Source organism: Alligator mississippiensis, chromosome 16, assembly GCF_030867095.1.
Source record: "Alligator mississippiensis isolate rAllMis1 chromosome 16, rAllMis1, whole genome shotgun sequence".
NCBI classification, from domain to species: domain Eukaryota; kingdom Metazoa; phylum Chordata; order Crocodylia; family Alligatoridae; genus Alligator; species Alligator mississippiensis.
In genome coordinates, this window is record NC_081839.1 from 21,586,814 (window position 1) to 21,658,477 (window position 71,664).

At 48.4% G+C, this 71,664-nt stretch overlaps 3 long non-coding RNA genes across 7 annotated transcripts in view; 1 reads left to right on the forward strand and 2 right to left on the reverse strand.

Annotated features, from left to right (window-relative positions):
- Positions 1–1,558: 1,558 nt before the first annotated feature.
- LOC109283755 (uncharacterized) lies at positions 1,559–57,726 on the reverse strand. Of its 5 annotated transcripts, XR_009458039.1 has the most exons (5): positions 57,211–57,726; positions 55,161–57,141; positions 42,517–42,560; positions 12,601–12,752; positions 1,559–8,756 (listed from the first exon to the last, which is right to left on the reverse strand). It is a non-coding gene; the product is annotated as an uncharacterized LOC109283755 (long non-coding RNA). The 5 variants fall into 5 exon arrangements; XR_002091021.2 differs by having other exon boundaries at positions 1,559–4,661; positions 55,161–57,726; XR_009458037.1 differs by having other exon boundaries at positions 1,559–6,687; positions 55,161–57,726.
- A 34-nt stretch (positions 57,727–57,760) lies between these two features.
- LOC109283754 (uncharacterized) lies at positions 57,761–58,826 on the forward strand. Its single transcript, XR_002091019.2, has 2 exons — positions 57,761–58,040; positions 58,376–58,826. It is a non-coding gene; the product is annotated as an uncharacterized LOC109283754 (long non-coding RNA).
- Positions 58,827–68,492: 9,666 nt separating this feature from the next.
- Positions 68,493–71,664, reverse strand: part of LOC132246430 (uncharacterized) — a 9,566-nt gene continuing 6,394 nt past the window's right edge. The window contains exon 2 of the long non-coding RNA XR_009457717.1: positions 68,493–71,664. This exon is cut by the window's right edge and continues 4,897 nt beyond it. This is a non-coding gene — a long non-coding RNA (uncharacterized LOC132246430).

Genomic DNA, 71,664 nt, shown 5'->3' on the forward strand with positions numbered 1-71,664 from the left:
GGGGTTTGGGAATTTGGCAGGGGAAAGGTTGCTGTATTAATGGCCACCACACCCACACTGCCAAAATTCCCAACCCATGGGGAGACCCGCAGGGCAGATCCGATGGGACTATGGACTGCACTTGGTCTGTGGGCCAGAAGCTGAGCTCCCCTAAAGCTGCTATCACCCACAGCTCCTTTCAAAATCCTTGGGTATCGTGGCCAGGCTTTCCTGCCCAGCTACGTTGTCTGCGCGCAGCTCCAACTCTGCAGTCATTCGCAGACCAGACCACCTGGCCCCAGCAAGTCAATGCTCAAGTAAGGTTCTCCCTGCTGATGGGGGAGGGAACACAGGGGGAAGAGGGCTATCCGGGCTCTTCCAGGCTGGAGCCAGGGCCAGATAGGGATGCGGGCACCACTATTGGTAGTAATGCAGGCACAGCCCTGGTAGGGATGCGGGCATGGCTTCAGGCTGCACCATGTGGGCATAACTGGAAAGGTTGATGCAGCTCCTACTGGATCTTGGTGTGGCTGCTGCCCAACCCCAAGTCCCCGGCATGTGCTGGGTCAGGCAGGAGCCATGCCAGCTGCACCCACATGGCCTGAAGTGGCGCACAGGAACACAGCATGGTACCACACATGCCAGGGATTCAGGGTGGTGAAAGAGGTAGAGGGGAAAGGGGAGAATGCAGTGTAGCACCAGTTCAGCTGGCCCCAGATAACCTGCAGCTCCAAGACTCCTTCTCCCTGCACACCCCTCCCTCACCACTAGTCCCTGCTATACAGCCAGGTCAGACAGGAGCCACCCCAGCTGCACCCACATGGTCCGAGGTGACACAATGCAGCACTGGCCTGGCCCAGCCCCATGCTGGAGACTTGGGGTGGGGGAGGGATGCAGGGAGAAGAGCAGAACAAAGGTTAGGTTCCCTTCACCCAGGGGTGGGCAGTTATATGGGCCAAAGGACCATTTAGGGAGTTTTGGTGAGCTGTTGTGGAGGGGAGGAAAAGGAGGGTGCTGACCTAGCCCTTGACAGCTCTTTTTGGCAGTCTTCCTCTGGTACAAAAGGAGAGGAGTCAGGTGGTCAGGGCAGAGTAGTCAAGTGAGCAGCTGGCTGTTGCTTCTTCAGTAGTGCAGCTAGAGGGAGAAAACCCACAACTCTTCTCCACCTCTCCAAGCACACTGGAGGGGGAGAGAAGCCTTAGCTTAGGAGTAAGAGAGGAAGAGAACATGGACTGGGACTCTGGGGAGAGATGAGAAATCGATGAGATGCCCCAGCAGTGTTGGAGGGGTTAGGATCAGAGCTCCCTTCTTTCTTCAGACACACCAGAAGGGAGGTCAGGTCCTGAACAACTCCTAATGGAAGAAGAAAAGGCCCATTATGAAGGGGAATTCTTCAAGGTGGGTTGAAGGAAAGATGTTGGGGCCTCCATAATTTCTTACATAACCTGGGATCACCCAAGGGCGTGCCCGTCCTCAATTGGAAGGGATAGATGAGGCAGGCGACAGTTCTGTGAGAGGGATACCGATGATTTGAGCACAGGTCTCTCATTCCTCTATAGAGTCAACTCCACACCAATGCTCTTAACTATTTACAGTTTATTCAATTATAATATACATATTATTTCTTATTCAATATATATATATATATATATATATATGTAAATATTCTAATAGGTAACAAAAGAAAACTTACCTAAAATATTCTTAGCAATATTTTTTAACAACACCACAGGTATACAGATAAATATTTACAATACGATAAGACAAAAACCCATTATACCAAACTAACCCAATTCCATAACATCGTGTACAACATATTCATAATTATGATAACAGTTATACAAAATGAGGCGCAGCTTTACATGATATAAGGTGCATTTACCCCTGGATCCCAGTTAGCAAGGGGTGCTTCCCCTTCAATGGGTCTAGCTGGGAGGGAAATTTCCACCCGGGGCTTCCCTCTGGAGGGAGGGGGTTGCCTAATTTCAGGAATGCCTCCCCTGTGGGACCTGACTCCGCCAGCAACTTAAAGTTTTCCTTGAGGAGCTGTTGACCGGGCCTCAGAGCTCAAGTCTGTGAGAATAAGAAGCAGCTGTATGATGTCTGCATGAGGTGCAGCTTCCGAGGAAACAAGAGTCCCCTTTGGTCTGCGTTAGAAAGAATCTCCTGTAATATTCTGGAGCTGCAAAGAGTGACCACTCGCAGCATAAAGATGACTTGACTGCAAAGGGCCTGCAGAACCTCAAGCTCATAGCCAAATCCCCGGTTTCTGGCAGGGAGACCAAAGCAAGACTGAGCATAATCTTTTCACCCTCCCTATCACAGTGAGAATGAATATCCTACCAGGGGTCTTACTTAAGGTGCATACAAGGTTTGTAGCAGACAATGTTCTTTGGATAAATCTAATATTTTTTATTAGACTAACTAAAATAGTTGGAAAAATTCTTCTTTGTAAGCTTTTGGATACAAATACCCTTCATTGGGCTGAGGAAGCATCTGCAGTTGGCCAGTGCTCTTCCTGGGTGGAATAGAATAACAAGATTTGTGAGCACCTTAGTAGGTTTCTCTGATTTCTTTGGCATCCCAACAAAGTTCCAGATGCATGGAGAAGTTAGAAGTAGTTCAATGGCCCTGGATTCAACATAGTTCAATGGATGCTTGGTTCCAGAGGGTGAACTGGAAACATCTTAAAAGCCTATGACTGGTATCATCATTTCAGTGATTTTGGCTCTTTCGTTTGCTGAAATGTACCCAATACTGGGAAAAGAACAAAAAATGGTTGACTCAGGAGAACGGCTTGAGTGTCTGCACCTGTCAAATGGAATTTCATGAAGTGAAGCTAGTTTTTATAGAAGGCTCCATGTCGGGCAGTGTCAGACACATCACTCTGGAGATGCATTAGATCATGGCAGCACTCATCATGTACCCCGAAGGTCTTGTCCAAAAATCACTCATATAAGAAGCTGCATGGGACTTGGTGTATCTGCTGCTGAAGGACAACTCTCAAGTCTGTCTTGCCAAGATCTGATGCTGTGGTCCCAGGGGCACAAGGTGTTTTAAATTTGATGCTCATGAGCTGTAAACTGTCTAATCTGATTCAGCACAAAGCAGCAAACTCTCTCCCCCACATAAGGGATCTGAGCGAGGACTCTGCTGAAAGAAGATTAGAGGTGCATTCTCCATCAGGTATTTGGAATCTGCCCTTTAAACCAGAATTACATATAATTGTCCCTGTTTTCTTTATTCCCCCAAATCGTTTCCAATTGCCCTGGGACCTCAAAGGCTTTCTGCCTCTCCTTATTACTGACATGCCAGAAGAGCATGTGTTTCATCTCAAACATGCAAGGCTCAGATCAGAGCCATTGCTGAACTTAGCAGAAAGTTCTTGCATTTTTAGACCGTAGACAAGGGACAGGACTAAGCCAAAAGGGCTGTAGTCATCTGAGTTAAGACAGAGGCAGAATTCCAGGCTGCATTAGTGAAATCCCAGTTCAGCTCTGGACTCTATTAGAAAGTTCTTCCCAGGCTTCTTGAAACTGTAAACTAAGCCCATCCTATTCATTCATGCCCCATAAGTCAACCTCTTTGTGCTGCTAACGCATAGGTGGTGATGGGTGAACCTCAGAAATTAGGGATTAAGCTTTGGCACTTCAGAGAGTTACAGTTTCTCAGATCAAATTCATAGGATCTAAAATGTCCCAGCCTTCATGTTTCCTTCCTCCCCTTCTCTTCTCAGGACCAAACCAGAGTGTTTTCCCTTCTCATTTCCCCTTGATACCTCTCTCCAATTCTCTACAGCCACTTTCAATAATACTCCCTCATGGGGCAGGAGGAAAAGGCGTCTCAGGCCTCACACACTCTCTGTGGGTTTCAGCAGGCTGCATTAATCCTATCGGACCCCCTGTGTCGAAGGCTCCTCTCTCCAAAGTGCCACGTGCCCCCGCTTTTCCCTGGGAAGCCTCACGAGATCGGAAGACACCAGCCAGCCCCGCTGGAGAGAGCGTCAGGAGCGTCCACCTGTGTTCCACGTTCCAATTCAGCCAAGCACCAGTGGTTCAGCCCCGTGTAAACCCTCACTCCACTAGCCCCGAGACTCTGCATCAACCTGACAATTCTCAAACAGATCTTAACATTAACCAGGACACATCATCTTGTTAAGAGTGCCAACAGATCTTAACACTCACGGTGTCACAGCCAGACCCATGGGCTGCGTTGGGGAAAGAACCAGGGCTGACAAAGTGGACAGTAGGAAGTGGGGCATTTGTTATATCACTTTCCCCACCTGCGCTCAGCCAACATGGTGACCCCTCTGAACCCTCTGCTCCGAAAGCAGAAAAACCTTTGCTGGTGAGCGCCTCCCATTTTACAGGCGCTCTGTTCTGTAGTAAGCTAAGGGGCTTCTGACAGCAAAGTAAACTGTGGTGGCTGGAGTTTACACAGCACAAATAAGCAGCACTTTAGTGTGTTTAACATTTCCTTCCCCCTGAATTAGCAGAGAGGCACTGAACCACAGCGTTGCTTCTTGCACTCCATATACAACCCCAGCTCCCTGCTGTCAGCGGGGCCTGGCTGACTAACAAGCCCAGGGACAGAGATGAGCAGGAACCAGGTGGGGTTAAGTCGTCTCGGTATCAGGTGCATGAGCTGAAGAGTAAGAACCTCAGGCATCTGAAGGCAGTCTCCTGGTTGTCAAGGAAAGAGAGAAGTAGTAGGAAGCTTCCACATACTGCATGGGGCTTCAGAACGATTGGACTGGTACTTAATGACTAACCATGGCTATGTATTGTTGTACTCCCAACAACTCTGATGTCACAGGGAGAAAACATGTTAGCAAGCACCTCCTGATGGAAGTGCTGAGTACAGGGGGTGAATCCCTCCAAGAGTGGCAACCTTGAGAAGAGATGCTGCATAGCTGACTGCTCTGCAGAGCCCTGCAGAGCAGTAGACAGGCACAGTGTCAGATCTGAGAGCTGAGAAGCCTTAGGGTCCCAGAGCTGTCATCTTGGGTCCTTCCCTCAACAAAAAATACAGATGAAAGCCAAAAATGAAACCAAGGCTCTTTTGGTAGATGTGTTATCTTTTATTAGACCAACTAAATAGTTGAAATAATTGTTCTTTGCAAGCTTTTGGGCACAAATGCCCTTCTTCAGGTATAGGGGGCCTGTTGGTGTCTGTGCGCTTTCCTGGGTATTCTGCCGGGATCCTAGATTCTACCTAGGAAAGCGCACAAACACCAACAGAATCAGCTGCATTAGCCAGGTGCCATTTTATGGACTTCTTCCTAACTACAGCTCACAGACAGCCTTTCTTTCTATGGCCTCTATTGGGATGAAGCTGCACTCACCTAAGTTGTACTGAAACTGGAAAAAATAGGGCATGTCATTCACCACCCAAAACACATCAGCTCCTGCAGCGGCCTTGGGGCTTTGCAGGGATCATGGAAGAGCCCCCCCCATGTGGTGTGGGGCAGCGGGGATCATCCCCCCCCCCCCCCACCAGGCAGGAACCGGTGAGCCTTGGGTTTTTTTTCCTTAAAGGGCCGGAGCTGGGGTGGGCAGGGCAGTCATTGAGAGCGGGCGGGAGATGGGGCCTGCGTGATTCAGAGGTTTGGAGATTCGGCTGCTGCCGAATCTCCAAATTGCTGAATCGAATCACTGCCTCCCGAACTGGTAAAATCCAAAGCGAATACCAGCCGCTGCGCACTGTGCGAATGCAGCTGTAGTGCTTTCACTACCACAGCTACCTCACTGAGAACTAGCACAAGGATTGTTTAAAGGCACTGCATTGTTCAAAGCTAGCACGGGTATCTCCGCACTTCACTGCATAGATATGCCCTTAAGGTCACATTTTAAGCCTTTCAGGGATGAGTGATAGCTCTCATTTTAGCAAAGGCCTCGGAGTTCCTGCGTGTGTGTCCTAGCACTGTTTGTAGCCCACTCATAAAGCAGAGACCCTTGCTAATGCAGCCTTTGATCACTACAGTAACTAACACTGCCCCACTGCGCCCTTGGCGTCCCTTTACTTAGCACAGAGAATACTGAGATGATGTTATTTAGCTAGCCTGGCAAATTAAACATTCATAAGGGTGACTGCTGTTTTTGTTCTCTCTCCCTCTGCCTTCCTGTGTTGTTCCATGGATTGTTTCTCTCTTTTGCTCTCTCAACTACAAGACAGTCCTTATATTAAAAGACAAATCTATCCAACACATACATTTCCAGTTGGAAAGAAAACCTCCTATTGAACAGAAACATAATGGATGAAAACAGAGCTTTAAAGTTAATGCCCCACAAGAGAGGGGGCGCCTCCAGTTCACCCAAATTCCAGCAGCCTTTCTGTGGCTCAGCCTGGGCATGGGTCTAGTTTTTATTCTGCGGGGGTGCAGGGGCAGGTGAGAAGGCAGGAATTGAGGTGGGAGGACAGGCTGGGGAGAGTTCCTGATTTCACCCTTTGAAAGTCTGTTTTGTCAAGTGTCCTGGAAGAAAAATAAATGCCTAAATAATTAAATAAAGGCAAAAAGCAAATCTTTGCAAGAGGAGGGGGATTGTCAGGGCATGGGGGAGGGGGAGGGACTGCTCCTGCTCTGAGCTGGTTGTGAGCCAGGTTTGCCTAGCCGTGCACTCTGGTTTAATAAACTCCGAAAGGGAATTTTCAAAGGCCCACTTGATCTCCCCCATCAGGCGTCCCCTTCTTCCTTTCAGAGCCGGGGGACTGGAAAGAGAGAGAGAGAAAAAAAAAGCCCTCAGTGAACAACAAGGCCAGAGAAAGAAGCGCCTGAGGGTTTGACTATGAATTTTTGATGAACAGAAGGAGAAGCTGCTCGGTTCAAGTAGAGCTGGGTGCAATGTCAATAATGTTAGTTTAAGTAATTTAGCATGGTTCAGTGGTTCTCTGAGAGCGTCTTGTATTCAGTCTGGGCCTCTCTAACAAGCCTCTTTTGCTCTGGGCTCCCTCTGTGCTGAGGCTCCTAACAATAGCTGCTTTCAAGGAGCTGCAGTCTATGGAGTACTTGTCTTTCCACATCCTCACCCTGCCGCATCCACCAAAGAGGGAGTTCAGCTCCTAGTAGCCCCTTTCGTGCTCATCCTCTCTACAGTGGCAAAAAACAAATGGCCCTGCAGGAAAGGACAAGTCAAGCTGATTCCCTCCGACAGCTCCCCTCACATGCTGCTGCGTACACGCACCCACATGCACACGCGCTGCTCCACAACTAGACGTGAGCTGGCAGTCAAGGAGAGAACCCATGATTGGCCTGCAGTAGGTCACCAGCACCAAGCGCAGTGCAGCTCCGGGAAGCCCAGGGCAAAGGCATGTTGTTATTCCTCAGCAGGATGTCAGCTGAGCTTCAGCTGGGCCGACCTGCAGGTTACCAGACAACGCGGCAACACCCAGCTCATGCTGAGAGTGCTGAGACAGTCACCCCTCCCATGTATGCAGACTGAGATCCAGCTGTGTGGGGTCAGAGCATAAAGAGCAAGCTCAGATCCCAAAGTGCACCACAGACTCTGGGCTCAGAACAGCTTGGGGAACTGCAGTATCCCACAGGCTATCCCGGCCAAGCTCCAAACCTCACCCTGAGCACTCCCCAGGCTGCCTGTCGCTGCTTCACCTTCCCACCCTGCCCATCTCCTACTTCCAGCTCCAGTCCTCCACCCCGCACCGTACCAGGCCTCCAGCCTGCCCTGCAACACAGTCCATTTGCAGCTTCTTCCTTGGCCTCTCCAAGTCACTTACCCTTCCCACCATCACCCCTGCTCATCCTCCCTTGCCCTAGACAACCTTGCTGCAGGCTTCAGACTCTGTCTGTACCTCCTTTTCTCCCTACACAGCCCCAAACTCCCTATCCCTTCCACCAACACCCAGGCCTGCTTGTACCTCTCTGAACAGCCCCAGACTCCTATCTCCTTCCCTTCAACCATTCACCCTAACAGACTTATCCTAACCCCCTTCTTCTACCCCATCAGCATACCCTCTGGCCTCCTGCTGACACATTCCTCTGCCACCTTCCCCTTCAGGTCTCCCACCCTTGCCCGTCTCCACATTCTCCCTTGTCCCTTCCCCATCAGCCTCCTCCTGCCATTCACAGGCTTCCATCTTCTCAAGATCCTGACCTGCCTGCCTGCCCGTCCTGTGGAGCTGATGGCTTCTTCCCAAACCTTTATGTCCCAAGGCTTGCCTAGGAATGTGGCTGGGACAGGGAAGTCTTCTGGGATATCTCTGTTCTTTGGATAGAGAAGCCAACCTGCAGCTCATCAGGGAGGTACCAGACTCTGTGCCTATGAAATAACTTGGATAGGTGTAAGGTAGGCAAGTCTGTGGAGCACCCATGTGACGGAGGTTTGGGGGCTTTGTGGCCCTGTCAAATAAGGGGATTGAGGAGGGGTCAGTACCCTTTCAGAGGTCCATCACAAGTCAGGAGGCATGTGGATGTCTCGCATCACAGGGGCTATTTCCCCTGGATTTTCTTGCTTTCCACCCCTGGCAGAGCATCTGGGAGGAGCAACAAAGTAAGACGTGGGTCATTTGTGAGCCCAATAGGATGAAGCAGCTGGAGACAGAGCAGAAGCCAGGCATTTCAGAGGCTGGATGGTGTGTGAAGTTAGGTCAGGTGCCAGGGGCTGGATGAGAGGAGGCAAGGAAGTGAAGCCAGCTGGGCAGTGGTGCAGTTCTTCAGCCGACACCTGTCCATGGGGCAGTACCCAGAGCTGCGTGCTGCATCCCACAGACACACTGCAGGGATCCAGGGAAGGGGTGCACTGGCTCTGCCGGCCAGCACCGCTCTGCAGAGGGGCACAATAACAAATTCCTACTCAGTCACGTCTCCCTTCTCCCGTGTGCTTCTCAATACACTGGGAGCTGTCCTCCTTGATTTTCTTGTTTTCCAGGCCTGGAGGTGGGAGGATACTCTTGTCTCATAAGAAGACAAGACACTTGCACTAACTTCTAACTGCCCATCTAAAAATAGCATCCTCCTCCCTCTCAAAGGTGACATAAGCCAGAAGTTCCTTCCCCTCTGTTTCCCCTGTTGCCAACAACAGCAGAGCAAAGGAGGCCCCCGAGGTGTCTTCAGTTCAGGCCCGAATGTTGCCATTTCTTCCCTGGTGGCCTGCTCCTCTGGGGCTGGAATTCCTCCCCCCGCCAGCCAAGGCAGCGTGCGGGAGCTGCCCTGTGCCCACTCAGCAACGCAGCCTGCAACGTCACGTCACAGACCCCCTCTTTCTTCAGGGGGAGGAAGACAAACAGGGCTGGAATTTGGCTGTGTCTAGGAATTAAATGAAGGCAACTCTGCCGCTCAACTCAGGGAGAGCCCTGGGGAGGTAAAGTATTACAAAGACCTTTCTGCACTCCCATTAACAGCTCCAAAGCCTTTCCTTCTGAGGACATATTAGCATTCCAGTGCAAGGCAGGGGGTGAGTGAAATTTCTCTCAGCTGATGCTCTTATGCTCATCAGGTTATGTTTGTGCATATGTAAAAAGCAAACCATGTGTCCTGCAGACACTGGACCACTGCATTGCAGATGGAGGAAAACAACAAAGAAAGGAAGAATAAACATGAAGTCTCTTTGAGAGCATGGGCAGGAATGCGTGACTCCCTCAAACCTTGTGCATCTAAACTTGAGCACAGAACAGCAGCCTCATCATCACCGTTAATCTGCAGCTGGCAGGCAGACTCTTCCCTGTTCATAGGTGCACTGCACAGAAACCAGAATGCCAGGACTGCTTTTCTATTCCCTGGCTAAGTACCTCTCACACCGCCACATCAACAAGTTGTTGCTATGACCCGACAAATGGAATAAGCCCTCTCTCTATTGTCTACTTTACTCTCCGTTCATATCTGGGACACCAACTGCAGGTCCCAGTGATATCAGTTCTGCTGGAGATGAAAGGCAGCGAAAGAAGAGGAGAGCAAGTGCTTGAATGCTATTCTCTCCCTCCCCCATAGATAGATGGAGTACTCAATTGGACACTGCCCTGCCCCTTGTGTGGTCCCTCACAGAAACACAGAATGAATGTAAAACACTCTGCTATGGTAGTGTTTTACCTTCCCTTTTTCCTGGGATAACAACTAGACATGGGGCAGTGCACTTGTGAAGCAGGCCCAGAGGTTACCAAAAGACAGAGAATGGGGATAATCCCATGTTAACAGCTCTCTTGGTTTTTCAGTATACAGGCAGTCCTCGACTTACAACGTTTCGAGTTACAACGTTTTGCACTTATAACGTATAAATCGACACCCTGTTCCAACTTTCTGATGTCAGTTTTGACTTTACAACTCTTGATCCGATGCAATGCCACGCCAGTGAAGAAGTTTGCCGCATCACTCATCTCCCTGGAGAACATCTGTCCAAAACTTCCTTGGACGCTTTCTTTAAGAAAGCAGACAAGACTCCAGGAAAACCTGCAGCCAAGACTCCTGGGAAGACTGCAGCCAAGAACCCTTCAAAAAGTCTAACCAAGAGCCTTTCAAGAAGTCCAGCAAAGTCACCTCAAAGAAGCCCTTCCAAATCAATATGGTTGCTATTTACAATATAAATACATTAATGTAGCTATATTACTCATTCATAATTGATCGAGTACAAAATTCTGGGGTATTTTTGGTGAAAATAGGATATCGGGCTTTGATTTAGGAACCAATCCCCCATTTACAAAATGGTTTCTTATGAGAAAAATGGTTCCGAGTTACAATGTTTCGACTTAAGACGTGGTTTTCAGGAACCAATTGTGTCTTAAGTCCAAGGACTGCCCATATAGAGCCCCAGCTCCTGAAGTCAGGTGCTAACATAAGGACTTGGGCTTTTTTGCTTGTTTGTTAGAAGTTTCCAGCCTTTAGGGCTGCAGAGAAATGTTTACAAATACAGCCCAGCTCAAGCACAAGAAGGTAAATTAAAGGAATCCAGAAATGATTATTATATTTTTTAAGTCAATCTTATGGTTGTTTTGAACCTGACCCATGATTTTTAACATGTGAGCTCTTTCCACAGGAGACTGCATCTGATGTTCCACTTTAGTATCAGTTCCTGTTGTTTCATCCATCATTTGGGTGCGTATATTCCATCACTATGGCTATGAACTTGCTATCCAAAGGACCCAGCAGGAATTTGACTGGCGAGCATTATAAATGGAATGCTTTGCACTGAAGCACAGCCCCTTGCCCATCTAACTCCTGCTTTCACCTCTGTGCCCCTTCTTAGGTGCAAATCAGTTCCTTTGCTGGTAGGGATCACATGAATTCTCCTCTCTGCGTATATATTATCCATTTCAGTCTTTCACAGACACCAGAAGTGATGGGTCTGATCCCACACTTATTTCCTCGCAGGCCAGATCCTGGGCCAGTGGGGACTAGCCCAGTTCATAGTCCCATGTCTCTAGGCTGCCACATCTGGGAATCTCCATAGCAACATGTCCCAAAGAGAGACCTATGACATGCATCTTGCTGCATGTCACGCACTCACCCCCCAGTTCATCCTTCTATACTGCAGGCAACAATGGGGGAAGTTGGACTGATTATGCCACGGTGCTCCTGTCTTGAAGGAAATCTCCAGCCTCTATGCTGCTGTGGCTCCTCTAGGGCCCAGAGTTGAGAGAAGAATCTCTCCCTGGGTAATTCAAGCCATCTCTCATCCCACATATAACAAATAGTAACTGACTATAGTTTGCAAACAACCCCAGAGTGAGATATATTGGCATAAAGTGTCCAAAAAACTTGGCATGATGAATATGCTAATCAAAATTCAAAGCTTGCCAGTAGCCAGTTCCTGAATAGAAACTAGCTAAATGAATCAAATAAATCATCTGTGAAAGTGTTTCCTTGTCTCTGGCACTAACACCATTATATGTGCTCTTTAAGTAAAATAAGAATGAAATAGAGGAAGAACGGCTCTGGGATACTGGGACTCACTTAGCAAAGCCCCTGGCTTAGCTGTGTACTGATATTTGGCTGTAGCTGATGGCACTGTGGCTGCTCTGGTCTTTTTTATCTTCCCCACGGGCTGCTGCTGATAAATTTGGGCAAGAACAGCAATTAGTTAGTGGAGGAAACCCATATGCATTTTTTGTTTAAATTATTTGCTGTGAAAATAAGGTTAATTTAGGAAACATATCAGGATTCCATCCTAATGAGTGGTTTTCCCGGCTATTTGGCAGCCAGCATGGATGCTTTGAAGGTGACTTTTGACCCCTAAAAGTCCAGAAGGCTCCAAGGTGCCCTTCCACTGAAATTCCAGCTAGCCTGCCTGAAATCATTAGAGGAATTTTCCAGCCTTTTCCAAGAGCACCTGCCAACAATTAGAGCCATCTCCCAGCACTAACATACCTTCTGCCCCTTCCTCTCCCTTCTCCAGTGGAGACATGGTGGGGGAGCAGGGATCCAACTCTTTATTGATGTTGTTTACTATCTGCATTTCATCAGGACCTGCAGACCCCAATGAAGATTGGAGCCTCTTTGCCAGGAGCTTGTAAGAGAGTCCTTGTCATGGGGGATTCCAGCTACACCAATCAAGATGTGATAAATGAGAGCATAGGGCCAGCAGGGTATGTTTGCTCTTGGTGTCCCTTTAACCCAAGAGTAAAGGCCACCTCCAAATCCAAATCCTGACACTTTAATTCAGTGGAAATAGCACCTACTTTGGGGTCTTCAGCAAAGCTTCCAGCTTGGTTTGAGTTTTCTTTTGCAGTCTTCCATCCACCTCCACACTTGACAAACATTGCATAGTTCGTGGAACTGATCGCACAGCAGTATGATGTAATAGGACAGCAAAATATTAGCACCTGTAACACTTGCAAACACAAGGCAAGAGAAAGTGGCTACATCAGTGAAAAGGAAACAAATGGGGCAATTAAAAAAGAACAAGAAAAACAACTAAAGAGGGGAAAAATGAATCAGCCAAAAGACAAACAGAAAATGGAAGGCCCTGCTTAGCACTAATCTGTAAATCCAGTTTACAGATGTTTGGTGATGGGGGGTTGCAGGAACAGGCATACTAATGTTCAGAGAAGACACTTAAGCCTCTGGCAGGACAAAGCCAAGCTCAGTCTTGTATTCACAGCAGATCAGCTCCCCACAATATGGGCACAGAGCTGACAAGCCTGCCCCTGCCAGGGCTGCAACCTCTGGAGCCATTTCCAGTGAGAGGTAGGCATTCTCTGAGGCATCAGAGAACCATTATGGTGGAAGAGCCATTACAGAGACCTTGTTGGCACTAGGTCTGCCTCGCCATGTACTGCCAAAGAAGATAAAAGGGCCTTGTAGTTCTTTGATGGGCAGCAGGGCTCTCCCACCATTTCATCCAAGAGACAGAGCCCAGACAAGCATTCAGGGATGTCCTCTCCGCACTGCCCACTCCCATCCCTGTGTCTTGAGGGTGTGCCAGAAACTGCCAGTGTGGGTCTGCTCATACTGAGAACCTGAGAGCTGGGGCCTGTGCCTTGCACTCTCCCTGGCTTGTACCTGTTTGACTCAACCCAAAGATCTTGTCTGTGCTTTATGCCCGACTCATTTTCTCATGCCTCTAGCTCTGGGCTGCAGGGCAGCAGTGCAATTAGTGTGTGCGTCCTGGACTGCCTTCCCTATCTGTGGCTCACTGTACATCTCACCTCATGTGCTGTGTTTTGTAGTTTATTACATTCTGCTCCCAGAGCCTTGGCAGGTGGTACCAGTAGATAATAGCATGCTCTTACTGTGGGTCTCCATGCATCACTAGCAAGGAGCAAGGGCTCGGTCAGTGTTAATCCCCCACACCTCCACGGGCACATCTACTCATACACATGTACTGCGCAGTAACTGAAATTACTGTGTAGTATGGGCATGTATCTACATGTGCACGCCCATACTGTGCAGTAAATATGGTGACTTCACTGTCTTAAGTGTAAATTTGATCCCTGCATCATGCATCGATCACATTTACACCTGATTAGTTACTGCTCAGTAACACATGTATAGATGCCTTACTGCACAGTAACAGCATGTGTATGGACTGACTTGGGACTAACACTAATTTCATGCCATCCCTGCTGTACCCTTTTATATACATCCATACCTTGAGTATCAAAATCCTCTCACACACCATGTGATAGCATGAACCATTCTTTTAAAACCAACCATCTTCCTAGAGCCTCCTCTTGAGCTCAGGAAAAAAAAAAAGTGTTGCAGACCCCCTAACTCACATTCTCATCTCTTTCTCTTTTGGGTCGAGATGGACCTTAAAGTGGAACCCAAAAGCCAAATCCCTTGAATCCTGCAGGGACTTGTACACTCACACACCTCCTCTTCGCTCATTTAAGAATTCACGGCCCCCAGATGTTGAGGTTAAGACAGGATTTCTGGCTTTTGCCTAACCCCTCAATCTTTAGCTGTGTTTATAACACAAGTCTGCTCTTTGAGATCAGCCTTGGATCTTGGCAGAGCACTGTGCTGAAGAGATATGTGCTCTTCTATCTATGATCAAAAACATTACTGAGAGGTGATCTGGGTCCATTCTGGCATCTAGCTGTTCTGAGGGGATACTTCTCCAAATCTCCATGTCCCCATGGGGCAACTGAACCTTGGAGCCAGGTTTCCCAGCCAGCGTAGAACCTACCTGCAGAAGGATCTTCTGGCAGAGGCAGTAGGATGCATTGCTTCCTCATGCTCTGATGACCTCTCTGGATCCTAACTGGGGAAGCCACATGGGATGCCAGGGCTCCATTCGTTTTACACAGAGTAGACTGGAACTAGGGGGACCAAGGAAACTGAAATAGGACTTGTCAGCTGGCCAACCTGGTTCAGACAAAACCTGTACCAGCTGTTACACTTCACTACCAATTCTCCAGAGGCTCCAACAGTAACTGTAGAACTTAACAGGTCTCACATTAAAAAAAAAAAAAAAAAAAAAAAAGATAAGGTTTCTAGTTCTTTTGGGTACAAAAAAATAGCAAGTTTGAGAACTGACACACTGCAGCCTCCTGAGTCTGCAGTGGGGTCTCAGAGACTTTTGCAGATCAACTCCTGGGACCACAGCACACATTAGGGAATTCGACAACCATGACTTAGAGCCTCTGGCTTGCAAGGCAACTGCTCTGCCCTCTACATACCAAGTCTAAAGGGACTGTGCTCAGCCCCCATTTTATTTCATCCAAGGCATAATAAACACGCTTTAAAGACCATCATTTGAATTTTTACCATTTCAGGACAGTGTTTCTGAACCCAAAGTATGTGTACCCTTCGAGTCATGTGGCAGATTTCTAGAAGGCCCATGAGAAGGCAAGGCGGGAAAAAGGAGAAGGGAACAGTGAGTGGAGGAAAAAGAAAAGCAGACAACTCTCCAATCTCTCAGGTTGCTGGAGAGAGTGCAGCGTGTTTGTAATGATAAAAGGGTATGTCTGCACCATGCCAGACTGTTCTTGGGTGCAACACTGGAAGCCAGGCACCAGCTGCGTGTTTTCTGATGTGAGCAGACTCAGGTGGGCTCCTAAGAGCAGCACTTAGCTCAGACCTTTGATGGCAGCTATGTGGCATTTCCTCAGCACATTGCGTGTGCTGAGCAGGCACCATATGTTTTCGCAGTGGCACTCCACAACACTGCTGAAACACACAAAGTGTTACTTTTCATTATCCCTAACGCAGAAGCATGGGGATACCCAGCAGTGTAATAGGCTTAGAAAGGGATGTGCCACTCAGAAAAAATATGAGAACCGACAAAGTATGAGTTTTATCATAAAGAAGCTGTTAGCAATTCTGCATGTGAACAGGGGGTCTGCAGTTTATGTATAGCTCTCCCCCACCCCTCTCTTCCTCCACAGTGCACATATCCCCTCAAGGTTTGGCATCTCAAAACCAAGGTAATCCAAACTTCTCATCTGAATCTGTGTGGTGAAAAATGACTTTTTGGAAAAACAAAATTTCCTCGTAGAGAATGTTTGCTGCGTTGGATCTTTCTGATTTTTGAATGAAAAGGAGCAGAGAATGAAAAAAAGTTTCTTCCCTTTTTCGCTCCTTGTTTTCCTTTCCTGCTTTCTGTTCACAACTCTAAAGCCAACAAGGAAAAAGCACCATAACAATTGTCATTACCCCAAGGCATCCAGTTTCAATTCATTTGCATTCATCAATCTCCTGGAATACATCATTTCCATTTTAACCATGCTTCACCTACGACTGTTATAATAAGTAATGAACAGGCCAGGAAAAAGCCATACCTATACAACTATGAAGCATAGGCTCTAAACTGCTAACAACTAAGAGTGAATCAAGTTTCAGTCAAATGTTGAAAGGCATTTCAAATGTTGAAATGTTAAACTCCTGTTTAAACATGACAGCACGCTGCTGTCATCATCAAGTTCAGCATGATCATTGAAGGCAGTATCTTTACCATAATACCAGTAATATATTTTGCCTGCAGTATATTATTCATCCACCAGAGGACTGTGTGTGATGAAAGGAGTTCAGAAAAAGGTAAACCACAGAGACAAAGTAGGAGTGCAAGCTGTGTAGAAGCCTATTTCTTTGTCTCACTAATACCCTGTTTCCTTAAGAAGGAATGTGTGTGCACACAGCATGACAATAATAACCATAAAATACTAGACAATGCCAGATTTTCTGTCTTCATTGACGTGTCACCTGACCGCTCTGACAATAGAAAACTTTCTAGCTAGAGACAGAAATCAATTGTCACCTGTGTTTTCTTCAACTGCTAACACGCACATGGACATCACCGAGTTTTGCATCTTCCACCAGGATGAGACAAAGCACAACTCACATATGCCTCTGCTCATCCACCAGGGGATGGTGTGGTTTATTCCAGAAAAACATGAAAGTGCTGGAGTTGGGGAGAGTGATTTTCAGGTGCCTTGAAGTCCTACCACAGGCTAATAAATCATCCCAGCTCTGCAGGAGAAAACATCTACTTTATGCTTAAAATATGCAGAAACAAGGAGCACATGGCCTTCACACCTGTCTGGGCATCACCTGTGGGTGCCATGCAGCTCCCTGCCTATTGCAGCCTGACTAACAGCTACCCTCTCCTCCCACCAACACAGGATCACAATGAACTCCCCATATTTGGCAGTTCCCTTAATTGAAACCAAACTTGTGTTTCTCTTGTGAACAAACATGGCACAGACGAAAAAGAAAAATGTTTTACATTGATTGCCAAGGCGCTAAGTGCCTACAGGTGTTGGAGGAATGTTAATGGCTGGAGGAGAGGAGAAGGGGGTGCCACTCTGCCTCCTGCATTTGGTTCCCATTAAGCCGCCTTCCCCACCCTCTCCACACCCACCCCTTCCTCAGCCCTCCAGCAAAAGGCAGCTTTGGTGCACCAGTTATTGTACCCACTCTCCCACACCACCATGGGAAGCTGCTCCAACATTAATGAAGAGCAGATGTGCAGGAGAACTGTCCCATTGGCCCCATGATAATGGCCTGGAGACAGCGGCTGCTCTCCACTCTCTCTCTCTGTCTGGTTTACTTCGGGAGAGGCTGATGATGTGCACAGAAAGTGAAAGTGGTCCCAGTTTGTCCTGCAAGTGGTTTAGATTATATGTGCTGTGCTGCTAATGAAAATGGCCCATCCCAGCTGGCTGAGCTTGCCTAGCAACAGCATGCTTTGGACACTGGCTAGGGATGGCTTGGGGCATGGCTGGACCCTCAGTACACTCTCCTCTCCTAGGTTAGCCTGTTTACAGCAGAGATCTCTGAGAAGGTGACATCCTCCCACAGGGATCCAACACAGAAGGAGCTAAAAACTTCTCAGGAGATACAAGATTCCTCCACAGAGGCTACAGCACTTCTCCAGGAACTCTTAGGGAGGCTAAAAACTTCCCGCCTTAGCACCAGGAAGCATTACAATCTCTCCGTGCACACAGTGCAATGCAGTCTCATGGCAGTGAGCAGAGAAGTAAAAGATGAGAACCCTGCCACAAAACTTTGCCTAAAAAAGCCTCATTCTGTGGGCAACCTGCCTGAGCAGACCATGATGGTCTTGGTGCCATTCATCCCTTGGAAGCCATGTTGCAGAAATAATCATGCAGAGCACTGGCTAGATGCTAGAATATGTTTATCTCATTGCAAAAGCACTTGGTAAAGTGATTCATAGAGGGCACATGCTTTCAAGCGGGGGTATCAGTAATAGAAGCAGGGAGGACAGGAAGAGAAGTTGCTTTGAAATAAGCATAACTCCAAGACCACACATTTCCAAAGCAGAATCTGCCAGGCTCAAAATGAAACACAAAATAACTTCACAGCAATTTAAGAAAGGAATTTTTGATGGATGGCCAGACAGAATAAGCCCGGGCACCTCCAAGCACACAGATTTATCTGTGTACCAGGCTGTGGCTGCTGCGGCTCATGGAATTCAATGAACTGGACACTGTCTTGTATCACCACACAGCACAGGGCCACAAACACTAAGCAAAATCCCAACAGCCAGGTGCATAAAGGGGCATGTGCAGATGAAGCTCAAGATGTCCTGTTCTGGCCACACCTGAATGCTACTATCAAAGAGAAGTTATTCAAGGCTGAAATCTGCAGCTAATGCAAAGAACAGGGTGTGCCCAGATTGTGTAAACAGGCTGCAACAGGAGAAATGTAACAGGCCGATACCTGACATGATTTTAGAGGGGTTTTTTGCTTTTAAATTAAAGGCACACAAAGGACTAACTAATTAAATGCACATAAACTCTAACAGAGACCATGGGAGTGAGGGGCTCCTGACCCCAGCCTTGGCCAGGAAGCATAACCCAATGTAATGTTGATCCAGCAACAGGGCTCAGACCATGATATAAAGACCAAGCTCTCCAAAGCCTCCTGTATATTGCCTCTGCTTTGGACTCCTGAGTAGAGATTGCACACACTGCTGCAAGGAGGACCTGGTAAGGTAAAGGTAACTCACAGCTCCAGGGTCCTGGGTGGGTGGTCTGCATCTCCTGGCTGGCAAGCTAGCACACCTCCTGCTGAGACCCATTTGCCTCTGCTCCTTCTGGCCCGCTGGCCAGCACAGGGCCCTGTGCACCCACACGTACACCCAAAGCGCTGCCTTCTGCTAAAGGGTTGTAGGCCCGGGCCACCTTCCATGCAGCTCCGTCTCAAGTGGCTCCCAGGGTCTCTCACCCTCCATGCAGCACCTCCTGAACCAAGTTCCCGGCCTCGTGCCAGAGGGTGGGCACCTGAACCACCGCAAGCAGCTCCCAGGGTCCTGCTCTATGCACTGTGTCCCTGGCCGCACACCAGGGGCTGCAGACCCGAGCCACCTCATGCAGCTCCCAGGGTCTGGACCAAAAGCCTGGCTGCTGGAGCCATCCGCTGCTTCCCGCCACCACCGGAAGTCTTCAGGGGCTCTTCTAGGCTACTACTTCACCCTGCTGAGCAGCTCTTCTAAGCCCCGCTCTTCCCTTCATCCGTCAACGCATCTGCCGTGTGCTGGGCACACCGCTCCTTTTATTCTCTTCAGAGGCTCCACCCTGAAGTTCAGCCGGACAGGCAGAGTGCAGTCTCGAACCAGGTCGCGCTGAGAAGGGGCAGGGCAAAGCCCCCCCAATGGTTACCCAATTGGTGGATGGACTCCACCAATTACAAAAAAGATTTTCCGAACCCGAGTCGCGCCAGGCTGTATCTGTCAGTCCACCGGAGAAGAAGGGTGCTCCAAGAGGAATGGGGTGGAGAGGAGCTTGATGGACAGAGTCAAGAAGAGGTTCTTTCTCTACCAGGAAGGGTACATAAAAGGATCTATGGGGACAAAGGGAGGAAGAGGGAAATGAAGGCCCCATGGAGGAGCAAAAAGAGACACAGGTAGAGACATCTGATGAGAGTAGTTTGCGTAGGGCGATGAAGTCAGAGGCATAGATTGGACCTGATGTTGAAGGCAAAGGTAAGACAATAGAGCAATCCGATGATGAGGCAGTGCCTGGGCTCCAAGCAATGGGCATGGAAAATGAAGCCCTGAAGCTCCATTCTGGATAAGTTGCAATGACACAGGGGCACTGTGGCTGGCGGATAGAGAGGAATAGGGTTGACCTGGAGGTGGGGTACAGGAATTGCTGACAAGATAAACAGCTTCAACATGGGTCACAGAATCTGATTCCCACATGAAACCTCACGGAGAGAGGTACAAGCTCATGATGGCGTCTTGCTGAAAACCAGAGAAAGCCCTTTGCTCCTGAAACTCCCAGGTTGAGTCAGAGGGTCCAGGTGCATTAGGCATTTGGGGGCATCTGGGCTGACAACTCACTGGCAAGTAAGTGCTCAGTCTCAGGAGGGGAAGGGCAAACCACTTTAAAAGGCACTTAAAATTATTGAATCATAGACAATTAAGGTGGGAAGGGACCTGAGGAGTCACATCTAGTCCAACCCCCTGCTCAAAGGGGACTGTTCCCAACTACATCATCCCAGCCAAGGCTTCATCAGCTGGGTCTTAAAAACCTCCGAGGACGGAGCTTCCCCAACCTCTCAGGGTAACCTGTTCCAGTGCTTTACTACCCTCCTTGTCAGAAAATTCTTCCTAATATCTAACCTTCCCTTGCTGCAACTTGAGCCCATTGCTCCTTGTTCTGTCACCTGCCACCACTGAGAACAGTCCAGCTCCATCCTCTTTTGAACCCCACTTCAGGTAGTTGAAGGCTGCTATTAAATCTCCCCTCAGTCTTCTTTTCTCTAGACTAAATAAGCCCAGTTCCCTCAGCCTCTCCTCAGAAATCTTGTGCCCCAGTCCCCTAAACCATTTTTGCCCTCTGCTGGATTGTTTCCAATTTGCCCACATCCTTTCTGTAGCGCAGTAGGGAGCGGGTGCAAAACTGAACACAGTACTCCAGATGTGATGGTCCTTCCTACACTACTGATCCTTCCTATACTATTCACACCAAACTAATGCTGAGCAGAAAATGGTTTCCCTTCCTGGGAAAGCCTGTGGAACTTCAAAAATGTCCCCATCTCACCTTTCACAGTTTTTCATGAAAAGTGACAAAGAGACAGACCCTACAATTGGCCAGAGCCTGCTGGTCAGGCACTCACTTCAGATGTGGCAGAATGGCAGACAAGGCCTGCCACTGCCCTAACCACCTTGCCATGGAGGACAGAGTTAAGGCTCTGGCCGGACTCAGGCAAACCAGGGGCTTTGTCCTGTGCAATCCACCACTGGGGCAAGGGGTGCAACAAGTGGTGTGGTGGCTACTGGAGCAAAAGAAACAGCATCTCTCCCTTATTTTAAGCAGAAAGTCTACACTCGGTCTAAGGAATGCTTACCAATGAGTTGCTCAAATCTAGTGGAAAAAACAGGTAAAACTACACTGGTGCAAATGACACCAGTTTAGGTGACAGCTCTCTGCCGCTTATTGCAAGGCAAACAGGCTATTATCTGCCCCTGCATAATTTCAAGTCACTGTAATAAGATCTACTGGATGTATGTAACCCTGGGAAAGCTACACGCCTGTCTGCTCCGGAGCTCAGAGTTATTTGCGTTAGTATATAGAACCAGTGTAAGCTCCAGCTGTTTGAGTCATAAAATAGGGATGGTGGCATGAGGTGGGTAGATGTTAAAATAGGCACTTTCCAGTCCATGGCTGAAGAATTAAGGCACCCCCAAAATTAAGGTGTAAGAACATTGCCCAGGAAAAACGGAGTGGCCATAAGGTATGAGGCGCTGGCTTACTGTTCGAGAGCATGTCTTTTTCTAGTGGCTGGGCTACTCAGTGACTGTAGCCGATTAGGAAACTTCCACTTAAAATTGCTGATTCAACAAAACTGAAACTTTTCACAGGGTCATTCCAGTTTCATTGAAACTGCATTTTGGGAGTTGAACCACATAATGACTCTTGAGGTCCCTTTCAACCCTATGATATGCTCCTTTAATTCTACACATCAGTAAGCAAGGTTTACACCTTACCAATAAGCAAGGTTTTATCCTCAGCCCCATGTCTACAGTTGAGCCTACTAGAAAGCTTGGGTCTTCTGTGGGTTTACTCAGGTGTCACTGACTGGATTTCATGGCTTCTATGGTCTGATAGGACTGCTGTGGTCATTGTGTTTGATTTCCTGGGTAGCACAGGCCATGGGACTTCCTGTTGAATTGGAGCATCTCTCTGAGCAGGACATCCCGTCTTGATCTAAAAATTACCAGCAATGGAGAAATTCATCACAGATTTTGGCAAAACGTTCTAAGGGTTAATATGAAAAACGTGTACCTTATTTCTATTTTGTATTTCTATTTGGCCAGCATTAACTTCTAGCCATTGGATTGTGTTACACCATTGCTTACTAGGAGGAAGAGCCCAGTGCTAAATATAATGAACTCCATTTAGACTGAGCTATAGTGACGGACATCTGATATTGTAAGGCATGTTTTCTGATCTTTTAATCGTTCTTATTGCTCTTGTCTGAACCCTCCCTTATTTAATGGCTTCCTCCTTGCACACCAGAACAGAATACCCTGTTTCAGTAGTGATTGCAGAGGGGATAAACAGAAAAAGAGTAGAACCTCCCTGTTTCTACTCAGTGGGCACTCAGTGGGCATGGAGTAAAGCATCACCACGAGGGCACGGTAGATTAACTATGCCCTTAGATAGTACTGTCAGGGACAGTACTATCTTACAGTGCAGTTTCTTACTGTACCAAAGTGCATGTGCAGGTGGTGATTGGGGCTGGCTGGGGCACAAGGGTGCAGAAGTGCAGAGGCTGCCTACCACCCAGCCCCACACTTGAGCATCCTCATGCGCCAGCCATCCCCTCTGCTGCCTGCCCCTCCTGGAGCCTGGGGCTGACCTGCAGAGCCCCCAGCCAGCCCTGGGCTACTCCACCCAGGCTAAAACTGCTGCAGTCCTGAGCACAGCATCTGCATGTGCGCCCTGGAACACAGCAGTTTGAGCATCTACACGTGCCCTTAAGGCACCGTGATAAACTCCAGTGCAAACTGCACCAGAATTTATCACATCACCTTAATGGCACATAGCTGCACCCATTATTCCCCACTTATACATCCAAGGATGTCTTTTGTCATTTGGCCTGAGTGTCTAAAATCTCAGTAAACTATAGTGCTGATGATGCACAAGAAGGAATAGGCTCTGGTTCCCTCTCCCTGGGCAAAGTCTGTTCTGCTGGGCAATCAGGAGAAAAGAGCAGCAGACAGTCTTTTGGTAGCTAAAGTCAGCATGTCTGACTGAGAGTCAGAGGAACAGAATGAGCCATGCTATTTCTACATAGTCACTTTTCAGAGCAGAATAGCATTTTACCCGGAAGCCATTTATTTATAGCCTAATGGTCCCCCAACTGTGGGCCATGGGCCACAACTGGCCACAAGGCTATGGTGAGTGGTCCACAGATTACAGGGTTCATAGTGGTACATTAGTCTGGAATCAATGAGAGAGACAGACTCTCAAAGCCTTATACCTGCCTGGTCTATAATAGATGGAAAGTGATATAAAGAATGGCTCTTTATGTGCATGTGCCTGTGTGCATGTTGCACTTTTAGCTGTTGGACCAAGAGAGCACTGACTAGACAATGCCTTCTGTTTTTGGCTTTGACAGCTAAAGAGACCTTCATGTGTGCCAGCTGCCTGGGATAGGCCTGTGATTTGTCTGGTAACTGCATCTGTTTATTACAAACTATGCAGCTTTCCCTTATCTCTCTGATAAGGCTGAACTGAAACCCAGCATCCCACCCAACCCAGGTAAACTCAGATGAGTCTGACCTGGACCCTACCTCTGCAGTGATGCTTGTGATGTGTATGAAATAAATGACAGTCAGCTGTGCTTTAAGGCCTGGCCTGACTTCACCTGGCAGGGTCCTTAAACTCCTTAAGCCCACTTGGAAACTAGCCCAGAGAGCACACAGGTGTTTTAATGAGCTGATGGAGTCAATCCACAAACAATGAATATAAAACAGCCAGAATTTGCCCTGTGACCTCCACTAATGACCTGTTTATTGCCAAAACAGCAGTATGCGATATAAGAAAATTTCCAAGTGTCACTAGCTAGGAAAGGCTTGGTAAATAGCACCATATAAACATTAAGTCCCTGTGCCAGGGTCTGACATCAACCAAACAGAAATGGCCCAGTGCAAGTTCTGGTAGCCTGGCCACCTTTGTGCAAGGAGTGAGATGAAAAGCCAGCATAGTAGGTCTAACTTATCCTCAGTGTGGGTCTGCTTTTACTTATCTCTCTTTTACTACCTGTACTATACAGCACCTAGGGATACAACTGATGAGTGGTATCTACCATGTAGTGGTGGCCAACCTGCAGCATGTGGGCCACAAGTGACATGGGCAGCCTCTGTGTGAGACACATGGCAGAGCAGGGAGGGGACAGGCAGCACAGGGACAGATAGGGCAGGAAGCAGAAAGCACAGTAGCAGATCAGGCTCAGAGCACAAGGCAGGGAGCAGAAAGCAGAGCAGTAGATTGGGCAGGGGGGTTAAAGCGGCACTCATGGAGGGTGAAAAGCTACTCTGTGGCACACCTGCCAAAAAGATCGCCCTTCTGCTGCCTTAGACCAAGGATTTATAAGTAACACAGAGGCAGCTGTAGTCCTTAGTAGGGAGTCGCAGCTGTGGAATGACTGCAGGGGTTGGCCCATAGGACAAGTGAGGGAATGGTTTTGGATACTATGGTGATGGGAAGGCATCTGAGTAAACCATACTGCTCTTTCACACCTAAGTGTCCCAAGGCAAATGATGACTTTCGTTCAAGTCCAACTCGACCTGGATTTACACTAGCCCCACAGAGACGGAAGCCTCTACCACCCACTCCCAGCCGCCTGAACTAGCCCATCCTCTTTTTGTGGGGCTTATCACTGTGCTTCCTGATTTGCTGTTGAGGGAAGAACACTGTGCTTTTACTTACTTTCATTACTTAAGGACTGAACATGTCTAATTTGTAGCCTTCCACAGGTTTTAAATCCTTCCCATCTGGCTCCCCAGAACAGCAGCCAGGGGAATCTCCCATCTCAGTGCCATTGTTGCAAAATATTTATATTAAATTGTAAAAGCAGCCAAAGCATAATGACAGCAGGGCTCCTGCTGATTACAGTATCACAGCTTCCCAGCCTGGAACACACTGTACATTTATGGTGTTGACTAGCACCAAAGTGCAGGTCTGATTCAAAAGAGAGATAACAGTAGGGAGGCGAGACTGAACTGAGGCCATGGTATTTAACACCAGCCCAGAGAAAGGCTGAATGACCAGGCTGGGGGATAAGCAGACCTCAGATTTTGCAGTTCATACGTGCCTGATCTAACCCTCCATGCACCCCAGTTATCACAGTACGTGGATCAAATCCAGATCCTACTGTAATGAATAATTTTATCTTCAAGGAGACTAGCAGAAAGGCCTATAGAGAGAGGACAGAATATGACACCTTGGGAGAGAGGGCAGAATCAGCACTGGAAAAGCCTGCAGCCTTGAGACTGGTATGGGTTGAACTCTCAATAGTTTCCAACAGAAGGGCCCATTTTCAGGATACTGGAGCAGAGGAGGAGAGTAGAGACTTTTACAGTGAACTCCAGCTAAAGGATATTATTACCATGATAGCAAGAGAGAACCATTCAATGGGAAACTGCTGACCAGGGAGCAGACCTGGTAAATGGAGCAGCTTTCAGTGTACCACATCCAAATGCAGAGCCAGCCCAAGGACAGCAGTGCCCCCGATATGTTGACCCGAGGCAAGCCTGAGCTTGAAATACAGCCATAGTGTGCTTGGAGGGAGGGGTCAGCAAACCAAGTCTGATTATACATGGACCAACTGGGTCTTTGCCCAAATGTTGCTGAAAAGCCAGAAGAAATCGGGCAAACCAGCTGACAACAAAGCTAGTCTCCTGGGCCTGGGATGGAGAACTGAAAGTTTCTTTGTTCACTTTGCAGTCCACTTCCTGGCCAGGATCACCTTGAAACAGCAAAGCAAACCAAGGCTGAGCTAGAACAGGATGGACAGTCCAGACTTAATCTGGAAGGAGGAGGTTACGCAGTGTGGGGAAGCCCTAAAATCACCCTTCACTTCAGACAGACACGTTCCATGTCAAAGGCACCTATGCAGACTGAAGTGTGTTCCCAAATGCACCTCGGTCCCCTCATTCTTCAGGAAGAGGGATGGCTTCATGCTTAATATTCTCTGTTCCGCTAAAGTAATGCTGTGTGACCTTTGGTGTGCCACTAAATACTTCCTGTGCCTCAGTTTCCCACCTCTTATTATTATTATTACTATTTGCAGTGACACCAAGAAGTCCTCTTCAGGGATTGGGGCTACAGTATTGGGTTCTATATAGTTCTTGCCCCAAAGCGCCTCATTATTTCCTTTTTTCATCTCTCCCTTTTGAGTGCTCTTGTTTCTAGCTCACAGAAGATTTGTGAAAATGTATCCTTTTTATACAGCAGAAAGAGCTATTTCAACTGCTTTCTAGATAGGACAGAAATTGTCGATAATCTGGTCTATTAAAAAAAAGTAAATGAGATAAAATCCCCAATATAGTTGCTTTTAGATTGGAAGCCATGGGGTTTGAAGGGAAAACTGTGAACTGCTAATTTGCTCAACAGCTGGTCTTGATCTCTCCAAAAAGAGCAAAAAAAAATACCTGAAAAACATATCTCTGTTTCCAGAAAATATAAGCAGCTCATTAGTTACTTTGCAGAACTTGTCTTTTATAGGAGTCGATACAGCCTAGGCTGAGGCTGGAGGGGGAAAATCTGTCAAAATGTTTTAAAATGTCACTCTAAGTGGGACCTTTCTTCCAAGCCTGTCAAAACAAGAGGCCTGAACCTTTCATACAATGGGCCTCTATGAAGACAGGTTCATAACCAAGAGCCACTTTTCAGTCATGTCAGGGTGAAGTGATTGCACTAACGAGTCAAGGGCTATAATGAGGGGAGAGACAGCTGTCAGGAGCCCAAACTGGCCCTAAGTCTACATTAATGAGACTTCACATGGAGAAGTCGTCTCTTTCAGGAAGGCCAGGATCTGAGGAACAGCTGGAGCCCTGCAGTCATCGGTGCTGTTTATTAGGAGACAAAGAAAGGAACTTTGCTCCGAGTGTTTAAGGTCAAACTCAAGGTATCCCCAGGAGACAGCAGGAGAATTTATGAAGTGGTGGACAACTGGTTCAACTAGAGTTCTTGCTCCCCAGCTGAGCACCATGATCTGCCCACTGCCCAGCTATCGGGTTAGCATTCTGCCTTGCCACACAGACAGTCTGGATTCATGATCATTTCTCTGTATTTGGCTTTATTAAAGCTGTTGGGATCTGATGCTTTGGAGTTGAAATACCAGCATAATTCTCAATGCCTGGAAGGCCCTGCTAATCAGCTAACCAGCATTAAAACTGCCACTTCCTGTGCTAACCCCATTAGCTTCTTGAAATCCCTTTGCTGTTCACAGGCAGGTAATATTTCCTCCAGAAATTAGTTGCTTCAAGACCAATTTGATTATTTGGCCCTTAAAAAAAAAAAAAAAAGGAAAGGCCCCATTCTATTTGTATAGTGGCTGCGGCAAAAAGCATCCTGTCGAGATAAACAACACTTATTTAGGGAAACTGAGTCATGGGTAGAGAGTGACTTGACTTGCCCTAGGTCACACAGCAGGCTAGTGGCAGTGCAAGGACCAGAGCTCCAGTCTCATCGCTCTGAGTGCCTATACACGTGCAATGAGGTTGCTCCGACATGCTATAATTACAGCACAGCGGACAACACTCAATTAATCGAGCCTGCTGGAGTGTGGTAATTACTGCACTCCAGCAGACTCCAGAGTCACATGTATCAGCATCCCTATGCTGAAAAATGAGTGGGGGCACTTTAACTAAAGCTTGTTCAACAAGCTTTAGTTAAAGTGCCCTCAATGCCATTTTTCAGCATGGGGATGCTGATACATGTAATGCTTCAGGCATTTTAATTAGAGTAGCTCTCAGCAGCACTCTAATTAAAGCATACTGTAACAGTTCGCCCTCCCCGGTGCCATCTTTCTGGTAATCTATGCCTTCCGTGGGGCGCCCTTGGAGCCTTCTTTGGGGCTCTACTGTCCCGCCCTATACTTGCCTGCCACGTCTTGATGAAAAATTATTATGCGAGTGCTAAACTGCCTATTGAATTGGGTATGTTGGAGCCATTCTCCTGACCCCCAATTTTCTCTGGCTAGGCCTCTTCATCTGAACCCACTAAACAGGGTTCAACTCCAAGGCTCTAGCCTTTTCCGGTGTCTTGGGGCTCATGGCCCCCTTTCCCACTCCAAACGTGAGCCTGGCTCTCCCTGGCCTAGAGGCCCGGGCGCCGGCCCCACAGCCAAGGGGCCACAAGCTCGAAACTAGGAGGTAACTCAAACTCACCCCCTTTCAGTCCAAAACACAATTGACCTCCCTGGTCTTTTTCAAGATCGTGCCTTCAGGCACCAGGGTCTATGCCCCCAAGAGCTGCACCCTCACTAGCGCCAAAGTCTGTGCCCCAAAAGCTGCACCCTCACTGGCACCGGGGTCTGTGCCCCTATGAGGCCTCCTCCATCCCCTAATAGCCTCACCCAAACCACCAGATAATATTCAATAACCAAAAGAAATAGGGACAGTCCCATCTGTGAGCAATAACTGCCCCCACAAAAAGTGTGTGGTCAAAGAAATTCGCATACCAGCTTACATTTACAGCGGGTTACTGGCTTCTGGGGTAGCTGCTCTATCTCAGGGCCTCCGCCGTCCCTTTTTCCAACCTTTGGACCGCTCACCAGGCCTCTCCTAGGAGCTCTGGGTTGCACTGCTTCCCCTTCGACTGCTAGCCTCCTTACTGCCATTCTGCCCCGGGTTCTTATAGTCCTGCCTCTTCCGGTCAGCTGACTAGCTGGCCAGGCTCAGCCTTTAACCCCTTCCGTCCCAGTACTCCGAGCCCAGAAGGTTCTGGCCTTAAAGGGGCAGGCCTGCTTTCTAGTGACAGGGCTAGGGTTCCCTGTTACACATACCCTCCCCCCACACCCCACTCCCATAGCACATGTATAAATGCTTCTTAGTCCAAATTGCCACCTCCAGCTCATTTCACCAGCAGTGCCCCATCCCAGCCTCAGCTCTGTTCCTCCTATAATTCTAACAGCTCTATACCCCTCTCTCCCTTCCCAGGCCACATGTTATAGAAAGCACTGCTCACAGGAGACATCTGGAGCAGCTACTTCCCATTCCCCTCTTTGAGAAGATGTCAGGTACTAGACAAGGAAGAGAAGTCTTCCTGCGTCCTACAGCAGCCCTCATTGGCTGCTCTTCCTTAACAGGTGGGAAATGGGAAGGCAACCAAGCACAGGAGACTCCTTCAGGCTAAGCTGAAATATGCTCGGTGGATGGTGCTTTTCCTATCCTCTCACACACCTGAGAAAGGAAAACAGATTCTAAGCAGAAGGCAGGCACAGGGCATTAATAACTTGCTAAGTGTTCAGCAGCAAATAAATATCCACCCAAAGCAAGTAGGAAACAGAAAATCCACTGCAGAGGTAAGTGTAGTGATGATCAGGTTCAATAAGGACAGGCCTACACAATGGAAAGAACTAAACAACAAACTTTAATTGTGGAGCAATAGACAACCTCTGCAGACCCTTGTCTCTAACTAGCAGCTACTCCCTAAGAGACCATCTCCCAATTCCCAACTCTTTTAAATTATGGATTGTCTCTAAATTATAACTTTTACCACTACAGTATGATTCTTCTTTGCCATCTCCTGACACTGAGCTATACACACACACACAGTGCTTCCAGTGAGTGTTTCTTTCAACAGGACATAAATGGAGGAATTTGACGAAGACCAACATGTCCACCAACATTTGTTAAAAAATGCCATTGTTTGAAAAATGACCATTCCTGCCAGGAATCTTTCCATCTCTGATTCCTCTGAAAAAAATATGCACACTTTCTGTAGCACAGAGGGGCTTGAAAGGAAAGCTGAGTATAGAAGGGTGAAGTAACCAACAAGGAGGTCTCAAACCAGCTAAAAGCTCTTTGTGACCCAGATGAAAACTTCTTGGCACCTATTTAGGGGGTCCCCACACTCCCACTGCCTGGGATGGCTGGTGTAGCTGGGGAAAGGGTATTCTAGCTATAGTGGGACAATACCTAAGAACAATGCATGGCAGTCCTATATAGGGGAACTGCATTGTGTCCAAGCAGAGCTCCTTAACAATAAAACCTAACTTGTTCATGGATCATAGAAAAGTAAGGCTGGAAGGGACCTCAAAAGCAAGTCCAGCCACTTGCTCAAGGCAGAATCATTCCCAACTACCCCATCCCAGCCAAGTGTCTGTCCAACCTGCATTTGAAAATTTCCAAGGATGGATATTCCACAACTTCTCTAGGCAACCTGTTCCAATGCTTGACCACCCTCATAGTCAGAAAGTTCTATCTAATCTCCAACCTAAATTTCCTCTGTGACAGCTTGAGGCAATGGCTCCTAGTCCTGTACCCTTAAGCCACAGAGAAAAGCACAGCTTCATCCTCTTTATAATTACCTTTCAGATATTTGAAGGCTGTTATCATATCCCTTCCTCAGTTTCTCTTCTCCAGACTAAATAATCCTAGTTTGTTCAGTCTTTTCTCATAAGGCATGCTTCTAAGGCCCCTAATCATTTTTGTCACTCTACACTGGGCACTTTCCAACCTGTCGACATCTTTCTTGAACTGCAGGGCCCAAAACTGGGCACAGTACTTCAGGTGAGGCCTCATAAGTGCTGCATAGAGTGGAAGAATCACTTAACTTGATATGCAAGTGACACTTAGGTTAATACAGTATTCTGTTGGCTTTTTTTTGCAACAAGAGCACACTATCGGCTCCAGGGGCGATGCGTAGGGGGTGCATGCAGGTGCACAAGCACTCCCTGCAGGCGGTCGCCACTTGCCACCACCACTGGTGGCATCTGCGGGCAGTCTGTGATCCCCGCTGGCTGCTGCCAACGCTGCCAGTGGCGGCTGCGAGTGGTCGCCAGCCTTTGGTTAATGCTGCCCCCCCTTCCTCCCACCCCCACCGCCAACAGCGCCGACGGTGTCTGCGGGAGCTCCCCCACTTAGCGCTGCCACAGTCCCGCTGCCACTGCCATGCTCCCACCACCACCATGCCCGCCTAAGGCACCGAGGGCACACGTCATTCCTGATTGGCTCATATTCAGCTTATGGTCTACTGTAACTCTCAGGTCCTTTTCTGCTGTACTGAAGCCTAAGTCAGTCATTCCCCAGGCTATATTTGTACATGCAATTATTCTGTTTCAAATGCAAGAATTTGCATTTGTCCTCATAAAACTTTCATTTGCTTGATTGCAGACTATTTCTTTAGTCTGTCCAGGTCATTTTGGATCCTAGCTCTAACCTCAAGAGTAACTGCAATTCCACCCAACTTGGTGCCATCCTCAAATTTGCTAAGTGTGCACTCAGTCCAATCATCCAAATTATTAATGAATAGATGGAGCCCCTCAGAAGAGCAATCTGAAGGGACCAGAAGCTGAGGTGGTTCTGTGAAGGTTTCCACTGATGGGTTTTCATTGTAATATTTCTGCCCACCATGATATACTGAGGATATATTTCTCCACTCCTGAAAACAGGCCCATGGCCCCAGCCTGCACATTAGATACATTATCCAGGAAGCTTTTGTAACTTGTCCCAAGTTGCAGCTCTTCAAGGCAACTCTCCTGTGCAGGAGCTGAGCCTTTGCCATACATTGAACCTGTGTGCACAAAGGGAACACATCTTTTTCCAATTGCAAGGCAACGTACTGCTATGATATAACAAGCTTGGAAAATAAGGGCTTATTGAATTTGTTAACATCGTCTGTGGGTCCAAACGATGGGGAGCTGGGCTGGGAATAGAATTCCACGGATTTTAATTTATATTTTGTAACAGTTTCTATGGCTTATTGTTTCCAGGCAGCTCGCTTCACAGTCAGCAGCCTCCAAGCTGGGTAAATGAAGGACGGGAGCCATGTCCTGGCCTGGCCGGGAGACTTCACATGCCATTTCTGGGGCCACACTGGTGAAAGAAGCACTGCAAGTCCCTCTTGTTTTTTTAAACCCATGTGAGGTTGAAAGGTTGAGCAAACACTTTTGAAGTGAGTAGCTTGACCTGCCTTCCCCGACACCAGGCTTAGAGATCTGGGATCCCTTTGCTGTAATTATAGACTACGAGACTCTCACCACAGATAGCTTGTGCTGGATTTTTGTTGTTGTTGTAAAAATTACCTCTCTCTACTTTAAATTGATTTCTGAAGCCCAGCCCTGGGGCAGGGTGCTGGCTGGAGACTCCAGAGCCAGATGCCTTCTGTGTAGAGAAACATGATGTTATTTATAAGCAGCAGTGCCACTGCACTGCTCCTCTGACCTGCCACTGATTTTGGCTGCTACGACCGCTCTTTGAAGATAATTCACTTTCCAGAACCCATTCTGTCCTTGACGTGTGCTGTGACTCCTAGCACAAGGTCAATTCATGCCACACATAGATTGGTGTTTCAGTGACATCCACACAGGACTGGGCAGAGGACAGTCAATTCACATCATGTCATTCTATCAGAAAGGGATGGCCATTCATAAGCTATTTGTATGAGGCCTAGCAAAATGTGGCCTTAGTTGGGCTTTAAGTGCTCCACAGGATAAATGTGCCTTATTAATATTATTATTATATTATATTTAATTTATTTCTGATTTTTTTTCAGAAGGTTTCAGCTGTCTTTATATTTTCTTGAGGGGCCTTTGTCAGATAGCTGGTACCTGTTTGGGGGATATTAGTATTGATAATAATATAACAACTAGAACACTATCCTCTCTGTGAACCTTGAAAAGCCACATTAGATCCCTCAGGCTTACTCAGTGCACTTCATCAAAGATCAGCAGAAACCTAGAAGAAGTGCTGCATACAGCATAATATAAATTCAGCCATGGCCTCAAACAGCTGTCTTGAAGTAAAGAATAGGGAAAATGGAAAGCCCAGATTTTGTCACAATATGCACTGCTAATTCAAGATATTCACATGAAAGCAAAGATTCTCTGACAGTGGTATAAAACCTTTCTGCTGACTACATTGGCCTTATGACCCTTTGGGGACAAAAACAAAACAACACACTTCTTCCAGGCACTGGGGATGAGCTGAGATTGCCATAGATGAAACAAGTTATTCAATGGTAGCAAAACAATATTCTCACCTATTTTCAGCTGTTTAGGAGTGATGTCTGGTGTCTCAGCTGGATTCTGAGAAGACACCATTCTCACAGTATTCAGACTTCTTGAATAAAAGAAGGGTGTTCTAACTGAGCTTCCTGGAGGATAATTAAGGAGCATCTTAAAATATTCTTCTCATGGATGCCACGAACTTTTCAAACACTGGCTAATGCTGCTGTCCCAATTCCTTGCTGAGCAGGCAGATGCCATCTTCCACTGAGTATGCTAGGCAGTGCAACACAGGTGGTGACTGTTTGTTGGCAGCCTGATTTAAATGAACAGCCTGAGTTAATAATCATTGGAGTTCTCTTTCTTGCTCAGTGACTTCATGCTAAAGCTGAACCCTTTTGGCCTTTGCTTTTGCTGTTGACAATCATAACTCTCAAAGTCTCCAACAACAGGTTCATTCATTCTTTTCTTTAGGTCCCACTGCTGTGGGTGTCTCTTCATTGATGCTGGGGTGATAGTTGAAGTGCTGAGGTCCCAGCACTAAGATGGCAGTGGTTAGTACCAGTGACTTAAAACTTCATTCCTCATCATAACAGAAAACTTTATAGAGGCTTCAATGCTTTAGTGGCCTTGAGCAGGTTGGAACAGAAAGTTGTGTGATATATTGGTTCTAAGTAGACTTTTGAATTAAATCAGATAAATTTTGCTCACCAACAGGCTGAGGCTGAAGAGGGATATGCAGTTGTGTCATGAGAAACCAACGGGCAATACCAAGTTCAGATTGTGTGTGAACTTGGACCTCAGTGATCACTGATTCATAGATTCATAGATGTTAGGGTCAGAAGGGACCTCAATAGATCATCGAGTCCAACCCCCTGCATAGGCAGGAAAGAGTGCTGGGTTTAGATGACCCCAGCTAGATGCCTATCTAACCTCCTCTTGAAGACCCCCAGGGTAGGGGAGAGCATCCCCTCCCCTTGGGAGCCCGTTCCAGACCTTGGCCACTCGAACTGTGAAGAAGTTCTTCCTAACGTCTAGTATAAATCTGCTCTCCACTAGCTTGTGGCCATTATTTCTTGTAACCCCCGGGGGCGCCTTGGTGAATAAAACCTCACCAATTCCCTTCTGTGCCCCCGTGATGAACTTATAGGCAGCCACAACATCGCCTCTCAACCTTCTCTTGCAGAGGCTAAAAAGGTCCAGGTTCTCTAGTCTCTCCTCGTAGGGCTTGGCCTGCAAGCCCTTAACTATATGAGTGGCCCTTCTCTGGACCCTCTCCAGGTTATCCACATCTCTCTTGAAGTGCGGTGCCCAGAACTGCATGCAGTACTCCAACTGCAGTCTGACCAGCGCCCTATAGAGGGGAAGTATCACCTCTTTGGATCTATTCGTCATGCATCTGCTGATGCATGATAAAGTGCCATTAGCTTTTCTGATGGCTTCGTCACACTGCCGACTCATGTTCATCTTGGAGTACACTAGGACTCCAAGATCCCTTTCCACTTCCGTGCCACCAAGCAGGTCATTTCCTAGGCAGTAGGTATGCTGGACATTTTTCCTCCCTAGGTGCAGCACTTTGCATTTCTCCTTGTTGAACTGCATCCTGTTGTTTTCTGCCCATTTGTCCAACCTGTCCAGGTCTGCTTGTAGTTGTTCCCTGCCCTCCGGCGAGTCCACTTCTCCCCACAGTTTTGTGTCATCCGCAAACTTGGACAGAGTACACTTCACTCCCTCGTCCAAGTCGCTGATGAAGACATTGAAGGGTATTGGTCCAAGGACCGAGCCCTGTGGGACCCCACTGCCCACACCCTTTCAGGTCGATACCGACCCATCCACTACAACTCTCTGGGTACGACCCTCTAGCCAATTCGCCACCCACCGGACTGTGTAGTCATCCAAGTCACAGCCTCTTAACTTGTTCACCAGTATGGGGTGGGATACCGTATCGAAGGCCTTCCTGGAATCTAAGTATACGACATTCACCCCTACTCCTGAGTCCAGGAGTTTTGTAACCTGGTCATAAAAAGAGACTAGATTAGTCAGGCACGATCTGCCTGCTACGAACCCGTGCTGGTTTCCCCTCAGCATAATTTGTCCTGCCGGGCTCTCACAAATGTGAGCCTTGATAATTTTTTCAAAGACTTTGCCAAGGATGGAGGTGAGACTGACTGGCCTATAGTTGCCCGGATCCTTCTTCCTCCCCTTCTTGAAAATGGGGACCACACTGGCCCTTTCCCAGTCCTCCGGGACTTGGCCCATGAGCCACAAGCGTTCGAATATTCCCGCCAGTGGCTCTGCAATGATGTCGGCCAGTGCCTTCAGTACCCTTGGAGGGAGCTCATCCGGGCCTGACGACTTAAACGCATCCAGTTCCTCCAAGTGCCTCTGCACCATCTCAGGGTCTACGCATGGTAGTCTGGTGCCTTGCTGGTGCCTCTCTACAATCCCAGTGAGAGACTTGTCTTGCCCCTCACTTAGGTGATCATCACCAATGGTTGTTAATGAGGACATAGTTGAGTGCAATCCTATTGAACCTACAGTCTGTATCAGATTGGCTTGTCAATCTTCAGATGATGGAACAGTGAATCAATTATTGTGTCACTGACAGCCTTTCTCAAAGTCACCTCCTGTTCCCCAGAGCCCTGTCTGGAATTCCTGGCTATAGTGCTGTCACAGGGAGAGACAAACGGGGGAGACCACAAAGCCCAAGGGGGGAACCCCAGGGTCAGGAAACGGGGGAGGAGCAGGAAAAACAAGAGTAAAAAAAGAACACTTACTCGCAGCAGGACCTGAGCCAAAACAGAAATGACGAGAAAAGCCCACGTGGGCCATTAGCCGCACTTTCATTCAGCTGCGGCTGGCGGGTGACATCAGCAACAATTACCAGCCGGAGGAGACAAAAAGGACGGCACACAGAGAGGCAGGGGGTCAGATGCTGGGAGGAGCCCCAGCTGGCAGAGTCAGCCGGAAGGACAGGGTGGAGCGAGAGGCAACGATCTCCAGCGGAGAGGGATTCGACGCCTCATGCAGCGGGGTAGAAGCCGCCGGCAGCGGCAAAGACAAACCTGCACTAGGAGCAGGAGCTCCGGTGCAGGGAGAAGTGAGAAACAAAGAAAGAAGCTGGAGAAACCCTAGGACCAGTAGCCTCCGTGGAGAAGGGGGAGATACTGGTCCTCCTTACAGCCTCCAAAAAGGTGGGACGGTGGAGGGACCCAGGGTACTCGAAGAGACGCCCCAGAGGGAGGGGCCATATTGTGAAGACCCAGAGAGAGGGCTGCAGGGTAGTGAAGACCCAGAGAGAGGGCAGCCTCACTGCGAAGCCCCAGAGAGAGGGCTGCAGAGTTGTGGAATCCCAGAGAGAGGGCAACGAGATCGTGAGGGCCCAGAGAGAGGGCGATGATACTGAAGGCCCAGAGAGAGGGCAACAACATTAGAAAGGCACCGAGGGAAAGCAACCATAACTAGGGTGGCAGGGACCAAGCCGCGGGGCTAGGTGAACTATAAAGGACCCTATCGGTCAAATAGGAGCATGGGGTCTATCTTGGGCACACACAGGGAGCACGGTGGTGGTGGCGGTTTTCTTGTGTTTGTCTTTTGCTAGAGAGAGTATTTTGTGTTTCCCCATACCAGAAGGGGTTGAGGCGGAGGGAAGCAAGAAAAGCGGAAAGAGGAGCTGTACACTGGTTGCTTGATAGAAACACGGGGAGGACAAGATTGGCCGCAGAATCGACAGTGACCCACCAGGCTGGGTATAGGGAGAGGTAGAGGGGAGGTGGAGCCTCGCAGAAGACCGCCAAAGGAGCAAGTAGCTCGCGAGCGTAACCGCGCAGTACTAAGCCCCACCCCCACTGAAGAAGATTCAAAGTCGTGGCAGACAAGAAGGGGGCGACCTGCGTTGCGTGTGAAGACCTCCTCATAAGACCACCTGCAACGGCAGGGCGGATCCTGGTGAGCACCTGAACTAGAGAGGTGCGGGACAAGATGTTCGAGGCAAGGCAGGCACAGTTGCATCATGGGATGCGAAGCCCAGCTGGCAGCTCGGTGCCTTCTGGGGAATGGTAACACGGGGGCTAGGGACAGAAGTTACACATAAACTGGTTGAAGTGATCAGAAACTGGTTTTAAACCTGTAACACAACAGAAGTTCAGTTCACATAAACCAGTTTCAAAATGGCTGAAACTGGTTTAAGATAAACCTGGCTGAATGTAGTATCAGACTTAACTGATTTGGGTTAAACCGGTTTATGAAACTTCTGTCCCAGACCCCCTCCTGGTTCAAGTTAAATCGGAGTCCCCCAACAGCCTAAATCATGCTTTCCAGCCCTGGGCAGGACTGTGCTGTCAGTTCCAGCAGATAAGGCTTGTGGGGGAGGGGGGAAGAGGCCAGGACTCCCCGCCTTCCCCCACAACAAGCAAACCCCAGCTGGGGGCAGGGAGGGGAGTTAAACTTCCCTTCCCCCAAGTACAGAGCTGACCTCCCTGCTAAAAACTTAGTGCTGACTGCAACTGTGGACTATAAATCCCAGAGGCCCTGGAAGTAGAAAGAAGTGATGAGCAACCCAGCAGAGTTCTGCTGCTGTGATTATGGACTATAAATCCCAGAGATCTTGGGGGCAGCAGGAAGAAGAAGTGAACACACAGCCCATGCTGGCTATGTACAGGAGAGCCATGCTCTAGCGCCCCCCGGCTTCTGGCCTGAGCCACTGCAGGCATGTGGCTCCGTTTTCTGAATCAAGAGTGAATGTCTGTCCAGTTGCTTCTCAGTTTAATCCCTGCATTTTAGACTAACCTGCAAAGAATGAATTGATTCAGCCTCTGTACTCAGCCAGGGTGACTGAACTTCAGCTCCAAGAGGACCAGTAGAAGCAGTCTCAGGATGTTTCTGGAGCTGACCCTTCCCAAACTTTTGGGGTGGTCAAATCAAGGTTTTTGCCCATGCCCCTCTCCTGCTACAAATGCTACTTTTCCAGCTTGGGAAGGTAAATGAATTAAATACTGCTCTAGCTTCTAGTCTCTCCAGGGTACCAATCACAGAAATAGGTGCCTCTCAGATCATCAGTGGTGTTCCTGCAAATACACCCAAATCCCTGCTCCTGCCTCTTATGTATTTAGCATTAGTCCACTGTTTTTTGCTTTCATTGCTTGATCAGATGTTCCTCTCTTCAAGTGGATTATTGTCTCTGCAGAACAGCATTACCTAAATCCTCTCAGCCCCTTTCTATCAGTGGTTTGTTTACTCCATAATCTGATCAGATTCAACCTGTCTCATCACAGAAATCCCCACCCCCTCCCTTTGTTGGACAGAGACTGCAGCAAGCCAAATAACCCCCCTTTTGTGTCTGTTTCTCAGGCTAATCCATGAAGCTCTGCTTTGTATTGCTGTCCTGATTCTCACCAGCCATTTCTCACAAACTTGCATTACCAGAAGAGATTCACTAACATGGCTCATCTTGCCACGAGGGGAGGATCTGTCATTACAGACAATAAAACTAACCCAGTGTCCATCCCATACAGCAGGCTGGAGGAAATGGCCCTGATGCAGACTAAAGTGTTCAGTCTTGCTTAGGTCCTATTATGAACCTGATACACAGGGCTTAAGAAGAGCCCATTACTGTGAGACTTGGAAGGTACAACAGAAGGAGCGGCCCAAACATATCTAACATCCTAAACTGAAACATCCTTGGGTTCAAGGTCATGCCTGCTGGGTTGGTATGGGGACATAGATATTATCACTATTCTTCCACTTATAATTTGCCAGACGACTACAGCTTAGCTTATCAAAAACTGGCCTGGCCAACATGGCCCAGTCCCAAGGAGCTACAAGCTGGACTATTGCAATTCATTATGCCTGGGTACAAGCATTCCAGAATTAAAAATGCTTCAGTCATTCCAAACTACAACAGTGGCTTCTTCAGAAATTTTGGCAACTTCAACCTCCTCAGAGAGCAATAGATCAAACTTACAGTCTATACATTAGGAATCTTAGCGGCCCCCAGTAAACCACAGAATAGTCTTCATTTACAGAGGTGACCTCCCTTGATGGGTACAACCCTCAGGGACTATAAAGCCATCAGTCTGGAACACACCATCCAGTAGGAGACCTTCCAGATGGGAAAAAACCCCCAAAGACTTAGATTTTACAGGCTTTAGCCCTCTGGGCAGAGTAGGGTAGGAGGATGTTATACCAACTACTGGAGAGTAATGGTGGCAGCGTTACATGCCACAGCTTGGGCTCTCCATGCTCCAGCTACTGCTGCTGTGATGCAGGCACAGGGAAGGCACAGGCCCTATGGCAGCGACAGGCAATTTTTTCAAGTGGAGGGGCATTTACTGAGTTTTGGCAAGCTGTTGAGGGCCGCATTGGTAGCTCCATCCCTTAACAGATGCCCCGTCCCCTGGTCACCATCCAAGACCCACCTCCTAACCCCAGACCTTTGCCACCAGAATCCCTCCCCTTGACCCCCGAAATACTCCTTTCAGTAAGGGGTTTTGCCATCTCAGAACCAGGAAAATACCATATTGTATTCTAAAAATCAAACATCTACAACATTCATTAATATGATTTCAAAAAAAAATTTGCCCTGATTTACATGCATTTGTGTAGTGTACATACAGGTGATTGCACAATAGCTTAAATTGAAGTCTTACACTTCTATAGAAGTGTAAGACTTGTGGGGGGGGCATGGGGATAGTTTTGTCAGGGTCTGTTAGTATGTGGATATGTGGAGTGGGGGGAGGATGAGTGTGTGAGTGTGGGGTGAGGGAGCATTCAGGGGGGTGTCGATATGTGGAGTGTGGGTGGGTATGGGGTTTGTGGGAGGTGCATGGGGGAGGGTGGCTGGGGTGTGTGAGGGGGTGTGGGGGTCTGCGTGTATGGCAGTGCAAGGGGGGATGTGGGTGCATGTGTATATGGGGTGTGCATGTTGGATTCACTGTATGCTCGCTCTCTCTCTCTCCCCCCACTCCCTCACTGTGTGCATGCACGCACACACACACACACACACACACACACACAAAGTCTCTCTCTCTCTCACACACACAGAGACAGTGTCTTACACACACACACACACACAGGGTCTCTCTCTCTCGAACACACACACACACACACACACACACACACACACAGAGTCTCTCCCTCCCTCATTGCTGTCTATTTCTCTCTCACCCTCCATCACTGCATGGAGGAACACACACACACCCACCCTCTCTCCTGCTCCTGGCACTGTGGTACCGGCACGGCCCCATGCTCTGTGGGCTGGTGATGCAGCCGCGTGGTGCTGGAGCAGCTGAAAGCTATGGTAGGCAGAGACTTCTGATTGAAGGGATGGGGTTGGGAGGGGGATGGGCATGGGGGTGGGGCAGGGCCAGGCTGGCCTTGTTGCTGGCTCCTGACAGCTCCCTCTGAGTCTAACTGTCCCTGGCTCCTGTCATCTTTGACAGGCAGCCAGGAGCAGATAAATATACATTTTCTACATTTTTTAGGGGTCCTGCAGGCTGGATAGAATGGCCTGGCAGGCCAGATCCAGCCCATGGGCCATTTTGCCCACCCCTAACCTATGGGCATAGGCGGCAGAAGGCCGGGTCTAAGGGGGTTTAACCCCCCCAAACACAGGCAGCCCGGGTGCAAGCTATGGGTGGCTGCAGCGTTTGGGGGGGGGGCGTGCAGAGACAAAGACGAGCAGCCGGAGCCTGCAGGCAGCCAGGAACTCAGCTTGGCCTGGCCATGTGTGGAGCAGCACCCAGCTGAGCAGGTAAACGAGTGGACAAGAAGGGGTACAGGGGAGGGAAGTGGCATGAGGGGGAAGATCAAGGCCTCTGCGGGGGCAGGGGGTGAATGGGGCCCCGGGGCAGGTTGTGGGATCCTCAAGCCATTTACTGCCACTGCTGCTACCACTCAGCATAATGCTTTCCTTCCTCACCCTGCCCAGAGGCCCTACACTAGGGCTGTGCAAAACACCATCATTTTGTTTCAATGCCTGTTTCACTGTTTTGAAAGGGGCAGTGTTTCATTTAATCTCTTCACTTCATTTTGAAGCACTGTCCCATTTCGTTTTGTCGAAACTCTTTCACTGTTTCGACGAGTTTCGTCCCTAGGCTATAATAGGGAATCATGAAAATGCCTAAAACACTGTCATTTCTTGCCTGATTTGGATTAAAATTGCAGGGATGGTAGCCCCTTGTGAGGGCATGAAGCCTGCCAGGTTTCAAGGAGATAGGTGGAGAGGCTTCTGGAGAACTGCACCTCAAACTCTTCAAAGCAAAACTCTTAACACTGGTTGGCAGCAGCAGCCTCCTCTCATCTGGCATGCAGATCCGGGGGCCCACACCCCCAGTAGGGCTGTGGGGCTGTGCTGGACTCCTCCCAGGGGTGCAGGCCCTCAACTCTGCATGTCGGATGAGAGGCGGCTACCTCTGCTGCCTGGGACCAGTGCTGGGCGCAGCCCGCTTGCAGCACTGGAGAAGATTGCTGCTGCCACCTGGGACTTGTCCCATCTGGCGAGCAGATCCGGGGGCTTGCACCCCTGGAAGGAGTCTGGCACAGGCCAGCAGCCCTCCCAGGGATGTGAGCTCTTGGATCTGTGCCCCAGATGAGAGAGGGCTGCCTCTCCCACCTGGGACTGGCACTGGGCATGGGCTGCACCAAGCACCAGAGAAAATTGTTGCCAACACTTGTTGGCAGCCTGAGCCTCCTCTCATCTCCCACGCAGATCCTGGGGCTTGCACCCCATGAGGGCTGCTGAGCTGTGCCAGACTCCTGCCAGGGGTGCGAGCCCCCAGATCTACGCACCGGATGAGAGGAGGCTCAGGCTGCCCTCTGGGACCGGTGCTGGGCACAGTCCCCCCTAGTGCCAGGGAAGATAGCTACTGCCACCAGTCCCAGGCACCAGCGGCAGTCTCCTTACATCCAACATGCAGATCCGGGGGCTCACACTCCCGTGAGGAGTCCAGCACAGCCCCATAGCCCTCCCAGGGGTGCAGACCCCTGGATCTGTGCACCGGATAAGAAGAAGCTGCTGCTGGCACTGAAGCCAAGTAAGCCCGGCTTCGAAACTCAAAACATTTTGAAACTTTCAAAACATTTCGAGTGCCCTTGTTTCATTTCGAAGCCTTTTGTTTAATTTCAGTTTCACTGTTTTGAGCTTGAAACGCATCGAAACAGCTTCAAAACGAAACACCTGGCAAAATTTCGCACAGCCCTACCCTACACCTCTGCCCTGACCTCTGCTGTCACCACTGGCCCAGGCTGAAAACACGATCAATTTACACACCATCACCCCCAACAAAAATGGCAGCACAAATTCAGAACTACCAGGGAGCTGGCAGGGCATCTAGACAGGCTGGGCAAAGCAGGAATGAATAGCAATGTATAGCCAAAACTTTGACTCTACAGCAGTGGTTTTCAACCTGTGGTCCACGGACCCCTGGGTCCACAGACTGTATCTAAAGGGTCCATGAAAGATGACTATAATCAATCAAAAGTATGTGAATACCCATACTTACAATTCAAAGGGTTTCACACCTCCATTTGAAATTTCCAAAGGGGTCTGCAAATGATAAAAGGTTGAAAATTACTGCCCTAGCAGATGCTCAGAATCAGTGGTTCCCAAACTAGAGGTTGTAATCACCCTGGGGGCACAGCTGGGGCCAGCAATGGAGCTATGAGTGGTTCCAAGCTGACCAGAAATTGGGTCACAAGCCTAGAAGTAAGGTCATGGCAAAAATAAAGATTGGGAGCCACTGCTTAAAAAGTTTGGGGGAGAAGTCGATTGACAATGGCTTTAAAGAGTGTGGGATTTACTTACAGTATTGTACTTCAAGCTCAGCAAATCTGGAACCCTGCTGTGGAAGAGGGAATACAGGCAGTACTCAGACTTATGACACAACTGGTTCCTGAAAACCAGGTCTTAAGTCGAAACGTTGTAACTTGGAACTCATTTTCCCATAGGAAACATAAATGGGGGATTCGTTCCTGCACCATGCCCGTTACCCTATTTTCACCAAAAATAATCCAGAATTTTGTACTCAATCAATTATAGATAAGTAATATAGCTACATTAATGTATTTATATTGTAAATAGCAACTGTGTTGATTTGGAAGGACTTATTTGAGGTGACTTTGCTGGTCTTTTTGAAGGGCTCTTAGTTGGACTTTTTGAAGGGTTTTTGGCTGGGGACTTCTCAGGAGACTTGGCTGCAGGTTTTTCTAGTCTTGTCTGCTTTCTTAAAGAAAGTGTCCAAGGAAGTTTGGACAGATGTTCTCCAGGGAAATGGGTGACGCAACAGACTTGTTCACTGGCATGGCGATGCATTGGATCAAGCGTTGTAAAATTGAAACTGACATCAGAAAGTTGAAACAGTGTCAATTTATAAACGTTATAAGTGCGAAATGTTGTAACTTGAAACATTGTAAATTGAGGACTGCCTGTATGTAAATAAGTAGACACACTCACATCTAGGTATATTTAATCCCACTGCTCACTCTCTCTCGGTAATCTATAGTCTCTCGGTAATCTATAGCTAATCTTTGTCAATTCCATTTTTGTCGCTGCCCATCCTGATCTAATCTTTTCACTCTCTTTCTAAAACTCTACTGTGCTCATCACATAGCCTGTTAGTGCCAATTACAACAACTGAAGCACTTCTGCCGACCTGCTAGAACTGTGCATTCAATCTCCCCCACCCCCATTCCAAAGACATCACACTCTGACTGATTACTGCTGGAGAAATATTGCAATGGGATGAAGAAGAAATGCAGCCCAGCCTTATCACAGCAGCTTGTATTGTGACGAATTCTGTGCAAGTTCTGCATCTTGCTCTGATTAAGGCTACATGCAGTTCATTGCAATTTTTAGTGGCAAGGCCCTGAGACAGGAATGCCTTTGTTTCCTGCTCCTAGAAGTTTCTACCAGTACTAGGCCAACAGTAATGATCCTGTTGATTGTAGCTTTAAAGTGGTCCCAGTGGTCGCTAGGCTTTAGTGCAACAAGGGTGTCAGCTGGACTAGAGCTTTTTGAGAAGCAGGGCAGGGGCAGGCTGCACTCGCTTCAGCTGGCCTTATGCACAGTCTAGAGTTTACAGTGGGAATGGCAGGCAGGGACCTGGATTCTGTCTCCTGGCTTTCCCGCTGGCTCATTGTGTGATCCCAGGCAAGTTGCTTGGGTTTGTAAATTCAAAAGTCTCTGCTTGTTTCAATGCCTGTTTTGCCATCAACTTGAGACAGTCTTAACATGAGGACATCTTATTGACACTGGACACCAAAACTGGAAACAGCAAAAATTAGAGGCCTCTTTGAAAGTACAGGCCTCAGCCCTCCAGTGCCTTAGTTTCCCATTCTGAAAATGCTTATAAAGGGCTGTACCCACCTTTGAAAAACATGCTAGAATTGTCATCCAAAAGCCTGTGCAAAGGGCTGTGATTGTATTGAAAATGCATCAGACAGAGAGATGTTCTCCTCCTTCCAGGCCAGATTCTGATCTCAGCTAAACAGGGGCAAAACTGGAGCCATGCTAGTGAAGCTACTGTGGACTTTGACTGGGATAACTGAGATTAGAACTGATCCCCTTTACCATCTGTGATCAAGAGCTACACTAAATACCACACCGCCTGTTCCATTTGAGTTTATTGTCCTGTGTGCTGCAGATGCAAGGCAGCTCATAGCGGAAGGCCAGGAAAAGTGCAGAGGTTCTGCAAACAGTCATCTTGGATGAGACGGGGGCATGGTGAGAGCAGGTCCAATGAGGCATGGGAGGCCCTGTATAATGCTGATAGCTTCCCTTTAGCTATGCTTCACTACATTAAGTTGCAAGGAGAGTTTATACTGCAAAATCTAGATTGTTTCTCTCCCTCTCTCCCTCCCTGCAAAGATTTAAAGGTCCCCCCTTAAATCTTCGCAGGGAGGGAGATTCATCAGCCCACCCAGCCAGCCTGCATAAAGCCAGGTCACCTTACAGCACTGCTGAGCTTGCGGTCTTGAAACAGAGTCTAAAGGTAAATGAAGTGGATAGGGGGAAAGGACACATTTTTAATAAACTGCTTCACAAGCTGAGTATCCGAGCATGCCCCCAAAGACGTGGTTGACGCTGATGGATCACCATTGGCAGCAGCTAGAACTACACAGCTGGGGGGCAGGGGTCATGGTTCATGCTCTATAAACTGCTTGTGTTTTGCTACAGGAGGTCAAGCCCACAAGGCTTAATTCTGGAGGCTGAAAATGAGATCCAGATTAATGTTGCAGTTTGAGCATTGCCAGTGCCAGGATTTCCAGGGTGTTTACTGCAGTCCCCAAACCACAGCGTCCATGCACACTCTCAACTGCTGTGCTTGAGGCAGGAGCAGTGAGGTGCAAAGGGCAGGTCATTCTGCACAGCCATGACCTGCTCTTCCCTATGTTGAATTACTTGGCTCTTTACTTTCTCAGTAGTGCAGCAAAAATTACAACATTAGGAAGAGGGGCTGCACCCCAGGATGAGGCTCCTGGGAGCTCTAGAGCTGCAATGTCCAAGCCCTGCCACTGAAACTGACCACACAGGAAGTAGGAAATGTGCATGCACACATGCACGCGCACACATCCACGTGCACAGCTTGCCATGGTAACAATTCCCTGCCCTCCTTGGGCGTCTGAGAGAATAAGCAAGCTGTGCAGCGTGTGCTAAAGGTCAACAGCTGCAGGCTATTTTAGCCCAAGCTAGGGAACAAGTCCCAAAACGGAGGGCACCTCCTGGTGAACTCCTTAGCAGCAGTCCCCACTAGGTTCAGTCATGGGAGCCCCAGCTGAAATACAGCAGGTCAAATCTAATCTAATCTACCTGAAGTAGCCAACACCATGGACTTCAGAGGCTGAATTGCCTTCCCAGAGCACTGCACATCTGCCAAGGCGATAACCCTTCAGCTGCACACTTCCAGAGATTATAACTTTGTGAGTGGGGGAAGGGAATGCAATTCCCAAAGTTCCTTTCCTCCATCTTGCTCTCCTACCTCCCCACCCTGCTTTACTGCCTATCACAAGACAGCCGAGTTTTTCATTAGCACAGGGTAGAGCTCTGCCAAGACTTGTTCATTGAGCGCTGCTGACTTCCCAGGCTGGGCATAATACGTTGGTCCCACCCAGAGACATGGAACTAGTCTTGGGGGTGGAAGTAGCACAGGCTGGGGCACTCCTGAGTCGGGGGGGAGGGGCACTTGCCCCCCAGCAGCCAGTCAGCATCCGGGATGGGGGGGGTCCCCCATGGCCAGTCACACAGACTGGTGGGGAGGGGTATCACTTCCGCTGGCACTTCCAGGTCAGCGTGATAGACTGCGGGGAACCGCCCCCCCCCCCATGAGATCAGCCATAAGGATCACTTCTCCTGGCACCCACACTCTGCAGCCAGCGCTCTCAGGGGGAGCACCAGTGCTCTCGCCTGCCTTCCCTGCCTGTAGCCTAAGCAGGGAATGCTGGCTGTCGGGGGGGTGCATGTGTACCCCCTATGTGTTGCCATTGGGCTGGGGTGGGAATACTAGGGAGCGCCAGTCCTGGAATTGGTGCTATCTTGAGTCACACTCTTGACACTAACTCACTGGGCTATTGATGTGGAATCCAGAACCACAAATTAGATGCACAGTATAATGATGGTACAACGTGAAACCCATAGGCTAGAGATAGACATTACACATAAACCAGTTTAAGTTATCAGAAATTGGTTTAAACCTGTAACAAAACACATGTTCAGTGCACTTAAACCAGTTTGAAAATGACTGGAACAGGTTTGAGATAAACCTAGTTGAATGTTGTATCAGACTGAATTGATTTGGCTCAAACCGGTTTATGCAATGTCTGTCCCAGACCCCTTCCTGGTTTAAGTTGAATCACAGTCCTCCAGCATCCCAGATGCTTTGCAACTCTGGGCAGGGTACTGCACTCTGCTCCAGCCCAGCAGGAGTGACCTGTTCCCTCTGCTCCCTGGCTGCAGCTCTGGCAGGTACAGCAGCCTCTACCTGGCTTCCTCCTGCTCCTTCTCCCCACCCCACCCACCCACCCTCACCACTCCCTGCTCAAGCAAGGATCCCCCCATCTGCCTTACACAGACACCTCTCAGCATTAGCTAGCAGACCACATGCTGGCTACTGTCCGTGCTGTGGGAGACAGAACAAAGGCAGTCAGGACAGTGTTGGCTTAGGGATCTTTGGAACTAATCAACAGGTAGCTGGTAATGTTCCTGCATTCCTTCCTTGGAAAAAGTTGTTTATCTTCAACTAATGAGAGAGGCTGGTGTTTTCTTAATGGGCTGATAAACACTGAGTTAGGGATGATAAACACTGTGGCCTGGCCACACTCCTCCTCAGCTCAGCACTGAAGAAAGGAAGGGAGGGCTGCTTTAGCAACCCCCACCCCCCCAGCCTGAGCCACAGTAGGCATGTGTCATCATTTTTTCAGTCCAGAGGGAATGTCTTTGTGATTAAAAACCACTTTAGCCTAGCCAGGTTAAACTAACCTGCATAGGTTGAATCAATTCAGGCTCAAGATTTTTGAATGTCTGCCCCTAGCCATAAGCAATCCTAGGAGAAGGAAACAACCCAGGTCTGGGGTGATTGCTCTGAGAATCCCAGTTTAGAGAGTCACGGTCACCCTCATTCCCTCTGACCAGTGAATCTTTAATTCTTTGATACAAACTGGGTCAGTTTTAAAAGTTTGGGATGGAAACTCTGGTATAAAGGAGACAACACACACAATCTCCAGAATGCTCTGGAGCCTGGTGGGTAGGCCCCTCTCTTGGGAAATCTACAATGTGGGTTTGCATGCCCTGAACAGAAAAGGAAATTGAACCGCATCTTGGGTGAGAACTGTTCCCACTAGGCTATTGGACAGAAGGATGCCTGTATTAAAGGAGAATGGCAGCCACCACTGGATTATGTGTGGAGCCTGGGCCTGCAGATGTTCTTTAAATGTGTTCCAAGAAGACCTATAGAATAGGATTCCTCCAGGGAGACCAATGAGGGATTATCTAATTTCTGTTTCTGACAGGGCTTCACTGCAGGATGGGAGCCAAACTGCTCAGCTCTGTCAAGACTGAAGTGCTTCTGTGTATTCCCAGTAGCAGAGCTTTTAGGAACCTTTAGGAAATATATAGGCCCCAAAAATTGTCTCTGTGGAGTTTAAGTGCCTTTGGGGTCAGGTGCCAACATTTTCAGAGTCAGTTTGGATTTAGATGCCTGAATTTTTCCATAGCTCCAAGCTAGGTGCCAGTGGTCTTTTTCGCCTCAGCCCTCCGTGCTGTTTGCTGCTGCAGGCTCATTGCAGGAGTTTCAGAGCCTGTAGAATCAGTGTGAGCACAGTCAGAGGCAACAAATGGCACAGTGAATCTCAGGCATCTTTTCTTCAGCTGTAATCTGCTCTTTTTAATTGGATTGTTCAGTCCTTTTGCTCGGTGCATGTATAGCACCTAACACAATAGGGTCCTGGCTCCTGACAGAGGCTCCTCAGTATACTCATCATTCAAGTCATAAGGCCAAAGTAAAGAGAATGATGAGAAGAGCTTTTTCTTTTTTTACAGAAACTTTTTCCTGTTCCAAGCCAAATCAGCCAAATCAATTCCAAATCCGTGAGTCATTCAAGAACCATATGTGGCCCTGCTACCAGCAAGCATCTTCCACCCCTGCCTGGGGCTTCAGATGCTTCCAAACCCTTTGGTGGGCATCCTATGTGCAAGCCCAAGCCCAGAGACTTGAGGTTCACATTCCCCTGAGTTTTGCTTGCCCTCAGCCATATGGCCACAGGAGCAAGCTGCAGGGCGGAGGGGGCAAGAGCTTTGCACACAGATGGATGAGCTTGGGAATTCTGGCAAGTGCCTCCCATCCTGTTCCTTGCAGGTATATATCCCTGAGTCAGGGGCTGTGGAAGGGGAGTGTCTGACTGTGCGTGAGATCATGGAAATGGCTTGAAGCAGGAGACCCAGCCAAAACCAGGCTGCAACATCCAAACATGGACTCTACCAAATGTCTTGAGAGGGGAGAGGGTTGGTTGGTTTTAGTGCGGGAGATTAAGTTTCAGTTTCTGGAGTTATGTGATTATTCAGCTTCATTTCAAAAGTGTGTAGCACCCGTGGTCATGAAGAAGAGTGAGGCCAAATCTCGGCATTCTGCCTCCCATACTGACTTTCTGTACCCAGCAGCTTACCCCAGCATCTCCAGCACTGGGCCCTGTAGGCCTTGCTGCTTGAGAATTCGTTGGTACCAAGTGCAGTGTTGCAGCCCCATGGGCAGGTTTGTACCCCAGCTTTGTTCCATCCTCAGGCAGGGACTGGTTTGCTTTCAGTGGACTGCCAGCAGCTGTCTCTGGAATGCTATGCAAGCTCAGCTCTAATTTAGGAAGCATTCCCTAATGCAAGCCAACAAGGGTGTGTCAGGACCAGAGCTAATTGCATCCGTATAAGCGCCCTCAGGTAAGAAAGACTCATCCAGCTTTTTCGGCCCTCATAAATCTCATACTCACATGCACAGACAATGTGACTGGCAGGTTCAAGCAATTAGCTAGATATTCTTTAAGAGGTATACACGTGGTCCTAGCAGCAAGCAAATCATTTATCACCATTAGGAGGAACAAGCTGCCTTCATCTCTGCTTTATGAGCCTTCTCTCTCCCTGACCATTTTCCAGTGACCCTGCATCACAGGCTGACAGATCATAAAAGGCCTGATAAAAAACTACTGTGTGACAGGGACTCTTTGTTGTGCTATAAATTGTTTTCTGAAAGTGGTCTAGAGACCAGCCTGAGTAAGCAACAGATCACTGGGTGCAAAGCCTCTAGTCCCCATTGAAACGGCTCACCTCCAGGCTGATTTCTCCCCACCCATGACAGTGAGTGCAAAGTGCTGAAGGTGAGGGTGGCAGATGATACAGGGCTGCGGGTGGTAGGGTGCAAGACTGCAAGCCTACTCATGTGACTGCGCATTTGGGTGATGGGTTCTTCCCTTTCCCACCAGGATAGCTGAGGTAATCAAGTAAAAAATTCCATCAAAGTCAGAGGAATATGGGATCTGCGCCTGGTGCTGCAGCTCACACACATGGCTGTGTGAGATGAGCTAATCTGATTAGACACATGCTGAAAGGAGGAGTGGGGAAAGAAGGGGGAGGGTTCATGGTAGCTTTCTGAGAAGCACTGCACCCTCTTTCCATCGCTAACAGCTCCCAGCTCCTTCCATTCAAGGGGTGCATCCTGCATTGCACCTGGTCTAGGGACAGAAGTTATACATAAACCAGTTTAAGTCATCAGAAACTGGTTTAAACCCATAACACAACAGAAGTTCAGTGCATATAAACCAGTTTCAAAATGGCTGAGATTGGTTTAAGATAAACCTGGTTGGTATCAGACTTAACTGATTTAGGTCAAACCAGTTTATGAAACGTTTGCCCCAGACTCCATCCTGGTTCAAGTTAAAACAGAGTCCCCCCAGCATCCCAGCATGCTTTGCAGCCCTGGGCTGTGCTGGGCTGTGCTGTCTGCTCCAGAGAGCAGGGCTGGCCCCAACCCTCTGCTCCCTAACTGGCTCACTGCCCCCCCTCCCCCCTCCCCTGCAAACCTCAGCAGGGGTCTGGGGCCAGGGAAAGGGGCTAAACACCCCTTCCCCCACTCAGACTTACTGCTGGCTGTGACAATGGACTACAAATCCCAGAGGCACCTGGAAGCAGGAAGAGGAAGTGATAAGGAACCCTGCAGAGTCCTGCTGCTGTAATTCTGGACTGCAAATCCCAGCGCCCTAAGGGGCATCAGGAAGAAGCGAACACACAGCCCATGCCATGCTCTAGTGCCCCCCAGCTTCTGGCCTGAGCAACTGCAAGCATGTGGCTGCACTTCCTGAATCAAAGGTAAATGTCTGTCCAGTTGTTTTTCAGTTTAATCTCTATAGTTTAGACTAACCTCTATGGCTAGGGACAGACATTCAAAAGCCAGAGTCTGAATTGATTCAATCTTCACAGGTTAGGCTAACCTGCCTAGATTGAACCGCTTTATAACAGTACAGACATTCCCTCTGGACTGAGGAAATGTGGGCATATTGCCTGGAGTTGCTCAGGCCAGGAGCTGTGGGGGGCAGTGCTAGAGCATGCCCTCAGCTGCAGGGATGCTGGAAGGGTATGGCCAACCTGGGCTGAACTGGCCAGAGAGGGGTTTAATTCCCTCCTCCCTGTCCCACTGGCAGGGACCCGAGCTGGATCTGCCAGGCACTCCCCCCTCACTGCTGCAGCAGCAGGCCATCATGGCCCCTGAGGCAGAGGGGACAGGGAGGGGGATTATTCCCCCCTCTACTCCCACTGCCCCAGGGGACTGCAGCTGGGTCAGCCCACGCTGATGACTGCCACTGCCATTCGCTCCCTGCTTGGGACAAGTAGGAGTTTATTCCACTGCTTCCCCCAAGCACGGAGTGAGTGGCAGCGGTGGTGGTCTGGGCGGGCAGACTCAACTCCAGTCCCCCGGGAGCAGTGGGGGTAGAGGGGAAATAACCTCCCTTCCTGTCCCCTGTGCCTCAGGGGCCATGCCTGCCTGCCCTGCAGCACCGAGGGCGGAGCACCCAGCAGACCCAGCTCAGGTACCTGTCGGTAGGACAGGAAGAGGGGAATTAAACCCCTCTCTGGCCAGACCCCCACCCCTGCCTGTCCCTGCTCAGCTGGGGAGCAGAGGGCCAGAGCCAGCCCTGCTCCACTAGAGTGGAGAGCCCAGCCCAGAGAGCATGCTGGGATGCTGGGGGAGTCTGGTTTACCTTAAATCAGGAAGGGGTCTGGGGCAGACATTGCATAAACCAGTTTGACCTCAATCCATTAAGTCTGATATTACATTCAATCAGGTTTATCTCAAACCAGTTTTAGCCATTTTGAAACTGGTTTATGTGCACTGAACATCTGCTCTGTTACATGTTTAAACCAGCTTCTGATAACTTAAACAGGTTTATGTGTAATATCTGTCTGTAGCCTATAGCTTAAACTAAACTAAAGCTTAACTAAATCGATTCAGCCTTGGGCTTTTTGACTGTCTGTACTTAGTCCTGGTATACAGCTCACACCCATACTTATGTTCCACATGGCTTGGCTTGGGCACTTGCCACCACTTCCTCTGGATTGAAGAAAGGCTTGACTTACCCCTGGCTCCAGGAGAAGGTGCATTGCTCTGAATCACAAGCAGAGATGGGTTCCTCAGTCCAGCCCAAAATAAAGCACGTAGGTGTCTCCTCAGCATTTCCTGGCTGCCTTAGGTGTCTCCCTTCTCACTGCACTGGCTTGTATAGACCACAGCCGTGTGTACTCACTGTACAGCGAACCTGAGCACAGACCTCGCAGCTGTGACAGGACACTTATGAGCAGCAGTGCTGAGCACTGCAGTACCTGAACCCTTTGGTGGCTCAGGTCACACAGCCAGGCACCATTTTGGCTGTCCAAACGGAAGGAGAAGGACCTGACCAGCTTGCAGGCCCTACAAGGCAATCAAGCTTCCCTGGACAGATGCCACCAAAGGACAACACTTAAGGGATCACTTTGGCAGCAACAAAGGCAAGGACAGAGGGTCTGTCTTTTTTTTTTGCTGTTAAAGTTCTTGGTTGTATCCTGCAGCTAACCTCTTTCCCATGTTTCTCCACAGGCCTCTGGTGGGTCACTAGCTGTCGCCAGGAAAACACAGCATCTTAAGCATCAGTCACATTCTTGGTGGCAAGCTGCCAGCACTGGAGCTATCACGTTCCACAAAAAGTGTTGCAGACAGAACCCATTGCCCTGCCCTAGCCCTTGCTCGTTTAAGCACCAGATGCCTGCATCACTAATCCCCATGGAAAGCATTGTTGCTGTTTGATTTATTGTTTGCTATGACCTCATCACACATGATTGCTCTCTCCTTGCATTGCTTGGCCTTCTCATGCTCAAAGGCTGAAAAAAATTAAACAGATGAGGGGCCAAACGAATTACAGGGAGAAAGTAATCAACATGGGTCTATGCTGCCAAGCACACTGATCCTTACTGAACACAAATACCCAATGAGCTCCCTAGTTGTAACCATTCATGAGGCTCCAGGTGACTAGAGGAGACTCCATCTTGTTTGGTTTGGAGCAGAAATCTTCTTATGATGGTGTTGTAGATGGAAAAAGAAAAAGAGGGGCACAGCCACCTATCCCACGTGTAGTCATGGACATGCAATGTTTCATACTTCTCAGGTGTAGAATCTTGTCATGCACATGTTCACTTTCTAGCCCAGCACCTGCACAAACTGTAACACAAAAACTCCTAGGCTAGGGACAGACATTACGCATAAACCGTTTTAAGTGATCAAGAACTGGTGTAAACCTGTAACAGAACAGATGTTCAGTGCACATAAACCAGTTTCAAAAGAGCTGAAACCGGTTTGAGATAAACCTGGTTGAATGTAGTATCAGACTTAACTGATTTGGCTCAAACCAGTTTATACAATGTCTGTCTCAGACCCCTTGCTGGTTTAAGATAAATCAGACTCCCCCAGCATGCTCTCTGGGCTGGGCAGGGCTCTTTGCTCCACAGCAGGACTGGCCCCCCCCTCTACTCCCTGGCTGCAGCTCCAGAGACTTGTAGGCTACTCCTCCCCTCCCCCTCACCATTCCCTGCTAAGCAGGAATTCCCCCCACCCCTCTGCTTTGCTGAGGAGGTGTCTGTGTATTAGCTAGCAGACCACATGCTGGCTACCCTCTGTGCTGAATCAACAGGCAGAATCAACATGTAGCTGGTAATGTCCCTCTGTTGTTTTCTTAACGGGGTGATAAACACTGAGTTAGGGGTGATAAAAACTGTTATCAATTCCCTGCTGTGCTAATCAGAGCATCCTATGAGGGGCCTGGCCACGCCTCCCCCTTCAGCTCAGTACTGTCAAAGGAAGGGAGGGCTGCTCTAGCACCCCCTGGCTTCTAGCCTGAGCTACTGCAGGCATGCGCTTGCATTTCTGGGATGTCTGTGCAGTTACAAAACTGATTTAGCCTAGCCAGGTTAGACTAACCTGCAAAGATTGAATCAATTCAGACTTTTTGAATGTCTGACCCTAGCCCTAGTGAGAGAGTCTGCTAATTTCTGCTGTTTTCTCTTTTGTGTACAAAGTTTTAATTATCAACTCAGGAAGCAGAAATAATACCACCATGACCAATCACATACTATAACAAATTGTCTTTTTTGGAGGGAGCCATGTGCTTTTTGACTACCATGTCTGTAGCAGTCTTTATTGCCATCACCTAAAGATCCCAAGCAGCCCATGGCTTCATAGTCATGCCCCAAGATAATTATAAAAGTCATCAGTGATTATAGAAATCCCACCTGAGATACCTTTAAGAGACCCAAATATTTAGCAAGTGTCCAGCACCTCCTCTCTAGAAGCAAGTGCCTTTAAGGTTTCCCAAGCTAGTCACTCAAAATCACTACTCATTTTTTAAAATTTTGGACATGGCCCATGTCTGTGTACAATCTTGAGACTGTAAATAACTGGTTTGTGTTATCATCCAACAAGTGACCACATTCACAGAAACCATAATCCAATCTGGAACAAAGTCACAATGACTATTATTGGCAAGGAGGAGGCCAGAAGCTGTAGTTATGAGGCTGGGAAGATCAGTGCTTGGCATCATTCAGCTTAGAAGGCTCTGTGCTGTTTTGCACTCTAAGTATAGTGGTTGTATTGCCCCTTTCTAGTAAGTGCAGAGAGGATTCACACTGTTAGATTTGTTATTGTGAATAATAATGAACAGGGAGGTGGCAATGCACCTGAGGCATGGCACATGATATGAGTGTGCAGCAGGGGGTGGTCAAAGCTCACAGGGGGCAGACATGTACTGGAGCCTGAGCAAATCTTTTCTGTGGTGCCTGAGCCTTCCTCTACCCAGCCAGTTCATTGATACCCATAAAACTTGGGTACCAGTTTTGCATCTGCCGGATAATTAGCATCTCAATCCACAAATGCTGTTGCTGGTCACCAAGTATAAGTCAGAGCAGCCAAATAAAGAAACAAGTGCCTGTATTTAGGCTTCCAGGTTAGACCGTAAGGCTCCCGGTACATTGCTCAAGGTCACCTTCAAGAAAAAGCATGTATAAAGACATATTTAAAACAGAAAGAGGCAGAGAGAGGGTTGGTTCAGAAGGATTCTCTCCCTTCCCATCCCAGCACACTAGGTCACTCACCTCATTCCATCGCCCAGTGGTAGGAGCCCCTGCCTTATTCCATCTCTCCACGGAAAGGGCTGTTCTTGATCATCACATGCTCACAACTCTTTCCTCACTTGGAGCTCCTCTTGTATCTCACAGATCCATGCAGGTGTTGGAAAATGGATGTTCATATTGGCCAGGAAATGGAGAGAATGAATACTGTAAGTTTCCCCAAAGTGAAGTGTACTAAAAAATGGCAACTCCCACTGCCTTACCCATTTAGGAAAGGAAACCCTGCTCAGCTTGCAGCCCCATTTGACATCAGCCAGTGGGGCCCACAGAGAATGAGCTAAAGTCCTGCAGTAGGGCAGGAGAAGAGGGGAGCTGATATTTGAATGGAAAAGCACCAGCATAATAACTATCTGGGGAAGAGACAGGGCTAGAAAGAGGAAAATTTTAGGCACCCTGCAGCAAATACACAGGCAACATGAGGGACTGAAACTATTGGAGGGGCTAGGTCCCTCCTCAAAGCCCACCACTGGGGAGAGACCAAGAGTGTTGTGTCACTGTGGATGTCCGAGTCTGGGGAATCCAGATCCTGCACGTGGTTTGAATTTTAAACACAGCCACATGGGTCAAGGCCCCACTAGCCTAGCAAGAGCCAGCAACTCCAGCTGTGTTAACGCTGCCAGTTAATCCCAGTTAAGCTTTATCTAGAGATATAAATCCCCCAGAAAACCCAATTGTCTGCAGGCAAGCACAGCTGGCAGAGTGAGTGGCGCCGCAGCACCGCGCCATTCCCCTTGGCCAGGGGGACTCAACCAGAAAACGACATTCAAACTAATTATCCCCTGAGCCACAATCTATGATCTTTGGAACAATTAAAAGTCCTTAATCCTGAATGAAAAGCAAACAAGGCCCAAGTCATTGTCTTCCTGCTTCCCCTAATCAGAGCTATGGGTCCTGCTCCTGCTTGCAACACAAATATTCAATTAAAAATTCCAAAAGGCCCCAGTAATTGGTTCTCAAAGGGGGCTCCCACCAAAGAAACAGACAGAAAAGAGCTTGGTTGCTCCCCTCCCCACCAGGCCCCCTGTCAAATAACCTGCAATTAAGGATTGGCTAGGAACCTGCTCAGCAGGCTCTGGCTGGACTGACTATGCACACACAACACACCTGTATGGGCGCATACTCACACACATGCCCATACACATAGGCCTGCACACACATACAAAAGCATATCCAGATGTGTACTCACACATGCACAAATCTGCACACATATACATGTGCACATCCATGTGCACACATTCATCTGTTTGTAAAAGCCTCAAGGAATTTCATAGCAACACACATTGCAGGCATGATACTCTGTCTTGATCTAGAGCTGCCTTTGGATGAGAACTTCCTTTAATGAGGATCAACTGAGGCAGAAGGAGGTGTGGTGGGCAATGGTGCCCCCTGGTTAAAGGTGTGGAGCTTCAAACAGCAACTGGGTGTCATGGGGTTTGGCTCTGAAGTGAGGAGACCCCCTCCTCCCCGAAGAGTTTGTCCTGCTTGCTGTTGCTGTTAAATGAAAACATTCAGGAAAAGGCCTCCCCTCCTTGTTCCCAAGGGCAGCACCTGAAAAATCATGATAACCTAGAGATCATCACACAGGCTATGCCATTTTCAACTGCCCAAGAGCAAACCCCCGGGGTTCAGACTTGGGACAGATTCTCACTGGACAAATCCATGTCATTCTGCAGCCTCACTGGTGCTAAGTCAGCTTCCTCTTGGTCAAGCCCTGGCCCTATTTTTCCTATATCTGGTTTTCACTTATCCCTTCTGCCAAAGGGCCACCAGGGACCGTCCCCCTCCCCCACAAGCTGGAATCACAGGCAAGCAATCAAGTGAATTAATGCAGCTAGAGAGTCCTTCAAGTTGGTAATCATAAACTTTCTTGACAAACCAGCCACCTTCGTGGGTCCTCCTCTCGGTCCAGTGCTAACAGCCTCTGGCAGCTCCTCACTCATTACCCCTAGAAAAACAATTAGTGAGCAGCGCTGGAAGAGACTGAAAAAATGCAGCTCTTAATGCAGTCGCTGACCTGATTCAAAAGAGGGCCGGTGGGGCAGAAGCCAGAAACTGTTCTTCAGGGGTAAGCCTCTGGCTGTTTGCAGTTAATGGCAGCTTCAGCCATACAGCACTGTCCCTCTGCCCCAAAAAGCAGCGAGTGGGTGTGCACATGCTCATATAGGGGCAGATATGCCACAACCGTGACAGTTCCCCAGTGTATGGGAAGGACAAAGTACAAGGAAGGAGGCTCTTGTACCATGATCTCCCCCTGCCTTGCACTTTAAGCAGCAGATGCATCTCATTCAATACAAACAAATCGAAGGTCTGATCCTGCAAGCTCTTTGCCTATAAGCAGTCCTTACTCTTGCACATCAGTGGTTCCCTCAATTAGACTCTTAAATTGTGTAATGTATTTATTCCTTACACCTCCCAGGACAGCACAGAGTTAAACCCCTTGACCCTGTCCAAGCTTTGGTCTGCTTGTATATGCATTAACTCTGCAGAGAACTTTGGTCCAGACCCTCAGTGGTGTGCAGGTGCCTTCATTCCACTGTTTTAATGGGAAATTAGTGGGAGTTAGGCACAGTGGAAACCACCACTGGGTGCAGGATAAGAACAGAAGACGTCAGATCTCATCGGAGCAAGAGTCAGGTGCACGGTGAACATCCTGCGCGGTGTCCTGAGAAAGGACAAGATAAGATAAGGAAGAGGTGTTCTGGGGAAGCAATTGTTCTGGTGAGGAAAAGAGAAGAGAAACATGGTGCAAGGCAGAAAGGAGAGGAAGGAGACAAACCTGCATTAGTGAGTGCTCCTCCATATGCCTGCCTTGCAGACACGTAGCTGATAGAAGCTGAGATAAAGGTGAGCTCACAGTTTACTTGGTCATGACAATCTGGGCATGTGGCCAGGGTGGGGCTCTGAAAGGTGCCAAGGCTTAGGGCTAGATCTAGTAAATGACTTAAACTCCTACAGCGGGATTTAAGAGGGATTTTGGCACCTCAAATTGTGATCCAAATGGTTTCCTATTCAGCTGTTGCCCCACAGTGAGAGGCAGGGGCCAGTCAAGCTCCAGAGCCCTTGCTGCTCCTAGGCTGCACTACTGAGCCAAAATGGCCACAAGATTGAAGACAGAAATGAATCTCTCTTTGCAGAAAATATTTATTTTCATCTTTTTTTTTTTTTTTGGTTTGTGACAGAACTTCAAACTGAGCAAGATCTAAATGCTTCATTAACCATTCAGAGGTTTTAACCATTCTTAGACCAACACAGCTACAACACAGATCCCTGAAACATGGAAGATACCGTATTTTAGCCGTTTGGAAAAGTAAACTTTGTTGCTAACAGAGAAAGACAATTTTTTTCACCTCCCTGTCTGCCTCTGACTTTGGACACCACCGGGGAAGAAGACAGCCTAATCCGCACATCACAGAGCAACACTCTCACAAAAGCACTCAGATTCCCAGGGGAATAAACTTCCACCCTCTACCTCCCCTGAGCAAAATGGAGTTTCTTTTCTGCCTAGGAGGACTGCTACAATCTTTGAATGCTCCTCAGCCTAAAGAAAGGTGTATGTGCCCAAAAGTTTGCAAAGAAAGGAATTTTTTTTTGCTACTATTTAGTTGGTCTAATAAAAGATATTACCTCTGACCCAAAAGCTTTGTGCATCTCATTTTAAACCCTGGAGACAACATCCTACTTTCTCGCAATGCTTTTTTAGCTTGTGTTGATTGATACTGATGAAGCAGTACAACGTTTATGATTGTTAAATTGTACTGCTTCATCAGTATCTCAAAGGGAACTTGAGTTAGAAAATGATAGAAAACGAGGAACATTTCTTCATGCTTCTTCCTATTTTTTCCAAAGGAAAAAGGGTTTGTTTGTTTTTGCAAATAAAGAACAAGTGAAACCATTCTTCCAAAAGGAAATGAAAACCATTGAAGGAATTTAAAAAAAAGTTTTCGTTTTTGTGGAAGTTTCTCCCATTAAGTGAAGCAGCCAACAGCTAGGGAGAGATTTGTCAGTGTGTTTAGTGATATGCTCTTTACATGCCAAGACCTGGGCTAACAAGAGTACCTGCTTGTAAAGTGGACTTCATATCCCTTTTACTGGCTGGTAAACATGGAGGATAATAGCCTACTCCTGCTACCAGTTACTTCCTTTGCTCAAGCAGCAGAAGTCTGTGCTATGATCTATGACCCTGTGCTCAAACTTGCTGATAACCTACGCAGAAAAGCAGCAGTACCTCATGGCTAGTACACCTAGGACTCAAAAAACCTGGGTCGAATCCTGGCTTTACTATTGGCCTGCTTAGTTACCTCAGGCAAGTCAAATCCCCCTTTTTGTGCCTCAGTTTCCCTATCTGTAATGTGGGGATAGTATTGCTAGGTTCCTCTGCAGGTGGTTTGTGTTCTACTGATGAATATTGCTATATAACAACCAAGTTTTATTGTAATTAATGCAGTCCCATATGAGGGAATTCCTGTTACTTCTATTTCCTAAAAAATGATTATACAGAAAAAGTGAGTTAAATTAAAAGACGAAGAAAATTGAAACTACAGAATGCCAGCTGCCCACATGCCTACCCTGAGCACATACATTAGAATAGCATCCTCAATTCCACTCACATACACTGGCGACACATACGGGGTGCACACAGGTGCACATGCACCCCTGAGGTTGGCAGTGCACCCGCTGAGATTGGCCGCTGCTGATGCTGCTGGTGGCGCCTGCAGGCGGCTGCCACTTGCCACCCTCCCCTCTACACCACCAACACTGCTGGCAGTATCTGCAGGTGATCACCATTCACCAGTCAGCGCTCGCCACCCCTCTCCCCCTCACCGCTGTGGCCACCAGTGGAAGGTCCCCACTCGCCACTGCCACCGCCCCTGCAGGAACTCGCCACGTGCCCTCAGCATTGGGAGGCATGTGCTTATACATGCTTTTTGACAGGATCCTGCCTTGCTCCACACAAGGGACAAGCAGCAAAGTAAAGTGCTACAAGAGAAAGGGCAATCTCCTGTGTCTGGTGCTGAACTGAGACTTGGGAGAACTAACTTGCATTTCTGCCTTGCCATGAACTTCTGTGCATGCGGGCAAGGGAGCAGGCCTAGCCATTCATGGACAATCTTCATTCTGGCCAAAGGCTTAATGAAAAGGCTTTGTGCCTCGTGCAAACCCCGAGGGAGGGCAGGAGCAGGGATGGTGGGTATCCATGGGGTTGCTTTTGCTGCCAGGGCACAGACTCTGTAGGGGTGAGGGGCAATTCTGGTGCCCCTCCAAAGTTGGCACCCAGGCTGGTGCCCTGTTTCCTTCCCCCACCGAGTTACAGTACTGATTTTCACATTTCTTAATGTTGGACTTTGCAGCTTTAAACCTTTTAACATAGTTTTACTGTGAAATAAACCTGCAGGGGGAGGGATTGTCCAGATGCATGAAAGCAAATGGAATATGTGTTTATACTTCAGAACCGTGTGTATTTGCCTGTACAGTTCTCTGCACACTCTTAGGCTGTCCCTTGGGCACACAAGAGACATGTTACCTGTGAAACTGGTCCCTGTTACATGACTGAAACTGCTCTTAGATGAAATGTTATTCATGTGCATGAATATCTGTAGAGTTGGGTCCTCAGACTGGTTCCCTGTCCTCACAAACTTAATGTTTGTGTTGGTACAAAAAGTATCACAAAGAGGCCTCACTGGATAATACTGCAACAACCATCATGGCAATAACCTTAGGTTTTAGAAAACTTGCTCCCCAAAGATTTTCAGCATCTCATATGTGACTCCACATCCAAAAACGTGAGTTAATGAACACCGGGCATTAGCACTGGTCTATACATCTACAGCTATAATTCTAGCCATTACAAACTCACCCACAGTTCTGAGGTGCCTTGGTCAGGAAGCAGCACTCAGGACTCATGGTAGAGGTGATATCTTTTATTAGACCACCTAGATTTTTGCAAAAAAAGATTCTTTAATTGCAAGTGTTTGGGCATAAACACCCTTCATCAGGCATCAGAGAAAAGATTGTAAAAGTTCTCCTGGGCAGACATGAAAGTTCATATTTCATAGGAGTCCACAGAGGAGTCAACAGATTGTGCCTGAAAGCTTGCAATTGCAATTAAAGATATCACCTCTGCCATGAGTCCTAATTGCTTCTTCCTCTAGACCAATACAGCTACAACCTGGATACCTTGGTCAGGAAGAGAGTGTTACGGTGAGAAATGGGCAGACTCAAAGGGAGGGCTGGAGTTCTGGAAATGTCTTCTGTAGTATTTGAAGAAATGTAACTTGAGCAAAGGGCAGGCAGTAGGGCTGTGTGAAGCTTCAGTAGCCAATATGATTCGGAGGAGATTCGGCCCGATTGGTGGCCAAATCTCCAAATCCAAATTGAATCAGAAGACCAATTAAATGGCTTCCTGAATTGATTCAGAAAAGATTCAGCACTGATTCGAAGATTCGGCCATAGACTAAACAGGCAACAGTCCTCACCACACTGGACACAGCTGCCTCCAGCTGGTATGTCTGTTGTGGTGGGTGGAGGAGAGTGGAGGGGGGAAGGGGCGTGGGGAGGGGCAGATCAACACCCTCACAGCAAGGGAGCAATTGGGGCTGGGGCAAGCTGCCCAGCTGGGGGGGGGGACAACTCAGGGAGGGGGCTCCCGCCACTGCACGCCACCAGTCTGGGAGGACATGGGAGCTGGCGTGCCCCCAGTTCAGCAAGGGGCAGACTGGGCCAGGCTGCACTCCAAATGGGCAGCAGAAGGCACTGGGAGTGGGGGCTATGCCCTCCCACTGCTCGCCCAGCCTCCCCACCCCTCCTGGATAAGCCACAGCTTCACCCCGGCTGGGCAAGCAGCGGCAGGGCATGGCAGCAGATGTGTACACCTGGATCGGGGCAGGGCTGGCAGCAAGGGCTATCAGGAATTTTAGGGTGGCTGCAGCCCCCCGTAGCCCCCACTCCACTGTGCTCTGTGGGGTGGGCAGAGTCATTGCCTGGCGCTGGTGTCCACTGTCCCCCATCCCCACACCCACCCTGGCTGCCTCTCCACACCGGCCTCGGCCCACCCCAGTCCTGCACTGCCCAGGGGCCCCGGAGCTGGAGCAAGACCTGCCTCAGCTGTGCTGTCAGGCCAGAGGTGGAGCCCCCAGGACACCTATGCCCACCCTACCCCAGGAACTGTGGCTCCTCCAGAGCCGCAGTGCTAGGGAGCTGATCTTTGCATGAGGCAAGGCTATAGTTGCGCTCTGCCTGCTCCCCGCCTCCACCCCTCACTGCAGCCTTTGAAAGCAGCACAGCGCCATGTGTGTCCTGCCACTGAGCAGGCTGGGCAGTGAGGCAAATGGCACCGCCTTCAAAGGCTGCAGCAAGGCATGGCGCCAAGGAGCAGGCAGAGCGCTGCTGCAGCCTGCCCTTCCCCTGTGAAAAGATTGGGGGCATTCTCCCCCCCCGGCTTGGCCACCCCATGCCACAGCTCTGGAGGAACCACGGACTCCAATTGCTCCATGACCCAGCCAGGGCCCCATTCACCATGAACGGGGCCCCAGATGAGTTGGGTCATGGGGCAATCAGAGCCCAGTGGCTTGTCCAGGGGCTTGGCGTGGGGGAGCTGGGGAGAGGGGAATGAACGTGCCCCCCTTCCCTGCCTCCCCCACGGTGCGCACAGCAGAGGGAGCTGCCTGCCCATGCCCCTGGATGAGCCGCTGGGCTCCCATTGCCCCACAACCCAGCCCGGCTAGGACCCCATTCCCCGTGAATGGGACCCCAGCCAGGCCAGGCCATGGGACAATCCCCATAGTGCAGCTGGGAGCACATCAGGGGGAGGGGTGAATGATTTGCCCCTGCCCCTACTCTGCTCCCTCCTGCACTGTGGGGGTCTCAATCTGCCTCCTCCAAGCCCAGGCAGTCAAAAGATACTTACCAGCGTGCTGTGCTGAGGCAACTGCAACTCAGGCGCACCCCTCCCTCCTCTGGCAGCAGCTTGCAGCCAGGGTCCCCTGACATTTGGGGGGGCTGAACCCCATTAGCCCCCACTTCCACCGCCTATGCCCCAGCCCCAATCCCTCCCTCACTGTGGGGGCGGTGATCTGTCCCCTCCCTACACCTCTTCCCTCCCCCCTCCGCCCACCACAACAGACTTACCAGCTGGAGGCAGCTGTGTCCTGCCCAGCACGGTGAGGACTAGTACCTGTTTAGTCTATGGCTGAATCTCCAAATCGGCACCAAATCTTCAAATCCAAATCACTCAATCAAATCAGGACAGTGATTTGAATCACCAAATCAAATCACTGTCCCTCCAAATTGGCCGAATCCGAAGCGAATACTTGCCACTTCGCACAGCCTAGCAGGCAGGTCAAAGACCTTCCCAAGTTCTCAGCCTTAGTTCAGTGACTCGGCCTTGTTTCTGCCCCCAGACTCAGAGACAAGCAGGAACTACTTGGCCCTCCCAAGAATCTAAAAAGCGGTCACAGCAACTAGTTCATGCAAAAATTCTGTCGGTCTGTGAAACAAGAAGTGCTGGGACATCACCACAGGCAATAGGCGGTTCTGATTAGTAGCTACATCTGGGCTTTTGCCCCCTTCTCAGCTACCTCTCCCACCCCACCATGACCCGTGAGAGAGAATGCTGAGACAGCAGGAAGGTTAGAAATTCTTTCCATCTGATCTCATAACCACTCACATACCAGACACATTAGCCAGCCCATGCTAACTGTGCTGTCAGATGCACCTCAGGTGGCCTGGTTGAACACACCTGCTCTTCTCATTGGGTCTGGACAGAATGCACCTATTCCACTGCCAGACATGCCAGATCCATAGCTCAGACCTGCTGCTAAATGTACTGTGCCCATCTGGGACAATTGCTATCACATGGAGGATTTGGCGTTGCTTAGCTCCTTGGATGCTGAGGCTACCACTGTGCTCCATGGCATACTAGGCACAACTAACTCAAATGCTGTGCAATTTAGGGGTGCTGTGCTTCCTGACACACCTGAACGTCTACTCTACCTGCAGGAAGAAAACTGCTGACTCCCAGCTATGCCCAGGTGTTTCTCCCCAATGATGGGCACCCTAGCATGGGCACCCTGCCATGCCCTGAGTTCCAGTGCACTATGATTTGGAGAATTATGGGCCTCCTGGCAACCCCCAAAAGCCTGGCAGCAAGTAGCTTACAGAGAAACACAAAGAACATATTAAAGAGAAATTCCAGAAAATGACTTGCTGTGCCAGAGAAACACTGACTGGGCTTCAAAGGGTTAACCTGAACCTCCTAAGCAAAGCCTGATTTTGACTGCTTCTGCTATCAGACAGGAGTAGCACTTACTTGCAACAAGGTACAAAGAGTACTGAGCCTTCCAGGAAACCAGCATCTGCCATTTGCTTGGATTTCATTGGCAGGAGGATGCTGATGAAGCTGAGGATGAAACCTGATGATGAAATGAAACATCCCCCTCCTCCCCCAATACACATACAAATCGTATCGCTATGCCTCCTCTCCCCTCTGCATTGTTTTTGCCTTGTTTGCAGTGGCCTGTGCTCAGGCCACACACTGTGTGCTGTGCATATCAAAACCAGGCTGCAGTCACTCCCACGAAACCTAGAGGAATTAATCAGCACCAAACTCATTAACTTGGCTGCTCCCTGGCCCTCACTCTTACAAGGAAAGCTTTTTTCCTCCAGCACCAGCATTCATTTACCCAATGCGTTTCATTCAGCATGTAAACTGCAACCTGAAAATATGGCCTTGTATTGCTGGTCAGCAGCAGCTGTGTTCTGAACATGCTCAGAGTGAGCTTTGAGGCTGAGGGGGGAGCAGGACAGGTAGGTCCTCTTGGACAGATGCATTTTATTTTAGAGCTGAAAGGATGGGCATCTGCCACATCCAAGCAACCCCTGAGCTTGCTTTTACTTGCATTATTTTAGGTCCCACTGAAATTTGGGCCCTGTTCTAGCCAAGCTGGGAGGAAGGAAGGAAGGAAAGTTTATCAGTATAGATGGGAAACTGAGGCATGACCAAACCAATTACATGGCCAATAAGTCTGTGGCAGGAAAAAGGTTCAGTGCTCCCAAGTCCTGGTCTGACAAGCCTTTACCACAAGACCAGCCTTTCTTTCCGTGACTGCTCCTGTTTAAAAAACTCTTCCCAGCTCAGGAGGAAGCCAAGCACAGAGACCCTGTCTACACATGGAAGTTCATTCAGATTAAGGCTGCACCAGAACTGAAAGTGGACTAGCTATGCTATACGGATAATATACCGTGTTCCTCTTCTGCAAAGAGACATGAGTACGAGTAGGAATCCTGTTCAGACTGCAGACACAAGCAATTTTAAAATCCCATTATATTCTGGAAGGAGGTTCGCTTAAACTGTTTTCTTTTGTTCTCTTTCCATCAAAGATGCTTCTCTGTAAATGGTGCTTTAATGGCTCATCAGCCATGAAGCATACATGTCACTGAATATGCCTTGAAAGGCTCAAAGATACCAGTTTTGTGGACTTGGGATCATGATCCAGCAGCATAGATTGCAATGGCTGCAGCCACTGCTGGAGCAGCTTTCCTAGATCTGAATGTTGTTTTTCTGTTAGCTAATTTGGTTACTCTTTTCAGATCTGTATGCAAACAATGTGGTGAATAATACCACCATGTGGAGGCTCTGATCATGCCAGTACTGTCATGACCTCATCCAGGGTGCCAGGTAAGATGCCTCCTAGTTCCAAAGCTCTGGAAGACTCTACAACACCTTGAAGATAAGAGTTTTTATGAAATAGGACTAAGTCTCACAAGACAGGTGGATGTTATTTCCCCATTACACAAAGGAAACATGCCTCATCTCAGGGGTCACAGGAAGCCTGCTGCAAAATCAGGACCAGAAGCCACTTTTCTCCAGCTCCCTGCCCTCACCGCAAGACAGTGCTCTGCACAGAATAGCTCTAATATGGGCTGGGACATGAGTTTGTCCCAATGCTTATTATGTCAGAAAAAAATGTTGCCTTCATGTTGCATTTCTCTTCTAGCTTGCAAGCAGAATTTATTAAGTCTGTCACAATGCCCTTATACTGGATGTGTCTGATTGCTAGCAGAAGCTATTATATATGCAGTCCATTGTGGCATGTATGCAAGAGTTGTCCTTTATTGTTAAGTGTGCTTAACAGTATATTATCAGATGCATCTATTCCAGTACCATGTCATTGTATAACGTATTTTTTCTGCAAGCACCCCCATGGTCCAAAAAGTGTATGGTAGCATTTTAATGGCACAGAACTATCTCCACAGTTACCTTTGTAGCATGCCCGGAGCTGAGAGATTAGGGAAAGAAATATGATGGCTTTCTACCAAGACTCCATCCATAAAATGAAGCTCCACTCAAATTTTGGGATATCTATAGCTGTGTACAGAGATTCCGGGAGGTTAGGAGGAAGCTCAAATGAGTTAAAAATAGCTACCAGATCTCAGATAAGTTGGGATGGGGAGGGGGCATCCATGGGGGGGGGGGGGAAGGGGGGGGGAGTGGTTCTGAGGTCCAGCAGGGTTTGGCAGGATCAGGGGGGCTTGTGGGGTCTGCGGGAGGGGGTCTCCCCCCCCACACACCACAGGACCAGGGGCTATTTTTAACCTCCACTACCTCACTGCCCCCGGATAACCAACCAACCCCTCAGCAAACCTACCCCACCCCAATCCTGCCTGCTCCTCTCCCCACCAGGACTTACCTCATCAGCTCCCAGCATTGGGGAAAGTTTATAAAATTGGCACCAGGAGGGGCATGCAGGGTGGGGGTTTGGTGGATTGGGGGGAGGTTGTCCATCTGGGGAGGGGCAAGAAGGGGTATTAAAAATAGCTTGGTGCAACAGTGGGGGGAAGGAAAAGTGCAGCCCCCCAGGGCTAAGGCAAGCAGCTGGGCTTTCCCAGCCCTGGGAACCGTACAGAATTTCAGTTAGTCTCACTGGACCTGAGTTAAGTTAGACTACCTTGAAGGTAAGGTTAACTTAGATTGCGTGGCCATTTTTAACGTAACCTAACATCCCTGAACGTCTTTAGGCAGCCTATGTGTTCCTTTCTAAAATGATCAGCCGTGCTATAGGTAGATACATTGCAATAGATGTGACTTGTCCTTAAGTAAGCTGTTATTTCAAGCTATGTATTGCCACCTCAAGCAGAATATGCTATATTGGGTTACATTCACATTAAGCACTCAGTAAAATAAAAGTTTCTGTTCCATGATACCAGGAGAGCATTGGTAGGTCAAACAAGCACTGTTTCATTCCTTCCAAGGCCTGTGCATTTGTGTGCTTGAGCTGGGCTAGCAGGGTGTTATTAGTTGTGAAATCTGCCTAGTTTCAGTAGATGAGGAGAGAGCTCCCTTTATTTAACTGCATGAAAAGCAGATTTCCTCAGTTCTTCTTGTGTCTCTATCCCACATTTGACCATTTACACGTGCTTGTGCTCATTTACTGTACTTTGCAAGATCTGCCATTGTACATGTGCCTTTGAGCAGTAGGCATTGCAGCAGATGTTGCGTAGTCTGAGGCTCTGTGCTGCAGTCGCAGATGGCTGAACCAGTGGCATAGCCCTGCTTTTCATTAGTTCCTTGGAACGTCTGATAGGTGGTTGAGACATTGTCACCTTTGCTATGGTTTGTCAGCCCCTGGTGGTAAGAATTCAGCTGCTGGAACGTCCATTTTTTCACTGTCGAGTATTTTCTTCCACCTCTCTTTCCACATCTGTAGTTATGTCTCCTTGGGTGTGGCATCAAAACTTCTGCGTGACTTCAGATGTTTGTGTGCTGTGGGACACTCATACAGCAGGTGTCTCACATCTTCAGTTTGCCTCAGTTGTTCTGTCCTACCAGCCACTGCTCTTCTGGTGTCAGGCAGAGCAATGCCAGCCAGCAGGTACACACTGGTTAGGCTTCAGACATCCTGTGATGCACTGGCAGCTATCGTTCAGAATGGGATCAAGCCACTAAGCATGCATACAAGGCATGCATATTCGGCAGAGGAGAAGCTGAGAGCCAGAACAGTAGTTTGGATGGTTGCGAGGCTAGCTCCCCATTTCAAGTGGTGAGCTTATATATGTAACCCAGGAACACCCAAGGGTGTTCCCATCCTCAGCTGGAAGGGATGGATGAGGCAGGTGACAGTGCTGTGAGACGGACACCTGTGATTTGAGCTCAGGTCCCTCTTTCCTCTATAGAGTCAGCTCCACACTAATGCTCTTAACTATTTACAGTTAATTAAATTATAATATACATACTATTCTTATCCAATACAGGTAAGTATTTCAGTAGGTATCACCCAACAAAAGGAAAACTTCCAGTAAGTATTCCCAATGATATCATTCAATAACACTAAGGGTATACAGATAAATATTTACAATATGGTAAGCCAGGAACCACCTCCTGGGGCAGCTTGTCCTAATGGGCAACCCACCTTGGGGATGGCCTTCTCAGCCCTGCACCCTACAGAGGCCTGGCGTGACTAAGTCCTCAGGATGCCTGAGCGGGGAGGAGGGGTGGATACCCAGATGGGTGAACCCGGTAAGTTAGGATCAACAGGCAAGTTTACAGGGAACCTAGACAAACCACTGGCAGAGTACAACCAGGTAGAAAAGGAAGGGCGGGGGAAAGGTGTGAGCAGGCAGCACACCAACGAGAAACCAGTTATTCAAAACTAAACCAATCCCATCACATATTGTACAACATATCCATAATTATGATAACAGTCTTTGAAAATATAAGGTGCAGCTTTATACCATATAGGGCGTGTCTTCCCCTGGATTCCAGTTAGCAAGGGGTACCTCCCTTCCTACGGGTCTAGCTGGGAGGGAACCTTTCACGCAGGGCTTCCCCCTGTGGGGGGCTTATTTCAGGAATGCCTCCCTTGCGGGACCTGATTCTGCTAGCAACTCACAATCCTCTCCAAGGAGCCATTGACTGGGCCTCAGGGTCCTCCGCTCAGTCCGGGGGTAACTGCTCCCGGGCTCTGGAGGCAACCTTATGGTAGGTTCCCATCAGCATCTTGACCTTTCTGTATTTCCTTGAGCTGGTGGTTGGCCTCATGGGTTTTTAGATGGAAGGCACATACTTGTGTTTTCACAGGATCGGTGTGTAGTATGAGGTTAGGCCAATTAATGCCTCAGGGATTTTTCAAACATTTTTCAATGTTATGCACAGGATGTCTGCATGGATGAAACATTTTGTTTCCAAACTGACTGGCTGGTCATTCTGTTGTATAGATGTTATATAACAGCAGTGCAAGTACGCTTCCTTGAGGAATGCCATTAATCTGTCATATCCATCTGCTTTGTTTCCCATGCAGTTTGATACAAAAGTTTGTTTTCATGCAGGATTCATATCAGCTCTGCAAGGTGTAGGTCTTTTGTCATTTCCAGGGTCTTGTGCAGGAGTCATCAGTGTTTAACTGACCATATCATAGGTGGCTGTTAGGTCAACGAACACAGCTCTGGTGATTCGGCCTCTTTCAAAACCGTCCTCAATATGTTGAATTAGATTGAGCAGCTGATTTATTGTTGATTTTCCAGGGCAAAAGCCACCCTGTTCAGGGATTAGGTGTTTATTCATGAATGAGGCAAGCTGGTTCAGTATCAGTCATTTGTATAATTTGTATGTATGGCATAGCAGAGAGATAGGTCTGAAGCACTTTGGGTCAGATGGTCAGATTTCCTGTCTAGTGTGATCAACTGTGGTTTCTGTCGAACACACACATAGACACAAGAATCTCCTAAGAGCCTGAAAATGAAAACCCAGCACACAGACATTACAATTCACAGGACCCACAGATGACCCTAGAGTTTCATGGCAATATAATGACACAAGACTGCAAAGTGAAGATGGAAGACAGAAAGGGAAATGCTGCTAAATGCTGAGCTGAATTTCAACCTAACAAATTCCAGCTAATGAAACACAGAGGGAGCAATCAGAGCTCAGCTAAAATTAGCTGATATAATTGAGGCAACCTAATGAGTTTGGAACCGAGCAAACCCATTAAAGGCACAGCATGCAGGACCTCCAAAACAGGTGGAGTAGCATCTGTAAATTGGAGAGATAAATCACAATGCTAACAAAAATACTTTGTATAGATATATATTGACCTGTCATAAAAGGCAACATGCAACAGAAATGGACTGATCTCCTGTGTTGCCTGCAGAAGTGGGAGTTGGAAGGCTAGCTGTATTGGTGTACTCATTTTCTTTCACTGTTGCATTTGCGATAGAGGCAGGAAATGCCTCAAGTGTTGATTTGGTTACAAAGCAGCGGGGGTAAATTCTGATGCTGGTTACACAGGAGTGTAAATCTGGTGATCAGAATTCAGATCTGGAAGTTTGGCCAGAGGAACCCAAGTTAATGGAAACAGCTTTAGTCTGGAAAATGGGCTAGAAATTTACCAAAACCAGGTTCTCAAGAGAGTTCTGAAAAGTTCTAGCTCAGGAAAGATCAGGCATCCAGGAAGATGTCCCCACAGATTTATTATGCTGCCTCTCCCACCTAAGACTAGGGAGAACAAGGAAGAAAGGCAAAATCCAGAAGCTGAATTACCAGAACAGTTAATGTTCATTCCTCACCCAAGCCAGCAGCTTCTCTGTAACATGTAGTTCAACCAGCTACACAATGGCCTGGACTCGCCTACCTGCAGTCCGGCCCTCCTTTCACTGTCTTTGACCCATCCCTCACATTCTCCCCTTCTACAGCCCCTGCCTCTCTTTTCACAGAAAATAAATGACCTTTCCTCTCCCCTCTGCTTTCATCCCATCCCCCTTTCCTGCTGTAATCCTGCCCTTTTCCCATCAGAGAGAGAATTTTCTCATCTGTTCTCCTCTGATGGGTAAAAGTCTTCTAGTTTCCAGCTTACATTTGATGGCCAGTTGATATCTTTGTGCTTGTGCCAACATAGACCTCTGACTTAAAGACTGGTAGTTGTTTTCCCTCCTTGGCATTTACTTCCCTGATGTACTGAAAGTGCATTCAGATCCCCTCTCAGCTTTTGTATTAATGGCTAAACAAGCCAAACGCTTCTAGCTTCCTCTCACAGGACAGACATTCTGCTCCTGTGATTTTCCTCCCAGCCATTCTCTGCACCACTGCCAGTTTCAATGCATCCTTCTTGCATGCAGGTAACCAGAGCTGTACTGTCTTCCAGATGAGGTTTAACTCATGCCTTGAGCAATGGAACAAATACATCCCTCTCTCTTCTGCAAATACCCAGTCTGATACAAGCTGAGCTAGCTTTCTTTCATGGCCCTATCGCATTGGTAGCTCACAGTCATCCTACTAATGACTAGTCTACTGAAGTCCTCCTTACACACCTTAATTGGCATGGGCAAGAGTTTTACTTGCAGGTCATTCTGCACAGCTTGTTGAGTAGAGTAGAAGGCAGGAACAGGATTTCTAGGCAAGGTTCTGCCTCTATTTCTATGTAGTTTGTCCTTGGTTTAGACACAATGGGCAGAATCTTATTTCATTTTACATGCCCAAATG